The sequence below is a fragment of the Erithacus rubecula genome (assembly GCF_903797595.1).
Source record: "Erithacus rubecula genome assembly, chromosome: 3".
NCBI lineage: Eukaryota > Metazoa > Chordata > Aves > Passeriformes > Muscicapidae > Erithacus > Erithacus rubecula.
The window spans coordinates 35,730,611-35,791,558 of NC_136689.1; the positions used below are offsets into that span (position 1 = coordinate 35,730,611).

General features: G+C 38.7%; 3 protein-coding genes across 6 annotated transcripts; 1 reads left to right on the forward strand and 2 right to left on the reverse strand.

The window, feature by feature from the left end:
• Positions 1 to 3,066: 3,066 nt before the first annotated feature.
• Positions 3,067 to 17,558, reverse strand: EFHB (EF-hand domain family member B). Of its 2 annotated transcripts, none has more exons than XM_079302769.1 (13): positions 17,331 to 17,558; positions 17,128 to 17,190; positions 16,450 to 16,593; positions 14,951 to 15,131; positions 14,260 to 14,370; positions 12,533 to 12,659; positions 12,092 to 12,175; positions 11,091 to 11,158; positions 9,576 to 9,730; positions 8,476 to 8,683; positions 7,983 to 8,186; positions 7,375 to 7,556; positions 3,067 to 3,286 (listed from the first exon to the last, which is right to left on the reverse strand). In XM_079302769.1, the coding sequence occupies exons 1-13, from the start codon at positions 17,553 to 17,555 to the stop codon at positions 3,176 to 3,178; spliced, it is 1,863 nt and encodes a 620-aa protein (XP_079158895.1). In that variant the 5' UTR covers positions 17,556 to 17,558; the 3' UTR covers positions 3,067 to 3,175. The 2 variants fall into 2 exon arrangements, with proteins under 2 accessions (XP_079158895.1, XP_079158894.1); XM_079302768.1 differs by lacking the exon at positions 3,067 to 3,286 and adding an exon at positions 4,317 to 4,549.
• A 15,549-nt stretch (positions 17,559 to 33,107) lies between these two features.
• RAB5A (RAB5A, member RAS oncogene family) lies at positions 33,108 to 49,435 on the forward strand. Of its 3 annotated transcripts, none has more exons than XM_079300361.1 (6): positions 33,108 to 33,701; positions 39,306 to 39,558; positions 42,718 to 42,869; positions 43,829 to 43,951; positions 45,754 to 45,847; positions 48,151 to 49,435. In XM_079300361.1, the coding sequence occupies exons 2-6, from the start codon at positions 39,396 to 39,398 to the stop codon at positions 48,264 to 48,266; spliced, it is 648 nt and encodes a 215-aa protein (XP_079156487.1). In that variant the 5' UTR covers positions 33,108 to 33,701; positions 39,306 to 39,395; the 3' UTR covers positions 48,267 to 49,435. The 3 variants fall into 3 exon arrangements, with proteins under 3 accessions (XP_079156487.1, XP_079156488.1, XP_079156489.1); XM_079300362.1 differs by having other exon boundaries at positions 33,450 to 33,808; XM_079300363.1 differs by lacking the exon at positions 33,108 to 33,701 and adding an exon at positions 33,939 to 34,265.
• PP2D1 (protein phosphatase 2C like domain containing 1) lies at positions 48,442 to 55,062 on the reverse strand (the record flags this gene model as incomplete). Its single annotated transcript, XM_079299349.1, is given in 9 exon segments — positions 48,442 to 49,974; positions 49,977 to 50,062; positions 50,064 to 50,097; positions 50,100 to 50,197; positions 50,651 to 50,792; positions 50,795 to 50,825; positions 54,423 to 54,642; positions 54,734 to 54,828; positions 54,832 to 55,062. Coding segments are annotated over 9 exon segments (1,089 nt in total), but the record flags the coding sequence as incomplete, so codon positions are not given.
• Between the last annotated feature and the right edge of the window lie 5,886 nt (positions 55,063 to 60,948).

Genomic DNA, 60,948 nt, shown 5'->3' on the forward strand with positions numbered 1-60,948 from the left:
GTGCAGATACTCATTACATTCTTATGTTATATTCATTGCTTATAAGCAAAACCCTCTAAATTTTGTCATACACTGGGGAAGACACTTTTAATAAAGCAGTCATATGGGATTGTGTATGTCTGTCTTTAAAATCTTTAAAGTTGTCAACTACTGCAAAAAAAAACAACAAACCAAACCAAAACAAAACAAAACAAAAAAACCGTGATTAACTGGTATCATTTGAAAAACCTTCACTGTTATTTCAGTCCTTTGTTCCAACCCAGATTCAAAGAAATTCTTGACAGTTTCTAGAATCTGAAGAAAATGTCAAGGCTTGTAGGAAAGCAATTTCTATAAGATTTTTTTTTTTTTAGGATACAGAATATATGATCCTAATTACTAGAGGAAGAGGTAGAGAGCCTTCACAAAAGCCATGACTAAAATCTGTCAGAGGCACTCAGGTCCTCTTTTCTTTCAGATTAAGTTTTAGTTTTGTCATTTTCATCTACGTCTAGGCTAAGGAGGGAGCTTTGAAAACATGCAGAATACAGCAGATTTACTCTTCAGCTTTATTACAGAATTTAACACTTCATCTCTTAGGGTATAATCTCAGAACACAGCTGTGCATACCTGTATCACCAGGAATCTAAATTTTCACATTTGGAAGTAAGAATGTGGATCCAGGGTGCACAAGTTCTTTACATCCTCTAGGCATCAGAGAAGCCACACACATCTGGCAGAAATCAGCAAGCATCTGTCCTAGGAAATCAGTGCATAACTGTTTCAACTACTTTTCCATTTGCAGATTAGTCCTCATCAAAGATTCCAAAATCCTTTCTACAGGTTTGCATAATCTGTGCTGGCATCTTCAAAATCAGTAGGGTATTAAAGAATAGTAAATAAATATAGCATTTAGTGTTTCTCTGGCATGCCTAAACCTGTACCTAGCTGCTAGAAAAGCACTCTGGACATCCAGCAAGGTGAAGCCACACAGGCAGATGGTGCTCCATGACAGACTGTCAAATGCAAATAACTACTGGCCAAAGAAATACATTCTAATGGCAAATATCAACTAAGTCATTCCAAAAATATCACACCTGTTCCTATCTGTTGGCAAGACAAAGATTTAATCATCTTTCTAGGCACTTTTCCCCAGTACCTTTTCTGCTTAGACATCCATTGAATATATAAAATATTATTAGTGTTTCATTTAGCACACAAATACAGCTGTTTAGAAACCAAATCAAATAATCAAACAAAACTGGCCATTTGCTTCAAAGAATGAGTTCAAGGACCAGAAAATTTACTTGACCAGATAAATCATTGAAAACTAGTAGTTCTTGATGCACAGAACAAAAATACTAGATCTTTTAAAGACAGATACAATAATGTTATCTAGTAATAATATCAAGGAAAGGCCTATATTTATTTGTACATACATTTCTATGGAAGACAGTGGGTTGGATCTTCCAACATCTCAAACAAAAGTCATTGCACAGATAGTTTTTTTCCATTAGAGAACTGAAATAATAACAGCAATAATAACAATAATCAAGTCCAACATCTGCTTTACTTAGTGCAAGTCACTGCCAAATAAGTCATACTTACCTGTATACATTCATATTCAGATTCTTATATATGCTAATATTCACATTCTAAAGATAAATAGCCAGAAATACAGAATGAATGAAAAGTAATTTTGCACATTCAAATCTTCAGCCTTATCTTTTACAGGTGTCTTTAGGTATTGAAAGTCAGTTTCCCTGTCATGGCTTTTGGGGAGTAGCAAGCACTGGCCTCTATCTCCATATATAGGAAGAGCTCCCTGCTCTGTTCCTGGAAACCAATACATCTGCACTAAAATTAAGTCTTTTAATTTGACAGAACCAATTAAAAATGCATCATTATTCTTTGGAATACTCATCGTAGTGAAACAGATTAATGGAGAAATAATGCACAAGTATCTGTCTTTTATCCAGTGTCTACAACATTTATGAAAATTCCATTAAGAAAATTTGACACAAAATGTCTACAATTCACTGATTTTTAACAAAATATTTACCTTTGCTACAATTTTCTGTTTATTTGTTTTGTCCATGTGATTTTTTAATATAACTAAACAGAACAAACTGCCCCCAGCACTAAATTTATACATTTACTCTTAGAACACATGACTTTTGAGTTGTTTTCACATCTCTTTACCTTGGATACAGCCCCCAGGTTAATGCAAGGTAGTGTGCTATTCTGGTTATACCATCTCCATACTAGAATCATACTGAAATATAGAAGGAAGCAAACATTATATTTTCTGTCATTTGGAATTATTGAGGGACCCACAAAAATTACAGAACTCAATTTGCAGCTTTAAAGCCTAAAAACATGTCATTGAATTCACATATTGGGAAGTCAAAGAGACATGAAATACAGAAATCTGCACCAAAGTTCTGTGTACACAAACCATTTAACAAAAGGAACCAAAAGAATTGGGGAACTCCTGAGAAGTTGTTGTCTGTGTCACAGTGATTAAATCTTTCAGGGGCTTCCTAATGAGTATCAGGATGAAAACCAAGCACCTATGAGCATAATTTACAGCCCTTTTCAGTAATTTATCTTCTAAGGCTTCAGAGGGGTAATTTCAAACCCAAACCTGAAAGAAAATCTTTAGTCTGTGGTTACAAATATACTCACAAAAAACTAAACCATGGTTTATCAGTCTTTATTTAGAATTTATTTAGCAGACTGACCAAGAATGTTAATTCCATTTCATTGACAAAGGAAAAGATTCTATGGAAAGTAGAGGAGTTCAAGTATCTTTCTGTTAAATTAAAAAAAATTTCACAGAATTTCAAGCCACTGAACAAACACAAGAGATCTCATATATATACACATACATACACATATATACACACACATACACAGATCCAGTTTTTTTTTTTTAATTTTCCCCTGAAGTGAGCGTGAATATTTCATCTAAAATCTTCTATTGAAGAGGAAAAGAAATCAGTGCTTTTGAAAGTTTGCTGCAACAATGGTAAAAGATTCTTCCCTCCCACATAATATGAACAGAAAAGAAGCATTAGAGGTTTTCACCGAAGGTGGTAAAATTCTAATATAATAAATTCAATTGTAATCAGCTGTACATTTATCTTTCTGTCATCATTCCACTTGGGACAGTCAGTCTGCCTCCTGCATGCTTCTAAGTGCATGCAGAGAGTTCCAGAAGGATGGGGAGGCAAGGCAGCAACAGTGCAGAACATTCATTCACAGTAGGAAAGAAGTTACCCTCATCAAGCAGAATTTCTACCACCTGCTCCTTGGAGATACCAGAAAGCAAATTCTTTCAAGTTGTTGTAAGAGAGCTACTGTTAATGCTACAAAAATAATGTGTAAAAGGGTCTGGCTTGCAGATGTCATGTAACAAGCTAGTTAAATGCAAATGACCAGCTCCTAAAACATAGACAAAGAGGAGTCTTAACAAACATGAGAGGAGAAGGTTATAGTAAAATTTTAAGCTGGCATTAAATGGGTATTTAACATAACAGAGCCTTTACTTTCATTGTAAAACTCAGTAACGCTTTTGGCTGGCAACATTCTCCAAATCTTGTTCAGGTACTTAAAGCACCGATAGGCAACAAAGTGACATCCTTCTTGAAATTCTGTATGTTAAGATTACATTGGGCAAGGATCTTTCTTTTGAATTTGAAAGTCTAGAAGGAATATTTCTCATTGTTAATAGTGAATTTCCATCTGTTTCCAACCAAAATTCAGTACTGCAGTAGAAGAGTGAGCATTCAAAATCATAGTTGCAGGTTTTAGCATTATTTACTTTCCATTGTTTATGGTTATTGGACTTCATATATATTCATTGAGATGTGCATAATAATCTTTAAGTGTTTTCCATTAATGACTCCCTCTTCCCAAGAAACCACATTGGTCACAAATGAACAGCTGGCTCTCTGAAAGCCCTCACAAATTTTTCTCAGCCTGCACTTTTATGTAATGTTTATTACATAAACACCTCCCAATATCCATTATTTTTTCTTCAGTGTGAAAGCTGAATACTATGAAGTAATAGTTGTAAGCTTGCATAAAGAATAGGAGCCCTCTGCCAAACAACTGGACATTCTCTTCTTAACCCATAGGCTTTTACAGAGTCTAATTCATGACAACAATTTCCATTAATGAGCAAAAAAAATTTAAAAAAAAAAAAGTAAAATGGAATATAAGACAAATATTTATATTACATTTACAAGCATGCATGCCAGTTCCTACCAACCGCAATGATTCATATATATGTGGAGAACCCACTACTCAGAAAGACAATGCACATATAAATATTTATTGTTTATTAAGCATCAGAATTATGACTGACATGAAAGAAGTATCCAGAGACTAGAAACAGAGACTAGAATTTTATGCGTGATTCATGTATCTTATTCAGTATATCCCACATACTTTCTTCACAATCACAAAGCTCTTTTATCTCATGTTTTGTACACACTTGCTTCCATATTTCTTCAAACCTTTCATCAGCAACATTCATGCCCATATTGTGGAGAATGTGTTTAATCTACAAAAATAATACAAAATAATTTGTGTAATTCTATTCAGCATTTTGTTAAACTATACAGTGTCTGGCTTTTACATATTTAGCAATCTCTATTTGCCAAAGAATATTTTCCCATTCTTAAATTAAAACTACAGACCAAATCCTGCATCCTCAACAAAAGAAATTTGTATTTAAGTAAATCTGAATCTTATTGCAATGAAAGCTGCACAAAATTATCTGTAATTAATACATTAATGTTGATGCACTACTTCAACACTGGGAAAATATCAAATACAGAAGACTCAGGGAAAAGTAAATGTAGTTTTAAAAACCCTAAGTAAAGTTCTGTTTATCCACTCTATTTTTGCTATCTGCAGTTACCAACATAAATCAGATTATATTTTTATCTGCATCTCACAGCAAGTGTACTATACACAGTACTATCAGCTGATATAGATAAGTGGGTGAAGTGACTAAAATGAAATGGTTCACATCAACTTTGAGCTTTGCTATCATTTTACACCAAAATAATTCAGCGGAAGGGACTTTTTTCATATTTTTCACTTGGGTGCTTCCTGTTGCATGCCTCATTACACTGACCTGTTGACTCATTAGAGGAAAGTAACTTTAGAAGAATATTGATGCACCCTGTGTTTCTGTTAGTGTCACCAAACATTTGGTTTCTTCAATTTTATAATACATGTGTGTGTACATGGATGTTAATATTTATGCTATGAAGAATTTATGCTTGCTTTGATAAAATAAGGCCTTTAGCACAGTCAAATCAACATTTTTATACTGTCTTTTGTATAAATATAGGCCTGATTCCCAGTACAGCAAATTTTCAGCTTAATCTGAGCCAATAAATCTATGAGAGTTCTCACAAACTGAAACTGCAGAAGGAAAAAAGGGACTGAGTTTTGTTTCTTTAAGCATAGGTGGTATTTCAGTCAAATCAATCATATTACCCATGAGTAAAGCCAGATCTGATCAAGTGTCATCAACAAGCTAGTAAAATATAGAAGTTAAACTAAAAGCAATATTCCTTCACAGGACACCACTGCAGGGAGAATAAAGGAACTACATGCTCTCAAAATTTGGCTTCACCATGTTAAGAGAAAGCTCTGTCCTGACTCATCAACTGCTGTAAAATCATCACTGACCAAACCACAGACAATCATGTGCAGACAGGATAAAACTCACTCTAATCTATGATCAACAAGATCATGCTGCATACAAATTACACACTATTCCTCTGTTCTCTTCAACAGACTGGAGAGAAATTCAGTGAAGAGAACAGCAAGCCCAATATCTACTTTGTTCTTTTGCAACAAGATGAGTCACCTCATGAAACTATTTAATAGCCAGAATTTGCATTCATTTCTACCACACTATACAAAAACAGCATTACTCTGAGCTTTCATCTAATAATAATATCATATAATCATATAATAATTTAATAAACCATGAAATTATTAGAAACATTAAGACACATCAAAACAATAATCATAAAATGCCCAAACAGCCCATTTCATAAACATAAGGTGTTTCAACAGACTCAGAGGTGATTCTGCACTGAATTCCACACAGGTAGTACAGTCTACAATCGAGTATGACATCTCAGGACATGTAATAACTTCAAAGAACAGTTCTATCTAATGCCTGACAAATGTAATTGGCAAATGTAACTGGCTTCTCAATGAAGCATGAATTGCATTTACTCTTAGCTATTTGCTGCATGCATGCATTTCCTGCTTTCAGAGCTAGATTATAAATTGGTAAATGCTCATGTATACAACATTCTGACAAGGTGTTTGATGAGCATGACACCACACCTTTTCCCTCCAGCCACTAACTAGCAACACTATTTTCTGTAAAATATATATTCAAGTTCCAGATCCACTTTCAAACATGACTGCTGACTATTTAATATAATGAGTCATAGAGACTAAGAGGTTGCCATGGCTTCTTTTCTCATTTTAGACTTGAATTTCACATTTCATTACAACTGTCTAATAAATTGTATTTCAGGCAACAAAGTTCTCTCTTAATATTTTTCCCTATAAATTGTATACAAATGTAAAAACAAAGTGGTAAACAATACTGATGAAGAAGCAGCAAAATCGTTTTAGCATTTACGTGAGAGAAACTCTGGTCTGTGAAAAAACAAGAGTGGTAGGAGAATGCAGATGTATCAGAAAAGTTGTGAAGTCCCCAAGTAAGCCCCTAGAGTCCCATGTCCCATCTTCATCTTTATGAGACAGCACAGCATTGCTGTGTGACTCCCAATGTCCTCTATCACTGTACAGATAATTTCTAGATCAGAGCCTACAACCGTGACTCAGCAGAGCACTTGAAACGTACTTTTAAGTGGTTTGCTGGATTTGTCATTAGTGAAACCTGCTAAGTTTGTCTGAGAGATGCTCTTGGTAAAATTTTCCACTAAACACACCTTTGTGATAGAAATTATTTTTATATACCCATAAAAATCTTCTTGTGGGGCTTTTTAAGACATTTAATTGAATCATAGAATAACTTAGATTGGAAGAGATCTCTAGAGATCATTCATTCAATGACAAAATCAAAACTATTAAACCATGTTACTTGAGATCTTGCTCAGAAATTTGAATAGGCTGGATCTCAATAAAATTAATATCTACCACCTTTATGAACAATTTAAAATGTGAAAAGTATATATTTTTCAGATAGCTGAATGGATGTAAAGCAAGATGGTAATGTTGCACTGTGAATTTTGCAACCTGTTTACTTGATTATATGTCTTCTCACTCCCACATGGCAAGCAGAACAATTATCTTGGAAGTATATTCTGAAGACATTCACTATACCTCTGCTTTTGGTCTCTTTTTTAAAAGATCTTTTTCATACACTCCTTTTTGACTGAAGACAGAAGGGAACAATACTGCAAAACCATTGCCCTGGTCACCATAATTAGTTGTGTCAGCGAGGCGGCGAATTCGAGGAGCAGGAATATCTGAACGAATAGTGGGAACACCACACAATGGATAACCTGTGAAAACCAATTAACAGGCAGCATGGATAAATAGTGCCAGGGAAGATAAAATATTTTGCATTAAATAAGAAAAAATGTGATGCTTGACACAGGTCCAATAGCAAGTTACATAATTTTCTTCCCCTCATATTTTTTCACATTTTTAGAAATCCTGGCTTCAGCTACTTCATGAAGTGTGAAAACAAGGAATCTTGCAGTAATATGCTAGTATTACTTAGTATTCCCATCTGAAAGTATTTTAGGGGATTCCAAGGAGATATGGTTCTCCTAGAATTACTAGCATAATTTCTCAAAGATTAATTTCATCTAGATTAATTTCAATGCTTTGAATAGACTTTCCCTTCCAACTTCCAAGCCCCAATTATAAAAAAAACTTATCTTAGATATAATGCTCAGAAGTGAGCAGCAGTCCACTGTACTTACAGGATGTTGGGATACCACCTACTACAGCATTATACTGAGAAGATGATGTTTGATAATTTGTATATACACCGTCTGTTGATCTTTTAAGTGGTTTAGACATCTTTCCTGAGCTTCCTGATCTTTTTAACTCAAGATCTTCCTGTTCCGGCAGCGGTTCATCCTCTTTCTTTATGTCTTTGGGAAGATAGGCATCTAATTTTTTCCCTATGTACAAAAGTTATGGTACAGCCAAGATAAATTATCAACACACCATAGACTAAGAGGCAAAAAACTTTGCTGTAAAGAAGGTAACATAATTTATCTACATTTCTCATAATGCTTCTAGGAGATTTACTTTCTGTTGATCTGTATTATTAAGGAAACTTCCCAGTGACAATCTCAGCATTCAACACAGAACTCCAGGATTCTGAAACACATCTGTACCTGAGACTCTACTGATAGTTAAATCATTCTCTAAATCATCCCCACAATTTCCCAGAATTAAGGCATTTACCTTTTCTAATTATTTTTTCTTCAAACTCTTTAATACCCATTTTATTTTTCCAGTTCAGAAAGTTCGCAAAGTCTCGGTAATTAATCAAACCATCCTTATCCAAATCACAGCAGTCAAACAACAAATCCAGGAGCTCATCATCTAGATTCATGTTCAGCTGAAAAAAGATCCTTCGTAGGTTGTCTTTGTGTATAATTCCACCACCATTCTATGACAAAGAAAATAAAACAATTGTTACATTCTATGATCTTCTAACACCCATTATGAAGTAACTCCACCAAAAGATACACATACATGTGTTTATACAAATACATAGATAGATAGATAGATACACAAGATAGATAGATAAGATAGATAGATAGATAGATAGATAGATAGATAGATAGATAGATAGATAGATAGATAGATAGATACAAATAGCACTGACACACCATTTCAAGAAGAGTGATATTGCTGAGTACAAAAATAAACCCTAATATTTTAGAAATTAGAAATATGAATAAAAAAGTGTAAAAATTAATCTTCAATCTATATAATACAGTGATTTGAGAGTAAAGGTGTGACAAGCTATTATGACAAGATAACAATCTAATCATAAATGTTGAGGAAAAACCAAGATCTCTTTAAAACTAAGACATCAATCACTCTGTATACATTACAATTACTGTTACATATGAAATGTCAATTACAATTTTTTTTTCCCGAGAGAATAAAAGAAAATATCTGAAATTCTGATGCTTGGCAAATCAGTCAAAAAGTAGAGCTCGGAAGAAAATATGAATATAATCCCTTCCACCATTTTCCCCTTATGAAGAAATGCCTGATTTAAACATCCAAAAGCTGTTAAGATTACTCCTGTTTGTGTGTCCCTTGCTCCCTCTAACCTGGATATTCCAAATAATATTATGAAAAGCTCCAAATACTATTATGTCTAATATCACAGTAGATGAATTAAACAGTAACTATGAATTATCTTCACAGCTATAGTCTTCACCCAAAGTTACCTTGCTATGCTTGTGTTTCTTCATGTCTGTATCTCGCAGCACAAGAGTGCCAGTGTCACACATTCCTTTACCTTTATACCTTTTCAGAGGACTAACCTTATCAAAATGTCTTAATGCTCCTAGTAACACATCAAAATTCTCGTAGTTAGCTTTCTTCAGACACTGACAAACTGCAATCAAGATAACTCTTTCTCTGTCCTCCCCACGGAGGAACTCACACGGAACCCGGACATGAAGAAGATCATTAACATCTATAAAAATGAGTAATTCCTCAATGATTCGTTATTATTATTACACAATTATACAATTACTATTATAGTTATGCATATAAAGACATTTATTAAAAAAAAAAAAGCTGATTTTTAGCACTGTTGAACAGCTGATACAGCCATTCTATTACAAGATCAAATGACTCATATCACTATTTATCTACTCACACATAGCTAATATCAAAAATTTTGGAACATCATACTGTAGCTTCACAAATCTATCCACTGCTTCCAAAAATTTTTAAAAGCAGTAGTTGTTACTCAATGTACAGATACTTCAGCAAAAAAGAGCATATATTATGAATCTACCACTTCCAGTCGTTTATGTTCCAGATACTCATGAGAGCAAATTTAGTATTTTGGATAATTATAAATCACTGGTTTCTAGAAAGACAATGCTCTATTTTTATGTTCTGTTCCCATTTTTTATGTATCTTAATTTTATTAGCATATATAAACACTTTAGCACACTGAGCTACAATCTTTATCCAAATTCCCAAGATGCCAAGGTGACTTTCTAGAGTGCAAGAAGTTCATTCAGAGTCCTGTAATAAACATGAGCAGCACACCTAATCACCCTCTAACAGCAGTGTATAAGCATTATTTTCTATCTGATAATTATGAATTCTTTTGTTCAGTTCCTTCACTCTTCCTTATAGCATGAACTTTATTACACAACATAGTAAAATATGCAAAAGCTTATGCATTCTTTGAACAGGCCTTCTCAGGCCCAGATTAACTGGATGACTTTGATCCACTTCATTTTTTTTCTTCCCAATTACTGACTGTACTCCCTAATGATTAAACATAATGTTAAAATGTTAAAATGTCATCAATCCCAACACTGACTATTTGATTTGACTAGCTTTCAAAATTTCGTCATAATGAAAGTTAATAGGTTATTTTTTATTTTTACTCTGCTTTCTATCACCTAGCAATCTTCAAAAGCTTATTATTCCTATTTATTGTATGTTATTTTTACTCTTTTTAGAGACGTGTTTGAGAAATCATTTAGAGGGACGATGCATGACTGATTTAAATAGCCATTTTGTCACTTTGATGTCAATAAGGGTTTCTGCCATTTCCCATTTTGTTACATTCATATACAAAGGCTTAAAAAAAAATATCAGCATGATAATCCCAACCCTAAAGCTTCTTTATTTTTAACATTTACTTTTTTTTCCCACTAGCAACTTCAAAGCCACTCAAATTTTCATCTCAAAAATTTACTGTTGATAAATTTTTGTACCTTGCCTCCTAAAATTTTAGGAAAAAACCAACAGCTATTACTTCAGCAGAGTTTCATCACCAAGATAAGATTTTATTCTGCCCTTGAACTTACCGTATTCATCTGAGTGGGTCACCGATCCAAATGTATGGTCTGGAGGAACATTCATAGTATCTGCTATACTGTCAATAAGGACATTTTTTTGTTAATTGTCAAGCAGTTTATTAAAAGCCAAAATAAAATCTCAGCTACTATTAAAAAAAAAAGTGGTTATATAATAGAGATGATATTCATAGTAAACCTGAAATTTATCAGGACTTTGTTTCAATGCTACCATTCCAGAAAAGCATCCCTTTACAAATCAGATTAGAACTTCCAGATTGAGAACATTTGTAATGTAACATAGCCAAATGTATTAACTTTTTGAACATTTATGCTCATTAAAAGGAAAAACATTCTATGCCATTTTTTCAAAGAAAATTATAGAAATGTATGAGAAAAGTCCTTGTAATCAAATAAAAGGAATATTCAGACAAAATCTCCAACTAAAATGTCTGAAATAAACTACTTTTGGCTATAGTGGAAAAATTTAGTCCCAGATTGATTCATAAATATCAGTCATTCTAATGATTCAACAGAGACTGGTAGATGCTGCAAGGTAATAACACAACTTAGTTCCACATCCTTTTCCAAGGAAGTAATAAAGTGAGATTACAGATGATGTAATGAAGAATACCAAAATAGTGTCAGAGTAAGCAAAATGGTTGAATCCCAAAACATTAGGTGAGATGTTTCAGTCTTTTGAAATCCTCCTAATTGCAAAATACAGGAAGAAAAAATGTCTTAAAGGGTTCTTGTCAGATACAGACCACTTAAGCAGTAAGATCTAACTTCACTACATGGACATGGTACAGCCCTTATTAGTAACCTGTGTACTTACCAACCTAATTAGGGCAGGTAAAAGTCCTTTTCTATTAAATGAGTGCTGCATTGGAAGCATTAAGCACACAGTTATATTTTTTATCCAAGACACAAAAAGATATTGGAGAAATGGCAGAAGTGAGTGGAATTTGTGCTCGATCTATTTGCAACAGAAGGTATCTTAGCTTACTTACGGATCATGAACTTTTCCAACCTGAGGCTGGTATTTTTTCTTGAAATCATCACTTTGTGTTGACACAAGGTGTGGTGCTCTTTTCCTACAAATTGTGAAAATAACACCTGCACATATTTATTTAAAAATATTCAAGAGTTTTTCAGTAATATTTTAAAATATTGTTCTATATTAAAACAGTAACTCCTCTCAACTTACTAATTAAAACATCTTGCTAGTAAAAATCAAAGGGCTTTACATAATGCTTAAGACATGCCAAGTGCTGTTATATGGTAAGAGTTATTTGGATAAACTGTTCTGAAAAATCGCATCTTGCATTTTCTATTCAGTTCAATACAGCTGAGGATAGGATTGTAAGATGCAAAATTTTCTTCAAGCATGAAGACCCACTCTTCCTGACAATTCATCCCATTAATTAACTAGTTAACTCATTGCAACTTACGAATCCAGGTCCAAGAACCAATTTAAGGTCTTGGCTGTATTTCGGCCATCTTCATAGTGAGGGGTTTCCATTCCATAAACAAAAGACTTGTTGAAGTGTGAGTTATACTTCCTATTGACTGGTTCCCCTGCAGAAAAAGCAGACATTTCAACCTGTGTAAAACACCTCAGAAAGAAAAATGTGCCCAGTATCTTCATTCTTAAGACAAAACAATGAAGAAAAAAAGGCAAATAATTAACAAAGCTGTTCAATTAAAGATAAATAACTAGCACTCCTACTGTTTATTGAGTAGTTAGAAACAATCTATTTGTCAAAATGAAGATAAAAAGCAAAATAAAAAGCAAAAACTGCTTCAGTTCGATATTCTTTTATGTCTCATTGAAGACAAGCCCAACAGAATAAATGAAACCATGAAACCTAAGTGGTGAGTGTCATGCAAACAAATTGCTTTACCATATCTGTACTTGAGCAGAAATGTGTACTATTTGATTTATTGTTTTTAAAAAATGAAAAAAAAAATTGACATGCTGCATTTTCAGATATATTCTTGCTATGTCTTTTTTCACAGAAAAAAAAGTCTTTCTTTCCTTCAAGGTCTTTTCAATCACCTTGTAAAAAGAATGATAATTAGAACTTTCAAAAGTATTATTCACTGCATGTTTTCTAATAAGGGCTTCATATGGCTGTATGGCAGCATGGAATTTTTACACTCTTTCTGTGGTACATAGTTGACGTTTTTCTGTAGTCTGTTTCTGACTTGGCCTCTCCATGATCTGGTTGATGGAAGTTACAAAAGAGAAAGAAACAGAAAATTAATAATTTCACGAAAGCACCCAAGAAAGGCAGGGAAAAGAGGGGATAAAGTTACAGATTTGGCCAATTTATTAAAATACTATTTACAGTAGAATTTCCTCAGTGAGACAACAAAGTATTATAATTTCACACCTAAGTAAGTCTCCATACAAAATTTACATTTACATTTACATTAACTGAAAGTCATGGAACTGGGAAAAAAGAAAAGCAAAGAAAAAGAAAAAAAAAAAGTACTGCATTTCAGAGTGCTATTTGCCACTCTGCTCCCATGCAGGCCTGTGAAACAAAGGCTCCTGAGCAGACCACATCACACAGGTACAGCCTCCAGAGGCTGAAACACTGCAAGCACAGCCCACAGACCCATGGGTAAGATTCTGTAGGCTGAGGAACTGCATTCCAGAGAGCCACTCAGCAGACTGGAATTCTTCACAACCAAAGCTTAATGCTAAGCTCCTCATCAGAAAGTCTGTCTGCTCTGAAATTGTTTGGATCCTGATGAAGGAAAAAAAAAGAAAAGTCCTGGAATGGGTTGGGCTCACAGTCTGTGACTTCAAATCTGACATTGCTTTCAGTGGCATAGACAATGCCAAACTCAGTTAAGCAATCAGGCCATCTGTAAGTTTCTAGTTTCCTGGAAATATTTTGCTTTCCAAGCAGCACCCAAAAGAAATCAGGCTTCCAACTCCTTCATGAAGTTCTTACACTGTTATAAATGCCCATCCTGAAGTGACTGACAGCTCTAGAAACTGAGACCAGGTTCTCTCAGTTGCATTTTTCACATAACTTTTAAAAATATATTGTATTAATACAGTGTTTAAAATTAATAGTTTACATCTCAAGAAACAGCATACAGTATGCATTGAACATAGGTAGAGGAACTTTTTATGTGGATTCTTAACAGCTTTTTAACTTACCTGCATAATAATCCTCATGTGAAAGCAGATACAACTCATGTCCTTCTCTCGCTTCTTTATCCACTTCCTCAAAGGTTTTTGGTGGATTTACAACCTCTCCAGCTGTTAAATCTGAAAACAAATAAAGAATGTATGGTTGAAGGAGCTAAGAGGGGTGGATGTCTTGTTTGGTTCGTTCTTAATTGTACACAGTTCCTTGTTACAGAAGTTGCTAATCCTGTGGAAGGATGACACTTTTTAAATTTCTAGTCAATTTTAGTCTAGTAGCATTAGACATGGGACTGGGGAGAGAATCACAGAAACCCCGATGAACAGAACAAGAAAACTACATGGACAACACAGATGTGATTTCCTCCAGTCCATGGAGGAAAGAGACACATGTCAAGGAAGTTTTTACCTTGAGACCTGTTAGAGTTGCTGGGAAAAGGAAGGTGAGTTGACAGCTACCTAAAATGTTCTCCCAGGAAATCTACAAAGACTGATCTGGAAGAGAGCCAAAAGCCCTGATAGTTACCATATGTTCTCAGTTGCTTCATCATGATTGAAAAAATTTTAGGCCTTTCAGTAACTCTTATTTAATAACTCTTCTCTTAAAACTGGAGTTGTTGAAATCATAGAGCATGTGCTAGATACTAAATTGCAGATTATCTTGTATTTACAGGAGGTATGTTTTAATGGCACATTTTCCTACCTTTAAAGACTTTTATTCCAAATGTAGTATTAATTATATCCAAGCCCTCAGGTAACTTAGAAGATTGATCATGTGATCTACCCAAAGGTTCTTCACGATTACTGGAGTAAATTCCTTCTTTCAGGGCTTGCAGCTTTTCTTGAAATTCACTTTTAGGAACTGGACTTATCAATGAAGCTACCTGAAGACATCACAAACAACACCAGAGGCAGGAAAAACAACAAACTTTGATCATTCACACATCACTGTGACTACCCACACAAACAAAAATTTGCTCATAAGTGTTCTAATGAGATTCATGGTTACACTGACATAATTTTATCCACTGAGATGCAAACCAGAACAGTATCTTGAGAGAAGACCACTAATGACCAATTCTATGCTAGATTTCCAGCTAAATAAAATACATATTATGAGATATTTTTATGCTACTTTTTCCACTTGTTAATATATACATTTTCCAACAGTAATCTTTCTTTTCTTAGTATGTATTAGAAACTCCTGTCAAATTATAATATGAGCAAAACTGAAATGATTTGATTTTTCAGGCCATCCATCTAAGTAATGGGGATTCTAGAGAAGATATATTATTAGACTCTCATTGGATATTATATAAAGAAATATTGAAAAAAGTAGTAGCAAATACAATTGATTCAAACCCATGCTTAGTAAACTGACTAGGCTTCCAACCTTTCCTACGGATAATATTTAATTAATAATGCAAAGTCTTCATCAGACAGTTCAGGTTAATCCAGTAAAAATCAAGTACAGGTCAATCCATTCAATAAAAAATTTCTAAGGAAGGACATCAAAACCTGGTTGCCTTTCATTTTGGATATGCCTAAAAAATGTCCTACTCAACATCCTCTAATATTAGGACTTACTTCCTTCATAAAAATACACTTTACTAACACAACTGCTATTTTCAGAGATAGGAACACTAGGCATGTGATAAAACTACTGGTGATCTTTTTGGTTGTTTTATTACAGATTACAAAGATAATTTCTAAAGAACACACACAGAATAGCCTGACACATCCAAAACATCACTTTTTAGCTAAAAAAATCAGTTTCAAGCCAAAAGTAAAAAAGGACACAGAATAATTACACCAAACTATAAACACATTCTCAGATAACAGCTCTTTTGCCAAGAGCTCAACTGGTTTTATCACTGTAACCTGGAAAAAGCAAGCAACAAAATGTGCAGGTAGAAGACTGCTCATTAACTTAAGTCTTGAAATGAAATTAATAGTTCAGTAGTCAATACAAAAGTTACGTCACTGCTAACAGTTGCTAAACTTCAAATATTTTCCAGTTTCAATAATGCCAAATAAGTTCTATGATTTGACCCCAGAACTCTGGTAATTCACAGCAGCTGTGAAATTCTGATGTTTAAATCACTCAGCTATACTCCTGACTATGAGGAAATCAGTTGCTGTTATCAAGAACCCTCTTAAGATGTTCATTCTTAAACAAGAGAAAATGAGTCACATTCTTACAGTGGGTTTGGAGATGGACTTTATTCCATGTGTCAAATGAGTTGCAACGTCGGGATCATCTGCTGTGCCATAGAATATTATTTTAGCACCAGGAGCTGGATCTGTTGTATTTCGAAACTTTCGTACAACAGTCGGAGTAACAGGCTACACGTAAGGCAAAACAAAAACAAGTTTACACCAGAAGCCAATGAAAAGAAAATGTACTGCAGACATTTGTGTCATTCCAGATATAAGAACAAAATATGAGGATGCTTAGGGCTGTAGTACATACATAGGCTCCTTCAGATGCTGGTTGAGCATAAGGTCAAAATAACCCAGACTAAAATTTACCAAACTAGCATTGCTAAGTTTCAATGATTCCCTTTTTTTTTTTTTTTTAATAAAACAGCTACTTCACGTGTTCTTGATGAAAACTAGAGAACTAGAAAATTCGAACCACCTCCACCACAAGTAATAATTCCCAATAGTTACTCTATGGAGAGGGAAAAACTGTCTAAAACAATTACATTTCGTCCCAAATAAGCAAGTACAGTGACTATGGTAAAACATGTGAAATGAAAATTGACTGTCAGAAGTGTTTTCCAATCATGTGACAAAAAACAACATTGAAATAAATGGTAGTTTAAAAAGAGAAGGGATGTAGAAAGGAAACCAGGAGCCTCTACAAAACCAACTTACCCTAGGTAACACCTCTTTGAAACAACTCGCAACCGTGCTGCCCGCGGGACGCAACTTTCCAGCCTAAACAATGCAATCAAAAAATAAATAACGCATAACGAAACTCGCAATGATACAAACAATCAGTAAAATCGGGATCTGACACTATGCAAGGGACGCTTTCCAACTGTCCCCGCCCTGATGGGGGTGGGAAGAAGCCGTACCCATTTCTGGGAGGAGCGGGGCTGGCGGGGAGATGCGCCTTCACGCTGCCCCTCTCCCAGCCCCTTCCCTCGGCGGGACTGCGCCCCAGAGAGGCACGGAGATGGCAGGTGGGGGCAGCTCCGCGGCACCGGCGGGGCCCCTGAGGCGGAGGCGCTGACGGCCGGTGCCTCCGGAGACTTCTCGGTGGCCGCCTCTTCGGGGCATGGCGCTGGCTGCTCCGCCATGGCCACCGCTTGCTCTGCTGGTAACGGCGGCGGCGGCGCCGGGAGCGCTCGTGGGAGGCGGGCGGTGCGGCCGCCGCTCACAGTGCTCCGCCATCCCCTCGCACCCAGGAAACCCTGTCTGCCATTCACAGCGCTCCGCCATCCCCTCGCACCCAGCGCCCTCCATCGTGGCTCCTCACACGGCGCACCCCGTCCTGCCCCTCACAGCGCTCCATCATGTCCCCTCATACCAGCGCTCCCCATTTCTCCCTTCGCAGCCCTCCCTTCATCGCCCTCACCACCCGCCATCCCCCTCGGCGAAAGTCAGGAAATAAATTGCACTGGGCTGTTTCGTAAATGTCATGATCTAGAAAAATAATTAAGGCCCAGCCGTAGAGGTCGCATATTCCTTAGACCTATTGTTAAATCTTTGAAAATCTACCAGCATTCAGACATGCTGGTTGAATCTTGAGGTCAAAATGAAGTCTTACATGGTCAAAAGTTTGATCAAACTTTCAGTCTTTATTACTGTAATAAAAAATACTGCCCCTTTCATTCAATTGCCACATGCTATTAAAATATCCTATGCTGGGGCTGTTCCTCTAGAGAAAGCTGCGGCTCCCACCCACACACAGCATGGAGGTGGCTGAGAGAAGCCTGTCTGCACTACCCCATGTATGAGACACGTGAGTGCCATCACTGTTTGTCTTAAATGAGTCAACACCCCGTATATCTAACCCACTGTATTTGCCTTTTATTAACAGATGTGGATTGTTTCAGAAAAGCAGCGTGGGTAAGACTAAGTAAGTTTCACCACTGTTTATTAGACCCTCAGTTCTTACAAAGACTTTTATGCTCAGATGACATTTAGCAATCTGTACTTTTCAGCAAAACATCTCAGTTTAATCACATCCTGCTCCATTCTCCATAGTCCTTTGATGGCAAAACCAATTTTTGATAAATATAGATGTGGTAAAAAGTCTTAGCTGAAAACCATAAAACAACATTGCTAGAAGAGTTAAAAAGATTGTTGCTTACCTTATCGTTCTATCGACTCATTCGTTTGTTGGTTCTTTGATCAAGTTGTTATGTTCTTTTCCCCAGTAAAATGTGTAGTCCCTATGTAATTCAAACCCCGATTTATTGTATTTCCCCTATCCCAGTTACTTCCTCCTTCCGCCCTTTCCCTTACCTCATTTCCGGCCTTACCATTTCCGCCCTTTCCCTTACCTCATTTCCGGCCTGCTGCTGCCTGCCTATCAAGTTAGCCACACCCTATATGTAAATCTCCAGAAGTTTCCCAGTACCACCATTACCGGAAGTTGTTGTTGAAGAAAAGATTCACAAAAATAGACAACCAACACCGAACCCAAGTTCACAGATCATCTCAACTAACAAGCCAAGTCACCTGCAATATGTCCTTTGTAACTGTTTAATCACCACAACCTTAAGGGCAGTTAAGAAGAATGACACCCCCAGACCAATGAGCCACTATTGAGATCTCGGACGTGTCCGTGAGGCTGAGACTCCCATCCCTACGTTCGTCGGGATCGGCAGGACCTCCTCCCGGCGTTGCCTGGCAGCAGCAGCAGCAGGCGTAGGGCCTATTCCCTGTGACCCCCCCACTAATAAAGAGCTGTTTAATAAAGGCCTTGGCCCTGCTACATTCATTACAACTTGGGGGCTCGTCCGGGATCGGCCACGCCCAGAAGAGGACGTCGGAGGGGGAGGCGCCACCCCGAAGAGGCCCTCTGGGACAGCTGGCCACCCCGGACCCGGAGCTGCGCGGAACCAGGACAACGCCTGGAGCACCGGTAAGTAGACCGGTGGCGGGCACGGGAGGCGAGCGAGTGTGGTGTGGATGAGACGGGGGCTGGCAGCTCAGACCCCCGAAGCGAGTGTGGACCCCTGAGTACCGCGGTTCCGGACTCCCGCGAGGGGGCCGGCCGGGAAAAGGGGGAAGCGAGTGAGGCCTACCAAGGCCTACAGCGTGAAAGAGGCGCCTCCTTGGGGCCTAGGCCCAAGCTTGGGGAAGAAGGAGAACCTTCGCTAGGACCCAGCTTTCTGTCGGTTGGGGAAGGAGGGGAACCTTCGCTAGGACCCAGCTTTCTGTCGGTTGGGGAAGGAGGGGAACCTTCGCTAGGACCCAGCTTTCTCTTGCTTGGGGAAGAAGGAGAACCTTCGCTAGGACCCAGCTTTCTCTTGCTTGGGGAAGAAGGAGAACCTTCGCTAGGACCCAGGTTTCTTTCGGTTGGGAAAGAGGAGAGAACCTCACTAGGACCCACCACTGTGTTTATTTTCAAAGAAGGGGGGGTGCAGGAAGGGGCAGCCGGCGCCCCGCTGGGACCGAGCCCCCCAGGGACGAGGGTTTAGGAAGGGGTATCCGGGCCCCGCTGGGACCTTACCTGACTCCCACCGGTGGAACTGAGAAGAGTAGAGGGAGGGGGCGACCGGGGCCCCGTTAGAGACCGGCTCTATCTCAGTTTAACTGTGGGCCAGGAAGGAGCATAGGGAGGGGGATATAGGTAAACCCCAGTAGTGACCAGCTCTTTCCTTTGCCCTGTTTTAGTTGCCCGTCATTAAATTTGCTTTGAAGTAGGGACACCGTATATTTTTTTTTTAAAGAAAGAAATTATACGTTAAGTTAGAAAGGGCCAAATTTTTTTGTTGAGTGTGTCTTTAGTTGCCTGTCAGTTGTTTCCTTTCGAGTAGAGGCACAGTAAGTTTCTGTTAGGCCCGTTTGAAAAATCACTATGGGGTCTTGTATGAGTCAAAAGAGTAGAGCGAAAGAGAACAAAAATGTAAAGAACATCCCTCCTGATAGCCCTTTGGCGATAATGTTAAATAAGTGGGATACTTGTGAAGCTACTAAAAAGTTAGATAAAATAAAAATGATCCATTATTGTGTTGAAGTATGGCCAAAGTTAGATTTACCAGGAGCATGGCCATGGTTCGGTACCCAAGATCCATGGATGTGTACAATGCTGAATCAATATTTAAAGACTTGGGGAGGATCAAATGTGGAACAACTTGAATACGCAGCTTGTTGGAGAGGGAGTAGAGCAAAAGAAGAACCAATAAAGATATGTAAAGTAGTAGAGAAAAAGGGACAAAGGAACGAGGAAGAGAAAAATAAAAGTAAATGGGACCCCCTTGATTATCTTCCCCCTCTTCCCCCGCCTGTCAATAACCCCGATTACCCACTTCCTCCTCCTCCGACCGTCACTCCCCTTCAACCTCCTCTTCCTCCTCTTCCGTCCATTACTTCCTTCGAACCCCCTGCTGTTTCTCTACCCACCAATGCTTCCAATAACCTTCCTTCTGCTCCATCTGTCAATTCTCCTCCTACCTCCTCTCCACCCACCAACACCCCCACTTACTTTCCTTCTTCTGTTCCACTTGTCAATTCTCCTCCTCCTCCTCCTCCTCCTCAAGCATCTAGCATAACTCCCCTGTCACCACCTTCCCTTAGTACCCCTATTCCAAATCAGCTTTTTTTACCTATGTGCCCACTTCCCAACCTGCCTTCACCCCTAGTATCTCCACAAACCCCAATTCCTCCTGCCTTGGTTCAGGCCCCTCCACCAATAGGTGTCCCTTCACCTCCTTCCAATTGGGAACTGAGTCTATCTCCATCCAACAGTAGCTCTTCCTCCAGTAATCAACAGAACCCTGTACCGGCACAAGCAGAGGGACCATATTATAATACGAGGTCAAGGGCAGCAAAAGCAGAAAGGATGTTTCCACTCAGGGAAGTCCCTATGGGAGGAATAGAGGGCAGACTTGGGTTTGTAGACGCACCGTTGACGGCCTCAGAAGTGAGAGGATTTAAAAAAGAAATTGGGAATTTAGTGGAAGATCCCGTAGGCATTGCAGAACAGGTAGATCAGTTCTTAGGACCTAGCATTTATACTTGGAGAGAAATGAATTCAGTTATAAATATACTATTCAACCCAGAGGAAGTTAGGATGATTAGAGAAGCCGGCCTACGCATATGGGAGAGGGAAAACCGGCAAGGACCACCGGGTGACTATAAACTACCTCTCACAGACCCGGGATGGAACCCAAACCAAGAAGAGGGGAGGCGGAATATGATTGACTATCGAGCTTTAATAGTGAGAGGAATAAGAGAGTCTGTTCCTCGCCAAAGTAACACCAAATTGGCCTTTGGAGCAGTACAAGAAAAAGATGAAACCCCATCCGCGTGGTTAAATCGGTTAAGGAAGAACTTTCAGCTGTACTCTAGTATAGATCCTGATAGTCCGGATGGCCAAGCAGTATTAAGAGTACATTTTGTCACCAAATCTTGGCCTGACATCCGAAGGAAATTAGAAAAGATGGAAGACTGGCAGGAAAAAGGGATAAATGAACTACTTAAAGAGGCTCTAAGGGTGTATCTGAGAAGGGAAGAGGAGAAAGCGAAATCGAACGCCCGAGTGATGGTAGCGATAGCTAGAGAATGTATAAATGCAACTGGAAATAAGCTAGAGAAGCCATGTGGATCTAGAGAAGGAGAACCTAAGATTGCGCCAGGCGCAGGAGGTTCTAATGCCAACCCTTGGCAGAAGGTCGGAAAATTTCAGGGCAGATGTTATTACTGTGGTGAAGTGGGTCATCTCAAAAGGTACTGTAAAAAGATTGCCATCGATGAAGCAATTGAAAAAGAACAGGAAAATTTAGAAAAGATTCTGAGAGGGGAAGATTAGGGGTGTCAGGGGCTCTTCCCTTTAGGGGACCCAATGAAATATCTAGATGAGCCCTTGATAAACCTCAATGTTGGTCCCCAGAATTTAAGTTTTGAGTTCTTAGTTGACACGGGAGCTGATCGGTCCAGTTTGAAAGATCTTCCAGTAGGAGTCCATATTAGTAATCGAACGTGCGAAGTAATAGGAGCTGAAGGGACACCCTTCAAAGCACCAATAATTGAAGGAGTAGAGTTAAAAGGAAACTTTAAACAGTGTGTGGCAGAGATGATTTATTTACCACATTTAGAAAAGAATTTGTTAGGGAGAGATTTACAAGTTAAGTTAGGAATAGCAGTTATTCCAGAAAATGGGAGGATGGTTGTGCGTATTATGAAATTGACCGAAAAAGATATAAGTGAAATCAATCCCCAAGTATGGGCAGAAGAAGGGAAAACTGGCTTTTTAGACATCACGCCAATAAAAGTGCAAATGCAAGAAGGAACTACCCCAGTCAAGGTAAAACAGTACCCAATATCAGAAAAGGGTAGAGAAGGACTAGCCCCAATTATAGACCACCTTCTGGCGGAAGGTGTGTTAGAACCATGCATGTCCCCCCATAACACCCCAATTTTAGCAGTCAAAAAGGCAGAGGGAAAATATAGATTAGTCCAGGATTTGAGAGAAATTAATAAAAAAATCATCGCTAGACATCCTGTGGTGTCTAACCCTTACACTCTGTTGAGTAAAATTCCCAGGGAACATGCATGGTTCACCACCATAGATTTGAAAGATGCCTTTTGGGCGTGTCCGCTAGCAGAAGAATGCCGTGACTGGTTTGCATTCGAGTGGGAGTACCCAGGAGGGAAGAGAAAACAACAATTAAGGTGGACCCGTCTACCTCAAGGATTTACTGAGTCCCCCAATCTTTTCGGACAGGCTCTAGAAGAACTATTAGACCAGTTCACCCCTGAAAATGAGACACGAATCCTCCAATATGTAGATGATTTGTTAATATCTGGAAAAGAACAACAGCTAGTTAGAACAACTAGTATAAAACTCCTTAACTTTCTGGGAGAAAAGGGTCTAAAAGTATCCCGGAACAAATTGCAGTTCGTTGAACCAGAAGTGACATACCTTGGTCATATAATTGGAAATGGATACAAAAAGTTAAGCCCCGAAAGAATTTCGGGCATACTAGCCATTTCGACCCCAAAAACTAAACATGACATTCGAAAACTTTTAGGCTTGTTTGGATACTGTAAATTATGGTTAGACAAATATACTCAAAGTGTAAAATTTCTTTATGAAAAATTAGTAAACCCTGAACCCATAAATTGGACTGCACAAGACGAAAAACAATTAGAAGAATTAAAAGAGAAATTATCTTCGGCCCCAGTCCTAAGTTTACCAGATCTCACAAAGGAGTTTGAACTATTCACGAACACTGAAAGGGGAGTAGCTTACGGTGTACTAACTCAGGAATGGGGGGGTTGTCGAAAGCCAATAGCTTACCTCTCTAAATTATTAGATCCAGTAGCAAAAGGATGGCCACTATGTCTCCAAGCAATTGCGGCTGCAGTAATTTTGATAGAGGACGCACAAAAACTGACATTTCAGGGAAAACTTAAAGTATATACTCCACATGATATTAAGACTATCCTCAGCCAAGGGGCCCAGCAATGGCTAACAGAAGCCAGAATACTAAAATATGAAATTATATTAATGAATTTAGAATTGGCCACCTCTAAAAGTATTAATCCGGCTCAATTTCTCTCAGGGGAACCCTTGCCAGAGCTAGAGCACAATTGCCTGGAGCTTATAAATTTCCAAACCAAAGTAAGGGAAGATCTACAAAGTACACCGTTGCCATATGGAGAAGTATTGTTTACCGATGGTTCATCTAGAGTAGTAGATGGAAAAAGGGTATCTGGGTATGCAGTAGTAAAAAGAGCAGAAGGAAAAGAGCTAGAAGTGATAGAAAAGGGGAAGCTACCATCCAATTGGTCTGCACAATGTTGTGAGATCTATGCGTTAAAAAGAGGTCTAGACTCATTAGAAGGAAAACCAGGAACCATTTACACTGATTCAAAATATGCATTTGGAATAGTCCACACATTTGGAAAAATCTGGGCAGAACGCGGGTATTTAAACTCAAAGGGGAAAGATTTGGTACATAAAACCTTAATAAAATCCGTATTAGAATCCTTGCTCAAACCAACAGAAATTGCAGTTGTGCACATAAGAGGGCACCAAAAGGGAAATACCTTAGAAGAAAGAGGAAATCGGTATGCTGACAAAATAGCCAAAGAAGTCTCATTAAGTTCCGAAGGGCCTATAGAAGTCTTTAAATTAAATGAGACACCAGAGAAATCACAAATTACAAAGCCCATTTTTAGTGAAGAAGAGTTAAAGATAATAAAAAAGTTAAAAATACATCAAGGAAATCAAGGAGAGTGGGTAATGAAAGATGGGCGCAAATTTTTAAACAAAAGTCTAGCCAAAAAGGTATTGGCAGAAATCCATGAACTGACCCACTGGGGTGTTCAAGGATTATGTGACCACTTCCTCAGAGAAAATTTTTGTATTGGGATATATAATCTGGCTAAATCAATAACTAAAGGGTGTTTAATCTGCCAAAAAGCTAATCAAAAAGTTATGCGAAAAATTGAATATGGGGGAAGGGAATTAGCATTAAGACCATTTCAAAGTGTTCAAATTGACTTCACCGAAATGCCCCCAGTTCAAAAATATAAACATTTATTAGTTATTGTGGACCATCTTACCCATTGGGTGGAGGCCTTCCCCACTATTAAAGAAACCTCAGAAGTGGTCATAAAAATAATCCTTGAACAAATTATTCCTAAATATGGATTAATTAATCACATCGATTCTGATAGAGGCCCACATTTTACGTCACATATATTACATCGAGTCATTGAAGCACTGGGAATGAAATGGAGGTTGCATACTCCATGGCATCCCCAAAGTTCCGGCCGAGTAGAAAGAATGAACAAAACCTTGAAAAATGTATTAACAAAATTAATTGAAGAGACCCAAATGAATTGGCTCAAATGCCTACCTCTTGCCCTATTACGCATTAGGACCAGACCGCGTGCAGACATAGGAGTTTCACCCTATGAAATGATGTTTGGGCTTCCCTTTTTAATTACCCCTTTTAGCTCTGCAAACTATCTAGAAGGAGAAGCTGCCACCCAAGAGTATTTAAGAATCATTGGAAGAACAATAGAGCAACTAAAGAAAAAAGGATACCTGCCCCAAACCTCTCCCTTAGATTCAAATGCTCATCAGATCAACCCTGGGGACTGGGTTCTTGTTAAATCCTTAAGTCACACATCTCTATCTCCTAGGTATGAAGGCCCCTTCCTAGTCCTCCTAACTACACACACTGCTGTAAGAACAAAAGAAAAAGGTTGGACTCACATATCACAAATTAAAGGACCAATTCCACCTCCCCCTGGTGAATCGGACTCCACAGTATTTCAGCCAAAGGCACCTGAATGGACCATTACAAAAGGAACTACAGACCTCCAACTTAAGTTTAAGCGAAAAGAAAAAGACAGCTGAAAAGACTTAGACAGTTCCAATTTGAAAGCAAAGTGTTACTGTACGCAGTTTATGTTAACTCTAGTGTTGTTATAACGTTGTTGTTGCATACCTGCAGTAGTCTTTCAAGTTCCCAGTAGTTCACTAAAGTTCTTGTTGTTACAAAATTGTTGTATCATACATCCTTCTCCGATTCTAAGTATCATTCAATCCTCTGTCGAAATCCTCAAATTAGAAGTTTGCCAAACCATAAAGACCAATTCCCCTACAGAACACTTTCTAAAAACACTTAAATTAGTATACAAAGGGGATGAGAGAACTCTGGGAAAGTAAAATCTTACCTAAGGGGACCCCCACATCCAAGAGGCAAGCCCGGGTGAGACTGAAAGCAGTTCATACCGGACTCTTGAGAGGAGTGTTGCTGGCCTTGCTAACAAATAACCTGATAAGCAGCGAAGAGGTTAAATGCAGCAAGTGTTACCATCGGATATATGATGGGGAGACCCAAGAGTCCCTAATAAGAATTCACACCAACGTGAATCCCAGCTGTTTCAATCATTCCCAGATCTCCACTTGTCAAGAAAGTGGAAAAATGTATTGGATTGCTAAGAATACTGCCACTTTTCGGCAGCGGTTGCTCGGAGAATGTCCTATAGGGGAAGCCTGGTTTTGCTTTGAACATGAGAATAATCAAGGAGAATTAATAGATTTGATCAAAGAAAAACAATTAGTAATAAATACCAAAAAGGAAAACGAATTGGAAATACCTTTAGGGAAAAATTTATTCATAGATTTAGTTGAAAGAATTAGTAAAGAATTAAATATAACCAATTGCTGGGTATGCGGTAATACACAAATGTCTGAAATTTGGCCATGGGAAGGGATCAGTTTAAGCCCATTGGAAATTCTAAAATGGAAGCAAACTAACCAAACATCTCAATTACCTAAGCAAAAACGAAAGAAAGAACAATGGAATTTAAAATATAAACCTATTGGAGAAGAATGTATTAAAAGAGTTGGAAACCCATATAGAACATTTGTAGGAACTATGCCCTGCAAAAGGTACCTAACTATAAAAAAGTCAATTATAAGGTGGATACCTAAGGAGCCAAACAAATATTGGACAATACACCAAAAGGAAAAAGGATGTGTTTATCACGAAGGATATGATTTACATGAATGTGCTGGAAAGAAAATAAATCCCTTTTGGGGATTAGAGGAATTATCCAAGTATTGGTCATGTCCCACCGAAACCAACCAAACCTTTTGGACAGCACCCGAGTATCTATTCTGGATATGCGGAGACACTGCATATACCAATCTTCCAGGAGATTGGGCCGGGAGCTGTACAATTGGGATTATAAAACCTTCATTCTTCCTACTTCCCAAAAATTCGGGGTCTAAATTAGGAATTCCCTTGTACGATGATTTGAAAAGGGCTAACCGAAAGAAAAGGAGTATGATTAATTTAGGAAGTACTCAAAAATGGAAGGGACAAGTGTGGACACCTGAACGCATCATGGAAGTATATGGGCCAGCTACGTGGGCACAGGATGGGTCGTGGGGATACCGTACTCCCATTTATATGCTGAACCGAATCATCAGACTCCAAGCAGTATTAGAAATAATATCTAATCAAACAGCCCTCGCATTAGACCACATTACCGAACAGTTAACTCAGACCCGAGCAGTGGTCTATCAAATTCGGCTTGCAGTAGATTATTTATTGGCTGATGAAGGAGGAATTTGTGGAAAATTTAATACATCCGAATGCTGCCTGGAAATTGATGACAAAAGCGAAGTAATACGAAACATATCTAAAGAAATCCGAAAAATAGCATATGTAGAAAACCAACAATGGACCCCTCTAATGGACACTAGCTGGTGGGATGACTTCTGGTCCCTAAAAAATAAATGGTGGAAAAAAGTAGTCTTTTTAGTTGCAAGTGCAGTCATAAGCTTTTTATTTTTACCATGCCTACTCCCATGCCTAATTAGGCTTATAAATACCACTATACAAACCAGTATAAGGAATATGACTGATCAAACGAGAGCTAAAATTTTGATGATCGGAACCCAAAACCCAGAACATGATTCAGCTAAAGAAATCTTAAACCAATTTCTAGAACTACAAAAATTATACCCCCAAGAAACCGAAAATTGTGATTTGATGCGGGTCAAAGACCCGATCAAAGAGAAAGAGGGGGGATTGTGGTAAAAAGTCTTAGCTGAAAACCATAAAACAACATTGCTAGAAGAGTTAAAAAGATTGTTGCTTACCTTATCGTTCTATCGACTCATTCGTTTGTTGGTTCTTTGATCAAGTTGTTATGTTCTTTTCCCCAGTAAAATGTGTAGTCCCTATGTAATTCAAACCCCGATTTATTGTATTTCCCCTATCCCAGTTACTTCCTCCTTCCGCCCTTTCCCTTACCTCATTTCCGGCCTTACCATTTCCGCCCTTTCCCTTACCTCATTTCCGGCCTGCTGCTGCCTGCCTATCAAGTTAGCCACACCCTATATGTAAATCTCCAGAAGTTTCCCAGTACCACCATTACTGGAAGTTGTTGTTGAAGAAAAGATTCACAAAAATAGACAACCAACACCGAACCCAAGTTCACAGATCATCTCAACTAACAAGCCAAGTCACCTGCAATATGTCCTTTGTAACTGTTTAATCACCACAACCTTAAGGGCAGTTAAGAAGAATGACACCCCCAGACCAATGAGCCACTATTGAGATCTCGGACGTGTCCGTGAGGCTGAGACTCCCATCCCTACGTTTGTCGGGATCGGCAGGACCTCCTCCCGGCGTTGCCTGGCAGCAGCAGCAGCAGGCGTAGGGCCTATTCCCTGTGACCCCCCCACTAATAAAGAGCTGTTTAATAAAGGCCTTGGCCCTGCTACATTCATTACAATAGAGACTTTAGTCATAATTAATCAAACATTACCAGGCATTATCATTTTATTCTCTGCTCTAACATTTGTTTGGTAAGGACTTTAAATGAATGATTCTAAATCAAAACTAAATTCCTTTTCTAAAATGGAAGGTGGGAGGCTCAGGCAGCCACTGCTGTCTAATGATCTACTCTGGCTGTCCAAGTCACCAACAGTACTTGTCAGTGCTGTGATCCATGAACTTCCAGCATATGCAAATATATCTTGGTCTTCTCCAGGCAAGAAGCATCATGTATAGCATCAACTATGATCTAGCTGTGGCAGTGCTGATGCCCTTTTTCAAAAGAAGTTACATGTTTTTCTGCTGTAGACGTGTCTAGAACATCCATGTCCCACTTGGGTGCTAAAGAAGCTCTTGTAAAATCTTAATGTGTTCATTTCTTTTCATATTTCAATCATATTTGTTGTTGCTTGAAATTTATAGGGTTCCTGCCAAATAAAACAATATTTTTTGGTACTTTAATAAATAAAATGATTGGTTATGTCCTGCCTTGTGATCCTTTAAGGTGTAATTTCTATCTAGTAAAGCTGTCAGGAGGGAGAACTATTTATAGAGAGGAAGAGCAAAGTACAGTAATGTAAAAATTAGATAGTAATAGTAGGGTACAGGAAACTGGGCCTTTTTTATCCCAGGATAAAATTCAGGAAATTGAATTTTTGTCCTTGTGTTTGTTGTATTTCTAGATGGCTCTCTTACCTGTGCTCATTTTTATACATTCTCTGCATTGCTGATTTATTTTTACCTTGTTTTTTCCCCAGTAGGTGGCCACACTTGCTAATTGAAAGCATCTACTCAGCCCTGATGGTTATGTCAAAGGCATAAAAATAGGACTTGGACATGTAAAAAGAATGCCTATTGCAGAAACAAATAGAGCAGAAGTTTGGTTTTTTTGCCTCTCTGTGCTTCTTTTCTTTTTTGCAGAAATGTGGGTCCCCTATAAATCAATTTGAAACCTACTTCTGACAGTATACATTCTTTTGTATAATTCTTCTCATTCTGGAATCAGTGTCACATCCATTCTTTCTTATACTGAAAGTTATTTTGGCCACTGAAAGAATATTGGACCTGTAATTTGAAAGATAAGATGATGAATTACCAAAAACCAATTTAACTCAATTTTAGGGGGAAAAACATTAAAATTTTCTTTACTTCAGCATGAATTTGTCATCTCCTATGTCAAAAGTAGGATCTGTAGAGAAAGCTGTTCGGGAAAAGTTGAAAAAAAATTTCCATTCTGCAGCAGCACTTTTTTTCCCTCAACAGTACTTGACATTTCACTAGTTTCTGACAACCAATTCCCACAGCCTAATGCCTTTTTCTGTCTTGTTTAGGCTAAAACAGAGGAATGGAAACTGTCTGAAATCCCGCATTTTACTTTCTTTATGAAGCACAAACATCCAATGTTCTGCAACACAGCTCTCACTCTGACTATGGTGCTGGCATAGACTGGAGTCAAAGCACTAAGTTTGTAGATTGCTTAAGATCCTCTGGAGGCCAGAGAACACAGTGTAAAACACTCCAAATGTGGTGAGATATCTGAATGACATCAGCCATGCTGATGCACTTTGCTGTTACTGCCTGGTTGCTTTCATGGTTTTTTATTCAATCCATTTATGGATAGGAAATTACTGTTTCCTACGTGCTGCACACTTTCTGTATGTTATGATATGACCAAGCCAATGTAGGTACAGAAAAAATGAACACAAGTAGAGATAGAAGGCAAAAAAAAAGAATGTTGTAGCAAAAAAGGAAAATTTGGGAAGTTCAAACACAATAAAGAGATTCTGCACATTCTCTAAAATCGATTTCCACTAATTACACATCTAGCATTAAATACAAAAAGGCTGAGAAGAACATAATATTAAAACTCTGCAGGGAAATGCTAAAATAGATGGAAAGCCACCTGGTGAAACCATGACCCACTAACATGAATTTGTTAATATCACCCAGCACAGTTTCATTTTTGGTATATGATATATGAACCACAATGAAATAAATATGAAAACATGACCTGTTTGTCACCCACTGATTGGGGCTATCTATGTGCTTTCATAGTTTTCCTTGCACATCTTTTTGTGCAGACTACAGAAGAAACTTGTCTTCACTACTAGAACTCACAGAGAACTGTCAAGCCTGAAATACAGTAACTGGAACTTGGTAATTTGATTACTGGCACATTCTGTCATGCCTCTATTTCACACATTCACAGTGAACCCTTGGTGTTTGCTGTCCCACTCTGTCAGCATCAACCAGATGTGAACAATTTGGGCATTTCACAAAGCAAAAGAGACGTGTTACAGCTCCGTGTTGCAATCAAGAGTTAAGTTAGCCAGCAGGAACCTCCTGCATGTAAAACAGGCTTCCCAACAGCAGCAACACCATGTGAATAGAATTCCTGCATCAAAAATTCCATTTAGCCTTGAACTTCAGATACATCTAATAATGTGAAAGATTATTTCAATTTTATAAAGTATTTGTTTATATTAGAAGCATAGGCATTGATTTTTACATATGGAATAGTAAGGTCCTTTATTTGATAAGATTAAGCGAAACACGAAATGTCATGTGTGACATGTTTAATCTCTAAATTGAATTTAGTTCAAGTAATTCTAAAGATTCAGTGTAATATTTTTCCACAAAAACTGTTCAAGTATGTACTGTGTCTGGCTGAGACAGAGTTAATTTTCTTCATAGCAGCCTGAATGGTGCTGTGTTGTGGATTTGTGACTAAACTACTGTCGATAACACAGCAATACATCAGTTACTGCTGTACAGTGCTTGCACAGGGTGAGGATTTTCTCTTTTCCCCCATTTTGTCATCAGCCCCACCCAGGGAGAAATGCTGCTGATGGTCCAGAAATGTCAGAGTGGAATACAGGCAGGACAGCCGACCCAAGCTGATCAAAGGGATATTCCACCTCACATGGCATTACACTCAGCAGTAAGAAGTGGAGGTGGACAAAGGGGATGTCTTCCAAGTGAGCTGCTGCTCAGAGAGCGGCTGAACACTGGTCTGGTTACGGGAAGTAGCCAGCGATTTCGTTTGTATTGCCTTTTCGCTTCCACTTTCCTACATCTATTACACTGTCTTTATCTTAACCCACAAGTTTTCCTGCTTTTGTCCTTCCTCTTATGTTCTCTGTCTTGCTGCAGAGAGGTGAGTGAGTGAGCAGCTGCCAGGTTGACTGGATGCTATCTGGTGCTCCAGTGCAGGCCTATCAGGTATATAGTAAAACACATTTGGTTATCTGGAATCTGGTGTTTGCTCAGCAAATCCTGCAATGCAGTTGAACATATTGAGACCAGTCAGAGGATTATGGCAAATAAGCAGTGTATTAGGGCACGATTACATGATTTAAAGGACAACTCTTACACACATTTAGCAAACTCACAGCTCAAGAAAGTTGGTATACTTTCAAACATGTTTCTCTGGAGCTAGTCTGGCATTCTACATCACTGGTGAATGCAAAGAATATTTTCCTTTTTTTGAAGTTACATATTGGCACTTATGTAAGTGATTAACTTCAATTTAATAAAGCAGAAAGGAGATGTTCCTCTGAGACCCAACTGGCACCAATTAAAAAGTATATGAAAAAGAAGAACTGATGAAGATTAAAAGAAAAAGAAGATTCTCTTTTCACTACATTTTCTTCAGTATGTGCAAGTATTGCTATGTCATGTTAGGGAAGGGGAAAGTAGCATAACACTGATGGCAGGCTTTACACAACTTGATTTTTGCCTCATTTAAATATAAGTGGTTGAACTAAAACATATTTTGAGAATACAACATCAATTTGATTATTTCCTGTGATGGAGTACCTAAACAATCTTGGTTAAATTGACCAATTACGAAATACCATTATCGATAAACTTACAAAATGTCTCACCAGTCTGATTGTTTGCTTTATTATTTCTTTCAAATGCCAACTCTTAGACCTTGTTAAAGCTGCTATACTGAAGAAGCACTTATCATGATTGTTCTGTTTCCGCTACAACCGACTTACAGCCTGTGGCCAACTGGCCCTTATCCCGCTCTCTCACTTCGTGCTATGAAGCAATCAAGACTTGTTAGCAACCCATTTTCTCCAGTTTTTAGCACTCTAACGAAAATGAGCCAACCCGTAAGGCTTTATCAGTGCTCTTCAGTGTTTAAAACAGGCAAATTCTCGATGGCAATTCAGGTTTTCCTATGTAGTTTCTCCTTTCAACTCATTTGACTAATAGCTTTGGAAACTGGTTCTTTAAAGGATTATACCCTGGCACCTCAGTGGCCTCCTCAGGCTGCAATGCAGTCCCTAGAGGATTGGCAGAGAACCACGGCATAGTTTGGGGTGGGAGGGACCTTAAAGATCACCCAACTGCCCTGCCTTGAGCAGGGACATCTCCTACTACAGCAGGTTGGCCAGAGCCCCACCCAGCCTGGCCTCGAGCCCTGCCAGGGATGGGGCATCCTGAGCCTCTCTGAGCAGCCCATTCCCGAGCCTCACCACCCCCCGTACATGGAAGATGGAAGACGCGCGGGTCGCTCCCAGGGACTGTTCCCCAGCTGCTGGGGAGCAGCGGGAGGCAGGGAACACCCCACTGCCGAGTGCGGCTGGGCAGCCGTGGGAGCGGGAACAAAAGGAGGAGGGGAAAAGGTGGGAAAGAAAGGGAGCCACGTGACTGGCGCGGGCGAACCGGAAGGGCACGGCGCGTGCGGGAGTGACGTGGCGGCGGCGGAAGTGCGTGTTGTGTGTGTGTGAGTGTGTTTTGGTCGGGGCAGAGGCGGCGGCGGAAGTCGGCGGCGGGGCTGGGTGAGGCACGGCTGCGCCCCCGCCCCTCGTCCCCACCGAGGAGCCGCCTCCCCTCCTACCCCTCCTCCGCCCACCCTGCCCCGGCGCGCCCGCCAGCCCCGACCGACGCACGCACCGACGGACGGACATCGCTGCGCCGCCGCCCCGGCTTCCCCCCCCCGGCCAGGTGAGGAGGCGGTGGCGTCGCGGGGGGGCCCCGGCGGCGGCCAGACGCGCCCTGTCCGGGCTCCTGCCGGCGGCCGCTCCCCCGGCGCTGCGCAGCGTCGTGCCGCGGTACGGGTGGCCGAGATGGGCAGCCCGGCGTGCGGGGAGGGGAGGCTGCTCTTCCCTTCCCGGCTCAAAATGGCGCCCCCGGTTTTCCCACTTCCCCTTATTCCTGTGCCTGGAAGGGAGCCGCGGGGGAGGGGAGGCGGCGGCGGGGGTTGGAGGGGCTGGGCCCGGGAGAGCGGGGATCCTCCCCTGCGTGCGGGCGCTCCTGCGGAGCGGTATCGCCGTCTGGGGCCGGCCGGGAGGGCCGTGCCCCTCGAGTCGCCCTGAATGGGATATGGAAGGGGAGGCTGGGTGCTGGGTCCCTCGCTTTCCCTTTCGCTTGAGTCTGGAAGGAGGACGGTGAACTGGGGGGGAAGTGAAATGCTCCCGACAACGCGTCGCCATCGGGGGGATCGCGACAGGCCTACTGTGCTGGATATCTTCTGCATCGCACTGAATTGGAGCTAGACACAAAGCTAGGGTAGGGTGGAGGAACAAACCTAAGCTTTTTATGTTTTAGAGGAGAGCTGAATTGCATAAGAACTATCCGAATGTTCCAAATAGGGCCACGAAAGGCTGCTCTCTCGGCTACCTTACGCTGCTTTCAGAGCTTGAGGATGGAAATAAGAGGCTAAACCGCCAATAAAGCAGCTGAAATTAATCGGTTTCTTTCATGTAACATTCAGGCAAAGTAAAAACTATGGCATTTTTAATTTTTTCCAGTTTCATAGCGACTCTTCAGAGTTACAGTCAGGCTTACCTACAGATTGCATGTAGGTATTGTTCTTCCATAATGAGAAATGTCAGGAAAAGGTAGATGTTGGCTGAAGTGGGGTGGCTAGAGACAGTGGTATTATAGTCATCACTTACATTTCCTGTATGATAAACCAGTTTATCTGAAACCAATTGGTACCATTCATCATTTGGATGAGCTTATGAGGTGGCTATTACCTTTAATTGTAGGGCTATGATTTTTTTGCACCAACTGTGTTGATTCACTTGTACGACTTGGTCTCATTATGTTTCAATATAAACTGGCTTGCATGTGACAAGCTAGCTGTCACTGTCTTGAACACTGCAGTACAGTGCTGAACCTGGAAGGAATAACAGAAAATTTGGTTAGTAGGACTGGCTAATATATCAGACTTTTTAGTTACTGCTTTTTAAAACATTCAAGAAAGTCCAGTATAAAGAAATTTGAAGTAGATGGATAATAGTTGTAGCCTCAGTATTGTGTGCTTTGTGTCTGTTAATGCAGTGTACAAAAGTTTATTAGTAAGAAACAGTGTTGTTTGCTATGAGATATAAAAGTGGTGGAATGTTCCAGTTTTAAATTTATCGAGAATTTTTTTGTGTGGCTTTTGTATTTGATAATACACTTAATCACATTAATTGTAGGAACAGTGCTCACTGTCTTAATCTCTTCAGTAGGCTGGCTTTTGTCACCAGTGTTACTTTGATACTTCTGTATTAGCTGTGTTGTAGTTGAAAATAGGCCAGTGCTTATGCTTACATGACTGAATTATGCCATTAAATTGAGAGTTTGTAGGTATTGGCTGGGGCTATTGGTATGTTATGCACAGACTCAAGCATAATAAGATTTGTGTTTGATCTGTTAAAATACTTAGGACTCTTTCATAAATAAAACTCAATACTGTCCAACAGCATACAAATGTCTCTTCTGGAGTGAGGAGAATACCCAGAAAATTAGTTGGTGGGATTACCAGGAGTACAATATGCTCTGGGCTTTGTGTTCTGGCATTTCAGCATGCACCTGCTCTGTAATGGGGGGGATATTCAGAAAAGTGAAAATTCCTACTTTGCAGAGTGGCCTCAATATTTGTACTGCCCAAGACTGCAAAATGGAGTTTTTGTGTTAAACTCTATAAAAGTAAGAAAATCTCCCTCATTCCTATGCATGTGAAGCCATACATCTCAAAAGATGTTTATAATAGTTTCTTTAGCAGATTTTTATATTAGCAGATCACTTCCACTACTCTCATATGTATCAGTTTAAGAGCTTGTTTCAAGTCAAGCAGTTGTGTACTTGCTTTTGTGTAGGTGAATGAAAATGTCTTGCCCAGGTTTTCTTTCTTCACATACCAAGCATAATGATTACATTGCATATAAAATTTGAAGGGAAGCTATATTAGTGGATTTTTTTCCAGGAAATTTTCACCAGAGCTGAATTCACAGTGTGTGTGTAAAGTACTGAGTGTACTCAGTACTGGAGTCCTCCCAGGCTCTCCAGGTTTGTATTTTACTGATGAATTAAGAACCAGTAGAATTAATGTGAGACTTGGATTGTGCATGGGGGACTGTAGTATTGAAATATTCTAAATCTTTATGAGGCACTGTTTGCTCAGCTCATAGATGTGAAAAGAATAGGCCAAACCCATTCTGTAGTGGTTGTGTCAAACTGCAGTACTGCTTCTGTTTAGATCTGGCAGGTACTTCCCTTGCTTATTGTGTAAGTATGCTGCCATGTTGTATTTAACTACAGAGTTTTGCCGTCATCTGCTTCAAAAGATGATTTCCATATACCCTTACAGAAGGTATTAGTGACTTTTTTAGTATGCCACAATCATCTGGATGTGCTCTATCGGGTTTTCAGTCTTACATTTTCTTTTATCCTGGGTTGTTGAAAAGTGGATGGTGTGACTAGTAGGTTTCATTATTAATTTATTACATGCATTGATGTGACTGTTGGATGGATGAAGTTTGCAGTATGTTTCTTAGATGGCCTTCCTGTCAGGTACTGTGGCCTACTATCAGCTTTAGAGCTGGTTATTTTTGTACATGGTATCTGACTGTCTAGAATGATTTCAGGGAAGGGATGCTGTAAGAATGTGAACTTTGAAGTTCCCTGATAACTACAGCTTCTGTAGCTTGGGCATCTATAAAAATCAAACTAGATATTTTTCTTGACAACCGGTGTCGATTTTGTGTTCTGAAGTAGTTTTGCAAGGGGTAGTAATTACTGTTTTGTGAGTAGTAAGAATCTGAATAACTACAAGCTGTAAATGCTCAGGTGAAACTGGTAAATATTATGTGAGTTAAATGTTTTTTTCTCATAGCTCCTTTTGCTCTCAGTATGGGAAACAAGCAAAAAAGCAGTCATAGGGAGTAACCTGTACAGTGGCTTGATTTCTTCACTGTGTGTCATCTAGAAGTCACTTGCTCCCAGGAGTACGAAGTCACACAGTCATTGGATGTTGTCCTTATGTTTTTATGAATGCTGCAGAGTCTGGAAAAACATGGGATGTATTAAGATTAAAGGGTTTTAAATTATTTCATGGTTATCTAAAAACACACTGGAATGCTACAGCAAACAGATGGGTTTTTTTTTTTTCATTTTAAAACAGAAGTAACTTAATTGTCTTCATTACTTTCCAAGGGAAAAGATAAACAAATGGCTAACAGTATTTTGAACCACCTATATTTTGGTTATGCCTTGCTGCATCCTCTATTGTAGTACAATTAGGGAGAGATTAACTGCTGTCACTGAGCCATTTTTATCCAAATCATTCCACAATTTCTGAAGCATATTTCCACAGCATGGAGGGGGGAAGAGTCTTGCCTGAGAACCAACACAGTGGTAGTGCAAAAATTTTATTCTATGGTAAGGATGAAAGGTCTGTTATTTTTTAAATAACTGGATCCATTCCTGTATTGTGAAATACTTCACCAAAATTAGTTTAATGAATAGGGATCTTCGTATAGAATTAATGTGGTACTTAATAAGAATGGTGGTAAGACTTGCTGTGGCTTTTTTGCTTCATTCTTTCACTGTGGAACACTTTCACATGTTTCTAAGAATGTGTAGCTAAAATGTGGTACTTAATATATCATGTTGTACAACTGAAATTTTAAAAAATATGTATTTTTTATTTAAGTGTGATGTGATAGTCAAATGGAACACAAACTCAGGACAGAATGCAAAATCTTTATATTCTGCCTCAAAGAACATAAATTGAGAGATGTGAGAAAAGGAGGAACATGAGCAAATAGAAGTGTCACTAAGATGTTGAAAATATTTTTAAGGCATGTATTCTGTTTACAGTGAGAAATGTCTGTTTTTCAGCTGTTCCATTATTCAGTAAATGATGCTGTGATTTTGTCTTATTTATTCTATGAATATTAGTTTGTAAGGGAGTATCTTACTGAAGGATAGGGTTCTGCTGGGCTGCTGAAACAGTTTCCAGGAAAGAAAGTTCTTCAGGATTTGGGTTGAAGGAGAGTTAGGAAGGAGAAGGAATGCTCACCATCTGAGCTAGGCCTGTAGCAAATTGCAATGCTCAAGTGCCTGGTTTGTGTGCTGAGGGGTTTGAAATAGGAAGATGGCTAAAGACTAATGCTTGGTTTAAAATGTAGTTGCTTTATCACAAGGAATAAAGAACAGGAAGTAGTTTGAAACTATTATGTTTGCTTACTTTTTTGCAACATATGAATTACAGCCATTTTTTGCATTAGGAGTATGTACTCTAACCTAACTTGCATCATAGATGTTAGAAAAGCTGTATCCCTGCAAAATGGGCTCAATTCAAATAAATGATCAGCTGGAGTAGGACAAAGTTATGGGCTAGTTTTGATAGGTCTTTTGTTTTGTATCTACTATTATGTGTGTAAAAGCATAAATATTAGGGTCAGAAGTGATACCAGCAGAGTCTAAAAGCTTTCCTTTCCATATGAATAAATACTATGGATGGGGCTTTTTTAGTCAGCTGGAAAGAAGAGTAGGCATATTAAGCAATACACTGTTTGTACTTGTTCTTAACAAAGATCTCTGTTGTTAATATTGATCTAGAACACATGTAAGTATTTGAAATAGAAATTTTTCATTGTATGGTACTTCTCTGTAGCTTCTCTATGGTAGCTTGTGCTACCATAGTGGCCTGGAATTCTTACTGGCCAATTGGTTTTCATATGGAAGGCTTCACTTTTGCTTCTCAGTACAGTTGTTATTTAGACAGGGTATCTGTATTTTTATTTAAGGAAACTGTGTTTAATAGATGGGATAAAAGTGAATTGATGAACTACACTTGGAAAGAAGTTACTGTGGTGTTTGAGTTTTCCCAATTTGCTCAGTTTTTTATCATCCTTGAATAGTGATGACTTTGAAATATTGTTTAGCAATAGCATAATTATGAAAAGTTACTGCTTCTTGTCATTTGTTAGTTTACTGACAATTTGAAATCTGAATCTGTTGTGTTTTACATCAGTCTTGATTTGTTAAGAAATGACAGGAGACTAAGGTGTTGCAAGAAGAAGCATAATTGGATTTTAATGTGATAATTTGAAGCTTTAATGGGAAGACTAGGTGTTGAAGAAGATAAGTTCTTGTTCAGGTATTATAAATTCTGGCTGTAGTTGACAACTTACCAATAATAGTACCTGTAGTCTGAACTGTTGACTTTGGTAAATTTTAAGTCAAGGTATACATAATATATTGCATTAGTGAATGAGACTTTTCTTACTTGGTTTGTAAATCTAATGCACCCACTGTCTTTTCACAAAATAGGTTGTTACTGGCAGAAGAACCAGGATTCAGATCTCAGTGGAACTTGCTTTCAAAAGCTGTTGAAACAAAGGACTGCTTTCGAATTTGGACATGGCTAATCGAGGAGCAACAAGGCCCAACGGGCCAAATGCTGGAAATAAAATTTGCCAATTCAAACTAGTACTTTTAGGAGAGTCTGCAGTTGGCAAATCAAGTTTGGTGCTTCGTTTTGTAAAAGGACAGTTTCATGAATTTCAAGAAAGTACGATTGGAGGTGAGAAAATTACCCTGTTAATCTGTTTTATGTTTTTATATTGCCCTTGCCCTTGAAAACCTTTAATGGCACTTCTAGAGGAGGTCATTGACAGCAAGGATCAAATCTGAGCCCTGTGTCAGTAATTGAGAACTAGAACTTTCTGATTTAAATGTAAACATCCTTTTCGAGTGGAGGTAGTAAATGTGTTCTTGAACAGCATAGTTTTCAAACCTGGGCTTAATGTTACATTTTGTTTGTAAGTGGGTGTGTGGCTCTTTTAATTCTGCTGTATGTATGAAATAAGTGCTTAGTAAGAACTGTGACCTTAGTTTCTATGAAAAAAAAAAAAAAAAGAGCGTTGCATCTTCCAGAAAGCTTGTGTTTGTCACTTATACATGCTGACTTTCATTTTGATTTTGGAGAACTTGCTACATTTCTGGACATATTCTTGTGTTAGTAACCACAGAATTTATTGTGTTATTTTTCCATTTTGTGACTTCAAACAATCTGTTTAAACAGATTTTATTGCACTCTTCCCCTTGGCAGATTTTTAAAGTTATATTGTATTTTGGAGTTATTTGTGCTTTGAGCCGTGTTCCTCTTTGGATAAATTTAAATATATCCTACAACTACCTAACAGCATACAGACTTTACAAAGTATGGATTTTATGAATTGATAAATACTCTCCAGTAGTAGCTGTAGAAGCTTGCATGAGTCAGCCTGTTCCATTGTAATATTTGTGTGAAGGCCTTTCAGTGGTCTGTATGTGTCTTCACACACCAACAGTTGTTGAAATGTATAAACTCTGCAAAGCTTACAAAAATAAGCACAAGCTGAATTTCATTGCATTCTTCTTTTGCCCTATTTTTAGCTGTTACATGTATTTATTTTTTCTATCTGTCAGCATAGAGTACCACATATTTTCTACTTTAGTAGTCCTACTAATGCACATTTTTGGCTTTGTGAGTTTTATCATGGCTTGAGGATAGGTGTTGGTATGAAAGTTTCTGTATACTGTGATAAACAGCTGTGTGGTAATGCAGAGAGCATTCTCAAAGATGTGTTATGAATTACCTTTGCAATGTCAACAAGGTTTTTAGTTTAAAAAAAACTATTCAAATTAACTGACATTTGTTGTCCCATTGCAGTGATCCCAAATTCATTTAACCTCTGTTTAGTTTTTGATTGTTTTAGTGTTTGAGATAACCAAAATGCCCTTATGCTGTTCAAAATCTAAACAAAGGTTAAACAAGAGTCTTAAGTTCATGTTCAGGTATATAAGGTTTAGTGCAATCTGTATTAACTTGTGCCTCTTCTGTATCAAATAGAAACAAGGAAAATGCTATATAATACAGCTGATAACTATTACATAGAGCAATGTTGGGATTCAGACAAGTTTTATATAGAGAAAGCTGTCTAACTGTGTGGCTTCTGGTTGCCTAAGGCATTATTTTCTTTGTATACAGAAGGGCCTTTTACAAAGAGAGGCTTATGTGCATTGTGAATCTGGATAAAAACATCTGAAAGGGAGTGCAGTTACAGGCAGACATGTTGGATGGTGGTGGTGTGGTTTTGCCACTTCAGACTAGTGTAGCAAGGCCTATTAGTTGCTTAAGACAAAAGTATGGCTGTTGAAGATGATAGACTTTCAGATAATTAATAGATGATTTTCAATTTACTATGGCCTTGGCAAGGTTGAAGAAAGTTATCTTTTTTGCAGAAATTAACTGACATTTTAAAGTGGTTGAAATGTTACTTTTGACAAAAACAATTCTCTTCTGTTAAGAGAATAATGTATGTGCTTTCTTAACACCTTCTCTCTGTCTTGGAGAAATATAATATTGAGCTGGTTCTGGGGAAGAATCCCTTAGTTTAGTGCAGGATGTATGGTGTTTTTCCACTCTGCTTTGTTTCTGGGCTGCTTAGGGAGCTGCCAAGTGGAGCCTGTCCTACCAGTGTTCGAATATGTAGCATTTAGACAGATTTATGTTGATTTAACACTGAAGCATCAAAGCTTTTACCTTCTCCAGCCTGCCTGCTCATCTGTGATGGATGCTAATACCTCTGAAGCAGGAGCACCTGACCACTTAAGGAGTCAGCTTCTGGTCAGGGTTTAACCCCAGCCAGCAGCTAAGTCCCATGCATCTGCTGCTCACAGCCGAAACAGGGACACTTCTGTATGCTAGTTACAATGTCCTTTACAGAGCAAGATTGGCTTCATTTTGGTTTCTGTAATGAGTTGAGTTGAAGGTTGCAGCAGTGTTGGAGTGATTCATAGGCTATGATGTCTCAGAGTACATAGGGCAGGATGAAATCCCAGGTATGCAAACGTTATGGGTCAGTGTCTCTTCGGACATTTGATTTAAATTGGCCACCATCCGTCAGTGTGCCCAGTGATCAGAGTTCCCGCTTCAGCTAAGCAGTGGGCTTTCCTTAGCTTTCAATACTGGCTTCTGTGCTGTTTGGGCACTCACCTCCAGACTTCTGATTGTACCTTAATCTGAATGGAAAAGTTTTCCTAGGAGTAACTCTTTGAAGACTTGGAATGAGTTCCTTAGTGTTTTCTGTAACTGAAAATCATTATTTATGGTAATGCGTTCAGCATAATGTCTGCAAGTTTCCCTGAAAATGCAGGGTGTTGAAGTTGTGCTGAAATTAATTATTGAGATCACTTGCAAGGTCAAAAATGTAGCTGCTTTGAGAACAAGAACTTATAAGAAGCGCTTTTTCCTTCCAGACCTGTTAGCTAAGGTGAAGTTGTTAGGAGCTGAAAATCACAGTTTTAAGATGCTATTCAAGTCATATAAATGTATAGAAGTGAAAATATCTGAACTGTTGGATTATAGAATGATGGGATGTTGTTACTGATACTCTAATACACATCCTGCTTTAACAGACTGTTTCTAGAAGGTTTAAGAGAAGGCTTATAGTTACTTAGATTCACTGTTATCTGAGTGAAAAGGGAATTCTTTACAATTTTTGCTTTCTTATGTCTAACTTGTTTAAATAACTCACCTATATTGATCAGAGTTACAGACTATCAGCTAATGCTTGCATCAAATCTATTGTATTTTAATAGTAGGCTTGAATTGTTTTGCATCTCTGTGGACATAACTATATACGAATATAGAGATATAAGCCAAGTTCTGGTTTCAGCACCTCTGTCTCTTTTGTAGCTGCTTTTCTAACCCAGACTGTATGTCTGGATGATACAACGGTAAAATTTGAAATTTGGGATACAGCTGGGCAAGAGCGGTACCACAGTTTAGCACCCATGTACTACAGAGGAGCACAAGCAGCTATCGTGGTATACGACATTACAAACGAGGTAAGTTTGGATTAGGGATGCACAAGGGGGATTTGGAAGTTACTAGTCTTGCACTGATCTTTACTTCTCACTGACTTGTGTAAATCAATTCATCATTTTGTAGAATCACAGAATGGTTTAGATGGGAAGAAGCCTTTAAAGTTGTCTAGTCCAACACTCCTGCCGTGGGCAGGAATGCCTTCTGCTGGATGAGCTTTCATACTGCACTGTGTATGGTCAATTTGTGCCTCTAAACTTTTCTGTCTAAAAGACTGTTTCTAGGGTTGGGGTTTTTGGTTTTGTCTTTTTTTATTTTGTATTAAAAAGAGAAAAATCCTCATGTAAACATGTTTCGAACTGAAATCAGTTCACAGGGTTCGAGCTGTTACTCTCATCACATTGCACTTTTATTTCTGATAGTAAAGACATAATTTTAGTATTGCATTTTTGCAAATTTTGATTAAGGATTGGAAAGGTAGCACAAGTTATTGAGACCAAAACCTAAGGTTATTAGATTTTTTTATTTCAACTTAGATCTGTTAAGCTTCATTTGTTTCTGATAAAATGAGACTTACACCCCAGAGCTCTCAAAACCCCCTAGAAATCATGTACCATAATGAGCAGTGCTCAGTAATTAAGTAATTTTGAGGCCTTTTCAATATAGCTGTTCATACACTTGAATCTTCCAGAGAAACTGAAATTCCTGTTTTCTCACTTAACCACTTCTTCCCTTACTCTCCCTACACAAAGATCATCCTACCTACTTACTTCAGCATTATCCCAGCTAAGCATAGTTGAGAGCTAAGGGTAGGAATGTTTCATTTTAAAAGCTCAGCTGGCAATTTGGAGTGTGCCTTTGGACTAAGGTAGCAGCCTTGCATTGGTTTCCGTGCTTAAAGTGTAAATAACAGAGATGGGGATAAAAGGTGAGCACAAAAGGATGATAAAACTCAGTTGCATCATTTTGCAATCATTAACAGGAGTCCTTTGCCAGAGCGAAAAATTGGGTCAAAGAACTTCAGCGACAAGCAAGTCCTAACATTGTAATAGCTTTAGCAGGAAACAAAGCTGATCTAGCTAACAAAAGAGCTGTGGATTTCCAGGTACGTACATAATTTTTGTTAACAGAAATTGCATTTTGTTTGAATAGATAGTAAATAAACCTAGGGGGAGCTTTTATGCATAGCCTAGCTAGTTATTATGGAGGTCATGCTGTTAAGTATAAATGTCAACTGAGACTAATTAAATTATACGTGTTTCCAAAAAACCTATTTCTGTAATATGGAGGAATAGACTTTTTGGAATAATTAATTTTACGTTGAAGAATAATTAATTTATTTGCATAGCTTCAAGGCTAATTGAGTATCTGTTCTTTGATGTGACCTCTTTCTGTCTTCTACCCAAAATTACTGGTAACTAGAGTTTCAGTGGATGAAGTAGCAGTAACTTAGTGCAAACTGTTATGTCTGATTTGTCAGCCAGAGGATTTTGATTATCGTATGATACAAAGCTGATTGATGTGCATAACTTGCTTAGGCTGTACTGTTGAAGCAGTGTTCAAATTTTAATTGAGCTTTTCATGGCATTTCTTTTGGTTTAGTGATTCTCTGTGCTCTCACTGGTGTATTTTATCTTCTAGAAAGTTTAATCAAGTCATCAGAAAATAGCCTTTAAACTGGATTAAACTAACTGCAGGTGGTTTTGGTCCATTCATGATTGACTGAATCTGAATTAAGATAGTATTTATTAGTCAGTAATTCTGTGTTTTGGGTCACTGTGTGAGATGCAGCTGCATATAGTAATGAATTCTTTTGTAACTGTAGAGAGTTGAATTATAAGTTGAATTATAGCCCTGGTTTAGGCATTTTTCTGCCAGCTTTCTAATTTTGTACTTGAGTGAGAGTTGACAGGAGACTTTCATGTTTTATGAAAAATTGTGGTATTTAACAAAAATTTCACGCATGACTGCAGTCAATAATGTAATCACATTTAACGACCAAAGTAGATCTACCAGTACTATTTTTTAACTATCATAGTCTTAATGTTTTTCAGATGTTAAGGGTTTTGCTACTGTGGATTTATGGCTCCTTGTGGGCTTGACAGGCCTTTCTCATTGCACATCACTTACTCGATTTCTAGGTATTTGTTGATGTGTTGCTTCAGATACAATTACAGTGATCTTAATGGGTGTCAATTAGAGAGCACTGTAGATTATTCTTATCATCATAGTGTTCTGTAGTTCAGCTTTTTTGCAGATTTCTTATTGAACGCAAAGGCAGTTACATAATCATAAGAAGCTGGAGATTCTCAGCTGAATTGACTAATAAGAAGTGGCAAAAATAGGTTCTTATGAGCAGAGTATCAGATTAAAATTCATCCCGAAAAGAGAGGTAACATGGCAGAATACTGAATACTACTTATTTGCTGTCACTGTGAATTTGTATCAGGGTAATAAAACTGTTGTGATCCATCTGCCTCAATGGTTGAAAGATTCAAGATAGTTCACAGGCTGCCTTTTTCCAGGGTAATAATGGACTTGGTGACACTTTCTGAAGCTTATTTATACTTAGTATCAGAGCAAATGTTCTGCACTGGGCTTGTCTCTTTCATAAATATTTTCATTTATTATTTAGTTTTGCATGAGATTTTTCTACCTGGGTATATTTCAGATTAGTATTTAGGGATTTTTAAGTTTAAAGCTTCTAATTATTTAACTGATTGGTAGAATTGTAACTTCTCCTTAGTTGGTGTATAACATTGTCAAATAAGTGTTTCCACAAACTGTCTGTCTTTGAAAATGCTGTAGAAATTGTTCCTTTGTAGCAATTAAAATACAGTGTCTAATGACTGTATGAGATTTTTTTTTTTTTTTAATGAAGTAATATATTCTTATTTTAACTTTCAGGAAGCACAGGCTTATGCAGATGACAACAGCCTATTGTTCATGGAGACATCTGCCAAAACATCTATGAACGTAAATGAAATATTCATGGCAATTGGTGAGTTTATGAACAAACTGAGAACTCTGAAAATAATGATTTTCATGAGATTCAGACCATGACAGTCTTCCTATCCTTTCTGGTTTTTGTGTAAATTGTTTCTGGTATTGAAGTGTCCTTAAGCTCTTTCATTTGTTTAGTTTTGTTTAAGCAGCTAACTGAAATCCAAAAGCTGTGCCCAAGATGGCAATGTGTGCTTAAATTCAGTGTCCAAGTTGTGGGTGAAAGACCCTGCATGTGAAAAGTAAATCTGCTTATATATTTTTAACTTAACATCATCTTAGGAGTTTCTGTAAAGATGCTTAAATGTACTAGTAAATATAAACCAAGAATTTTTGTGTGTTCTGCTGATACCAAAATTGTATTTCATTATTAATAAACTTCTGAAAGTGGAGGAAAAATAATTCATTTTTAGGCTGGCCGCTGATCTATTTAGTAGTAACCTTAATTATAGCAGATGCTTTACTAGTGGTAATAGTAATGTATAGCATCAAATAACCTCATTCAATCTGTTTTGCCTCTTGCACCTCTCTAACCCACTTTTTGTGAAAAATCATCATTGATGTTAAAATTAAATGTTTGTAAAGAAGTCTTAATCTTCTGCTTTCTGAGTCAGGGGAGCAAGAGGTAATTTGTGGTGCCCTTCAAACTTCCAGCAGATGCAAATTAAATTACCAGTATAGCAACACTATTTAACAAGTACTTGCTTCATATTAACTATAAGTACTTGAAGAAGGGGGATAGACACAAGCACTTAACTGTATGACAGAAAAGTATATTTTCCTCATAAATGTTCAATATAGGCCTGCATTTAATGATACAGAAATACTCAACTGTACTGTTCTGGTGAAATTTCAAAATTATTGTGTTTAATGGTGCAGTTTGCTTCCTGTTTATAAAGAAATCCCCAAAATCTGATTTTTTTACATTTGATGTATCAACAGTTATTCTTGCCTCCATATTTTAATGAAGCCTACAAAGTAAATTTGAGGGGAAAAAAAGCCCAATTAGTAACTGTGTGTTTTGTCTGCAATGTTTTTTGGCCATGCAATATTTTACATCAGTGGAGTGAAATTCAGCTTTGTCAGTGCATCAGAACAAGATCTGTGCAGCAGTAGACTCTGAATGGAAATTTTTATGAGATTGTAAATACTGCATGTAATCTGGAATGTCCTGCAAAATGTGGATGCAATCCTCGGGACCATGTGCAAATATGATCTTAAAGCTGAGAGAAAATGAAAAATGAGAATGTTGAAACAGTTGCTGGGTGCAAGCTGCACCTGCTTGTATCTTGACTGCTTCTGCACTCATTCAGAACTTCCATTAAAGAAACCCAATGTTAATGCAATTCTAGATACAGTTCTAGAATCCAAAAGACAGCTCTAAAGGCATTTTTCTATTGGTGGTTGTCCCTTTGTACTGGCTCAGCAGCTTAGTGCCATGTGGATTGTTGGGTTTTATCACAGATCTGTAGAACAGCGCAAGTTGGAGGGGCCCTCAGAGAGGATCCCTGTGGCCCACCCTTTTGCCATGCACCCTGAGGTTATCTGGCACCACAACATGTTGATGTCTGCTCTGCAGTTTATTTGGCTGGGTTTCATTTTAGAAAAAGTTCTTCTAAAAACTGACAGAAGTAATTACTTTGGAGTGAAACCATTCAGCCAAACTATAGAACAAAGGTGTTGTTGGGCCCTGGTAAGATAGGCCCATGGAAGTCCTTTTGTGCAGAATTTAGCAACTTTCTAATGGAGAGAAATCTAGGAGAATACTGCTCAGAAGGGTGACAGCTTTCACCCTTATTTTTTGTGTTAAGATGGAGGAGGAATCTTGGAGCTACAAGGGCAACAAAGAAATTACTGGTCAATTGACTCATAAGAACTGGAGAGGAGACAGCTTGAAAAAAATAGGAGTGGGTTGATCTGGTGCTGAGGGCCATTTTATATGTTGTCTGCAAACACTTATTCTGGCTGGATAACTGGGAACTGTTCAACCCATTTCTATCTGTGTTTTGTGCCTTTTCAATGTTTCTGTATCTTTTGCACTAACGTCATTTACTGGCACAGCACACCTGTGCAGATACATTTCACTGCTCAAGTTACCAACGTATTTCACTCCTGGAAATCATAGATAAAGTAGCTGATCATTAAGAAGTGTCTTCACTTCTGTCATTACCAGTGCACTGAATCAAATCAGATTATGCAATGAGTATACTGATATGCCTATAATGTGTTGTTCTGTTTGCTCAGGTAATTTAATCTTGGTAAAATCTCGGGTTTAACTCTTACTTCCTGTTCACCTTCCAGCAAAAAAATTGCCCAAGAATGAACCACAGAATGCAGGAGCCAGCTCTGCCAGAGGAAGAGGAGTAGACCTTACTGAACCCACACAACCACCCAAGAGTCAATGTTGTAGTAACTAAAAGATCAATTGCTTTAAACTGTTCTGAATATTCTTCTGCTTCCTAACTGTTAATAACCATGGAATTGGAGTGCTTAACCTGGTCCAGTACAGCTTCCAAACAGCGAAGAGACTTACGATAATACTCAAGTTCATGATAAAGAGTTTTATTTTGACCTAAAATTTTAACATGCATGTATCTACCACTGGCTGTAATGTTTCAGCAGTAGAGGAGAGATGGAAGCGGAATAAACTTCCTTCAGTTGAAAGGTTTTAAAAATCAGTTGTTATTATTAGGGGTGTAGAAGAACTACTTTCTGTGGACCTAATTGGCCAGTTCCTGTAGCCTCAATACTGATCACTGTTATAATAAATAGATTTGGGTCTTTTCATAATTCTCAATTGTGCTTTAAAACTTCAGTAGAAACAGGGTCTAAAAATTGCTTAAACTTATTTGCAGTATTGATGCAACCAGTTGTTTCTGCAGGTATCCACTGTTTAGTTATACATTCCATAGGTTAATAATTTTATTACAAATAATACGTGCATTAACAATTTTAAGAATCCTATGCTTGCCAGAAAGTGGAGTTTTAGTTGGTACACTGTATGTAAATTATATCAACCCAGTTAGTTATCTTAATGAATTAGTGATGAATCAAGTCTAACTTCATTTCTAATCTGTGCAGAGGGTACAGACCAGTAAATTCAACTCTACAACTTAGGATATGGGGTTTTTTGTCCTCTACAAACTGTAAGAGCTCTTCAAGTAAAACCACAACAAACTCGGTGTCTGTGACTTCTTTCTTGTTTCTGATCATTGCTGGCCATTACAGTTTGTTTTTCCCCTAAGGAAAAAAATAGTGCACTAATGATTATGTACATCCAACTTAATTTTAAATTTGGATATTAATGTACTGTAAATAGGTACTCTGCATTGTAGTCTACATTTGTTTAATACTTTCTGTAATATTTAAGAGTTGCTTAAAGGTATACAGAATGTACAGTTACTTAAAGCTAACTTTTTTCCTCTCTAATCAAAGGGGGTTCTGAGTTCTTCCTTTATGGCTAGAACAGTAATAAATGATGCTCCTGTATCTGTAACATAAGTACTGCTGTCTGTCAGTAATGAACTTCGCAACTTTGTTTTCCAAAGTACATTTTATTTTGATCAGTCCAGTATATTGCACTAATTCTTTTAGTTATTTTCATTATATGAAATCTACAAAGTGTGTCAGAAGAGATGAATTAGTCTATTTAAATGTTGAACTGATAGAAACTTACTTGTGCAGATTTTAAATTTGCAGTAATCTGGGTTTAGCAAGAAAAATGACAGTTCACCAGTGTTTAGTTTTATATTGAGGTGCTCAGGTTTGAATAAAGTGGTTTAAAAAAAATTTGATTACTGCTTCTTATTGAGAGTTTCAGAAGGTTTTATCGCATTTGTACAGTTCCAGATAAGATGTCTGATTCACTGTATGGGTCAGCGTTAAAGATGCTTACAATAAATTCATGGCACGGCTAAATATAAGCTTGTCCTATATATACACTTAGGCACTCCAGTCATCCTATGATAAATCTTTAAATGTTGAGGTAATTTGGTATCTTATCACATCCATTTAGAAGTATGATCAAAATTGTAATATTGGCTCTTGAACCTGCAGCTAATGCAGTCTTTGCCAGCTGTTCACAAGGGGACTTGTTGCATTGCAGTGTCTCTGAGCTGATTGTGTCCTTTCTTCAGCTTGTGATTTGAAATTGATCAGGTACACTTTTGTGTATTTTTCAAACTGTGATGGTGGTTTAGAACCCAATGGTGATAGTCTCTAGCAGTTCTTGACCAACATCACCTGCAGTTTGCCACAAAATGATTTGGAGTCCATTTTTTCTGCCAGCTGTGTATTGGAGTTAGAATTAGATGGTGTGGTTTTGTTTATTGTGGGGGCAATTTCATGGCTTTAGACCCTGATGCCAGCACATTCTCTTGAAACTGTCATAGCTGTGACTTGGACCTGTTGCACAGTGTTTGTTTCTTCCTCCTCTGAAGTCTCACTGTGGTTAAAAACTCAGATAAAATTTTCTGTCCTCAAACTGAGTTCTTCAGAGTTGCCTTGTGTGCTAGAATTGGAGTAGTGTATCTCTATTCTTTGAATTTACTTCCTTTTTACTGAAAAGAGGCAGTTCTGGACTAGGTTGACTCTTGTGGTATGTACTTCATTGGAATAATATAGCTGTATTCTATCTTGCAGATGTTTAATAGTGTTTGAGTCAGTTAAGTTGTCTCCAGTGAGGGATACTAGATACAGGACATGAAGTCCTGTTTTGTTGAAGTGTTCATGCACTCTCAAATAATGAGTGAATGTTGAGTTTTGGTGCAAGTACTTCAGGTAATCCAAAACCCCTTAAAGCCCATAAGAAGCCAAAATAAGAAGCTGGCGAGTAACAATGACAGGGACAGATGCAATATGAGGTGCAGGCATAATAGATGTTCTTTTCACTGGAGCTCTGTGATGTCCAAGAGCACTTGTAGTTCTCAGGTATCCCTCTACTAATCTGGTTTATTAGTGCTGATGTTTCCATCATTCTGAGGTGTTTTCCTCCCACATTAGAAGTGCTCTTGAGAGACATTAACTCCATTTTTATGTAAGACTGCCCATACAGCATCTGAAGTTACAATAATATTTATGGGATCCTGGATTTTTTAAAGATACTGCTAATACAGTATCGAGCTTTTGTTAAGGACTGGAAAAAAAACTGAGATTATTGTTAATAATCTACTTCACAGGCAACAATATGTCCATCATTGAATCCATTTCTGGTTTTGCGGCAAGATTTTCTGTGGTTTTTCCCCTTCCATTCTTAGGAGATTGTTCTGGAATCTTAATCTCCTGACTGCAAATAAAGTCTTGCGAGGATCTCAGGTGACATTTCATTCAGCTTGAAGTGCAGTCTAATACGAAAATATGTACTCTTGTTTAAAAAACAGTCAAGATGCAACCTCTCTATTTTTCTCAAATACTTTTGCTTTTTCCTCCTATGAGTGTGTGCTTTCAAGGGTCTGAATGAACTCAGCAAGAAGTTTCAGCTCAATTGTAGCAACCTACAATTTCTAGTGCTTGAAAGTAATTTGGACATGATGTAGGATTTACTGTTTACTTATGTGTTGCCTTAAATATCTTACGTGGTTAAGGCACCCAAGGGAGCAAGAATTCTTAGTCATTGTGTGAAGCTGAGGACTAATTTCTTTGCTTTAGTAAGAAGAGGTATTTCCCCTGTCCCTCAGCATTTCTGAAATCTGAGAATTGAAAGTGTTAGAAATTGCAGCACTGCAGGGGATTGATCATGTCAGACTTGAACACAGAGCATAAAGGCAAGAGCTCTGAACTGAAGTGCTGTATTGTTTGGCATCCTCTGTGGCTGCCTGGGAGACCATTTCTTGTGTAAGGGGAGCTGTTTTGTCTGCTCCATGTGTTGGCATAAGGGTAAAAGTGATGCCAGGCAAAAGGAACTTACCTGGGGTGTGGTGCCTTTCTGGAGTTGGCTGCACTTTGTTCATTTATATTGTGTTTTTAAGATTGTCTGAGTGGACTGGGGCACAGAGCTCTGAAAAGGGGTGTATGGGTAGACATTGCTTACACAGTAGTTGTGTTTCTTGGGCAGTACGGGCATCACTGACTGTAGGAGACAGCTAAGTGTAGTCTGTGAAGGCAGATTTCTTCTGCTTTAAATCAAAAAATGATTCAAAATACCAAACTGAAAGGATAAACCTTTTTAATTAATTATAAATTGTAAATGCCTTAAGTTGTGCTCTGTATGTGTCCTTGTGCTTGCTTCCCCCTCCTTCCTCTGATTTCCATGGAGAGCTGGAAGAATGTGTAAAATATCCTTTGAACCCTTGGAGCAGGACCACCAACTGTAAGCCTAACAAAGGGCATAATGTAACCCGTGTGGAACAATTTGACTGCAAGAGAGAGTAAAATCTAGTCCCTTTTGGAGGCAAGTCTCTCTTGTCTGCAAACCAGAGACAGAGCAAAAGAATCAAGAAAACTCAGCTGACCTATCAATATGGTACTAAATGAAGAAGGTGGCCTGTGTCACCATCTCCTGCTCCTTGTGTTTGACCATCCTCTTTAGTTGCTTGTCTGGAGCTGAAGGAGCATGTCTACTTCTGTAAGAACTCATTCCTTGGGGGAAAATGAAGGTTCATGTTGCATGAATTTTTTCCTTTGATGTGGTACATTTGGTGGAAAATTAATTGTCTTAGATTAAATGGATGTGTATTTAGCAGCGGTTCAAAAATGTGGATTTTAATCATAAAAGGTTTAAAGTCCGTCTGATGGACTTGAACCTTAACTTGTTAGCAGAGCTTGAATTTATGGTATCCTTAATTGCAGCCAGCATGAAACCCTCCCTGTAAGGAATGGATGGAGGCAGGTAACAAGACCCAGAAGCAATTAGGTGGAGAATTCACCTAGCCTCAGTTCTTGCCTTCATCAATCTCTTTGGTATCAAGTGTGTTTCTGTCCCAGTAAGGTGGAAACGCTTCTGAAAACATTGCAGCCTTTTTTGAGTTTTCACACCAGAAAATGTGTGACTGCATTTCCTGAAAGAATAGCCAGGCTAATGCTAAAGTACCTGTTTTGATACCTGTACAAGTCACATAGGTGCAGGAAGCTTCTTTGAGGTGAAGTATAGCTGTAGCAGCAAACACTGAAGAATGGAGGTGGTGAGATACACCACAGTTACCTAGTCCCAGTTCAGTGTCAGTGCATGATAAAGTTGGTTTACAGTGTTTCTCAGGCTGGCAGATAAGTGCAAGTTATTGTTAAGGAAAAATATTTTTTTATATCTGGAATTTTTTTTTTCAAATGTGGAACATGATTTTTTTGTTTTGTTTTGTTTTTTTTGTTTTTCTTTTTTTTTTTTGTTTTGTCCTGACAACAATGAAGCCTCTCAAATGGTTCTTTTTTTCTGCTGATCATTAGTTTTGGAGTTTTGGTCAAATTTCATATGGAGAAATATGATGTCTTAAAAGTTGTGTGAATGCACACATCACAGGAAGAAAGCCTCTGATGTCAGCTGCAGTGTCAGCCCAGCTTACTGATGCCAGGGAGAGGGATGGTGTGAAAGTGGTGTAGTGCTGGCCATGTGCTTCATGCAGAGGCAGGAAGAGAATGTAACAGTAGACACAAATCCATTTGGAACTCTTCACCCACCAGCTTTTTTTTTTTTTGGTTTTTTTTTGTTTTTTTTTTTTTTTTTTTTTTTTTTTTTTTTTTTTTTTTTTTTTTTTGTTTAATAGAACTGCTTGTGCACTCCTGTGTGGGAAAGCAAGTATCTTGCTTGTCATCTCACAGCTGTTTCATGTACAGGAGAGGGCTTGACTGGTAACAGAAATCACCAGGTGGGAAGTTACAGTGACTAGAGTTGCTAGTTTGCAAGAGCTTTCTCTAGTGCCTCTTGTAGCAAGAGTGGGTGCAGAAACATGAGGAATGTATCATTGTTTCTGATGGTAATAAATGACTGATTCTGTACTATAGAAAAGCAAGGTTCTACTTCAAAAGGAAACAGGTCTGAATAGTTCTTTTATGACAGTAAAATACAGCTGATTCCTGTTTCAGAAAATAATAATTCAGATTATTCCCTTAAATAATGTTTTCATTTTGCTGGTAGCAAAATGTGGAGGCAGTTAGTCCAATGAAACAAATTAATTACAAGAATATCTTAAGCATGTTTCATTGACACAAGGACTTTATCAGATCAAAAATCAGAACCCTGTCCTAAAGTGATAACACCTTAAACCTCTTGATTTAAAAAATAAGAAAAAGATTTTAAAATTCATATTATTCTTACAGAGGTCCTTTGTGTATTATGGAATGCTTCCTAAGTCTTATATTAGTAAATTGAATTAAATGCTTTAATTTGAATATTGTGCTCAGGCTACTTATCTAATAAGCTGAATCCTATGGTCTGATAGCAGTATCAGTTGTGAGGAAATTTATCATGTCTCCTTCATGTTGTCAAGCTAAAGAAATTGCTGCTTTTTATCTCCAGATACCAAATGCCAGCAAATCTCTAGATTAATTTATGTTTGCAGGGCTTTTTTAGGGGGGTTGGTTTCTTTGGGCTTTTTTTTTTCTTCCTTTATTGGATGAAGGGAAAAAAAATCCTAGCATGGAACATACTTACCTATAATAGCAACATGCAGTAGCCCAGTAACACCTTTAGCTGTCCTGGCTAATGGACTATGTGTGTTGTTTTCAGGATGTTTTCTTTCTTCTCCAGTGCCATCCGTCTCTTCACTAGGAATTATTTTTACCACTGAACTGCAGTGAACTTTGGAAATCTCAATCCTTCCCAGCTGTAAAAATCTGCATTCTTCAAAAGGACTTGGCATACATTTTCATGGTACACTTTTCTTGACAAGACTGGTCTTGTTGGTCTCCTCATTGCCTGTTTTTTCTCTTTTTCCCTGTAATCTGCCTTGATTACTTGAAGTGGCAAAAAAAAAAAAAAAAAAAATCTAGAATTTGCTCTTTGTTTTTGTTTTTGTAGGAGGAATCTATGTGAGAAAGCTGTTCAAGAAATCAAAGTGGAAGCTTTGCTACAATTGTTTCTGTAGCTGTCACACCGTGACAGCCATCAAGAATCTCCAGAAAGCATGTATCTGACCTAGTTTCATGGTTGTCCAGCACAATAAACCTGTCTTCCATGTCTCTCTGCCATGTGGAATTTTTATCTTGGCAAATCAGTAATGCTTTTATTAAAGAATTATTTCCTTTCTTAGAAGTACCAGGATTGTTGATATTGGCAAGATCACAGTGTGGGAGTGTGGATTATCCAGAAGGAATTCAAGTGAATAATTAATCTGCCTGTGTGTCTCAGAGAATTTAGCAGTGTAGAATTTAGGTACTGCAAGGACCTGACTCTACTCAGCACCAGCCTCTCTGCCCATCTTCCAGCCAGAGCTCATATCTTCCCCCTCTATCTACCTCCAGTCTTTCCACTCCAGCTCCTTGCTCCAGTCTCCCCCATCAGCTCAGTCTCTCTCACCTCACTCTGCATCCCCCATGTATTCCCATGTCTGGCACCTGGTGCTGCAAAGCCAGGAATCAGAGCTGTAGCACCTCCAGGCTAGGTGCTTCCTGACAGCCCTGGTGGCACAGAGGGACTTGTCTGAATTCAGTACCTGCACTTTGGCATGTCTCTACCTGGCATGGGCAAACTGATGCTGCTTTCTAAATATTGTAACTAACTCTGATTTGGGAAAATTGACAAGAATGACAAAAGATGCACTGCTGATGCATTTCAGCCAAACTGTAATTTTAAATCTGACCATCTTGGAGCTTCTCTAGAAAAAAATTATACTTTTGGCTTAATACATTCAAAACAACATGTCTTCCAAATCCTATTCTCAGAAACAGCTAAGCCTTTTTACCTAGAGTTTTTTTTCCAAGTGATTCTGCTTCAGGCTTGGAAAATTTCAGTTTGAGCTGCATCTTGCGTAACATTCAGCACGTGACGTACGTGCACAGACACCATAACACAAAATCCTGACACCATGTGAACAGCTAAGCTTGCCAGCCTGTACTTCAAGTATGAAAATATAGTGTTTATAATCAAGTTGGTTATAGTTTTTTCAGTATTTAGCATTTATGTCTGGATGCATGAGAAAAATCAGGAAAAAAATGCATATGCTATTGTATTCTCTGTTATGAGATTTCTGTTCCAGTTAGTCTTTGTTAACTGCTGATAATTCATCAGCAGGGCAAAGGGAGGTGGTTTAGCAGTAATACCCCACAGCCACATTACCAGAGCAGCCTTTGGGAATTTCATCCTACTTCAACATCATTCCTTTACTGGGGCTCTCTCTTTGCATTCCATACAGCCACACCTGAATAGACTAATTTCCACTTGTTTTCCAGGATTTCAGCTAGGAAGTACATTTTTTTGGGTCTCACTACTTCCCTCCATCACCTCTGTATTATAAGGATTTCTGCAGTTTGTGTTTCAATGTGTGCCCCTTTTCTGTCATGGCAGTTGTTAGATAAAATTTCATTTAAAGTCAAAGGCCTAACCTCCTCCATCTCAAATTAATCCTAATACATCTTAATGAATCAAGTGCCTCTGATCAGCTGAGGTAGATCAATTACAACAGATCTTCTGTAAAGGGTGATGGTATTAAGCAGAGCCACTTTAAAATCCCTTATGACAGTGTAGTATAGCTTATCCTTGCAGAGGTGGCTTGCAGTGGCTACAATTCTTAATCTGCTGTAGGACAAGTTTATAGGAAAGTCTGCCACTCTACAAGAGGTGAACATCATACTCCTCTGAAAATGCTGCACCACTTCAGCAGGGCAAGGTAAGGAGGTACATGGATGAAACTGCTTCTGCAGATCCCTTTTCCTTTATCCTGCATAAATTGAATTTGAGACTGAGAGATGGTAAAAGATTTTTCACTGCTGTCATTACAATGATGCATTCAGGCCTGACAAAAATTAGGACTAATGCATACAGAACACCTGGTAAGCTATTTTTTGTCAGTCTTTTAAATATGAACCCATTTTATATTTAGTGTATATAAAAGCCTCTTGGATTAGAGACAGGAAATCAAAAATTTCAGAAAAATGTTAGTTTGATCTCAGCAAACTGAATTCTTAACACTTACATACATTTTACATGGCTTTGTATCTCCATAAATAGCTGTAAGTGCTAACAAATCACATTTTCAAAACACCAAAACAGTCCCAGCTAATTAGTGTGTAAATAACCAGGATAATATACATAACAATTCATGCAGCAAGATGAGCTGCAATTCTTTAGTTGCAATAAATTTGCTTATAATTATTAAAAGGGCAGCCCTGACAGTAACATTTTTATGGTATGTGTAAATTGCTTATGTTAATAGCTAAAAACCTTGTAAGAATAAAAAAAAAATTAAACATTTGCTTTGCTGGTATCTTATGAAGTAAAAAGATAAGTCTGTGTTTCCTTCTCTCCCTGCATTTCTCTCATCAGTAACAAATACAGAGTGGGAGTTTTTTTGCTGTCAGGTTAAAGGATAACAGTGAGATACTGACAACACAATACACCAAGCTAAAACACTCCCAGCCTCACAGTGAAAGATAAAATTCAGCTTTCTAGCTCACACCCTGTGCCTATTTAGGGAGCCAAAACCCAACACAGTTTAATGTTCTGAGATGAAAATAGAAGCAGATAAAAAGAAATTAGATGTAGAAGAATGGGGAGTGAACCACAGTTTGAGAATGTACATGTTTTCAAGGGAAAAAAATAATTGTATTTACTGTATGTGTCCTAACAAAGAGCCTCCTGGTCAGTGCTTAGTCTGCCATACACTGGCCTGCCTAAAAGGGACAGAAATGAGACAGAGCATGAGGCTCATATGGCAGACAATACCATTGTCTCAGTAAATCTCATATTTCTGGAAAACCTTTCTAGCTATGACACTTGGAGCAGTTTGCTGTTAATAAGGTAAGGCAAAATTATTTTCTGTTTCTTCAGTTTGGCACAACAATCATGATTTTTTAATTATCAAATATGGAAGATGTTCCTGAGCTTTGAGGATCGAGGATCTGATTTATATCCAAACAGATGAGTCCCATATGCAGTTATCTCCCTTTGACAGATGTTGTTCCTATCTCCACCCAGAGAGTGCCTCTTCCTCACTTCCCTTTGACACAGTCAGAACTTAACTTGCACAATCTCCAGGGCTGAACTCCTTCCTCTGTGAGATTTGGGGGTTTTATTGTTTGCTACATACTTAGAAAATGGTGATTGTTATTGATGCTGAAACCAGCACTGAAAAGATGCTTGCCTGCCTGTGGGTGATGGGAAGAGGCAGAGAAGGGCTGTGTGATGTAAAATGGAGGTCATGGTCTTCCTGAGTTTCTCATCAAAATATTGTCAACTAATACATATAAACAGGCCTCACTGCTGCAAATTCTTGCTGAATGAGCACCAGCTTCCTTGCCTGTCTTTTCCTGCTTCCCTGATTTACTTGTTGCTCATGCCTCAGTTGGCGCTTCCCTCTCCCCCACTCTTTTCCCATGTGCCTGTGACACCAGGACATGGCTTCATTGCCTCCACACCTTCAGCCCAGTTCCTGTCCTGGCTGATCTCCCTCCTCCCTGCCCATCACACAGTTTGGCAGCAGCACCTCCCCTGGAAAACTGTGAATGCATCACACCCACAGACAGCAACAATGACAGAGACTTTCAGCAGGGCCGGGACTGTGTCCCTGAGCTGCAGGGTGCTTGATGCCACCAGCATCTGCCAAGGAGCCACCCTGGGTGGCCAGTGAGCATTTGCCTGGTGCAGTGTGCCTGTGCAGTGCAGCTCATGTCCTGCAGCACAGCTGGACCCAGCCTCTGCTAGGTGGGTGCTGCCTTAGCAGCATCTTTGGCCAAAACAGCAAAGAGCAAATATATTAAATCATTTATAAATCCTTCCTTAAAGTCATATTAGACCCCTGCAAAAGTCTTCACCTGAAAAAACAAACTCATTTGCTAACCCAGAAGCCATGCCCTATACCTTCCATATTTTTTTTTTTTTTATCAGAGCTGGCCCTCTCATTCTCTAAAACCAGCCACAGTGGGAACAGTGCGGAAGGAGCAAGACATCTTCTCCCAAGTGAGTCAACTTAAGTGTGCAGATATAGCCTACTTACTGCATCCCCAGAAGCAATGATACAACTTCAAGAAAGTCTAGTTATGAAAGGTGTGGAAAGAGATAAAGACAAACTTGGTGAGTCACAGGAGCATGCCAGGGGCAGAGCCTGCATTCAGGACTCGGGAACACTCCCACCTGTAAACCTGATAATAGGTAAGAAAGAAGGAAGTGATTAATAATTAAAATAATTATGGAATAAATTAAGACAATTAGTCTCCTTATTTATCTTCCAAAGTGTAGTCCAAAACTGGAATCCCAGGATTCCAGGCTCTCTGGTTTTGTGCCACCCTATAAAATAAGAGTCCCTGTCATTAGGTCTTCTTGGGCAAGAGTTATAATTTGTGACACTGTCCAATCGTGCAGAGGTGCAGCTCCTCAACTGGGAGGAAGCATCGAACTGGGAAATGAGAGTAATGAAGCAATGACAAAATCAGCTCTTTCTACACTCCAGATATTTTGCAGCTCTTCCTCATAGATGGGTCAGTGTCAGTGAGGCAGAAGTAGCACTTTGCTACCCCCCAAGGGCCTGTGTGGGGCAGAGAGGCCATGAAACATGGAGTGGGGATGTGAGCCTGCTGGCCTTGGTGCAGGAGGTGAGGAATGTGAGTGAGGGTTTGGGGATCCACAAAGAAAGCTGTGGCAGAAGGGAGAAGATGGGTGGTGATAATGTAACTGCGCCTTCTGCACTCCCGGTGACATCCTGCCTCCCTCACCCACAGATCCCCATCTGGGGCTGGTGCTGTATTCCTGGGGTTCCTCTGCTTTTTTCAGCTGTACACAGCACCATTGCAGTTGGTCCACATTGAAGTTTTTAGCCTGTTTGGTTTCTGCTGCTTGCCCAAGTGGTTAGCAGTGGTGCCTGCAGTTGTGTCTCTAGTGCCTGAAAAATCTAGGATTTCCAGGTGATGTGGGAGGCCCATGACTGGGTTTTCACAATCAGATGTGCTTAGGCCACTGTAACTTCATCTTATAGAAATAATAGGGATTTTCTATGAAGAGTTTTATTATCCAAATTAGTGTTGTATCAAGGGTGCTGGCTGGCACCTGCAGCTTGTGTGCAGGTAAGAGAAAAGAGGCTCTTTCTCTCCCATTCCTGCCAACAGTGCCTGTGCCAGTCTCCCAGGGGTATTTCAGGCTTCCAGCACCAAATGATCTGCCCTACATGGCACAAGCAATCCAAATGTGCCAAATGGAATCCCAGAGGGTTGCAGGGATCTCTGCCATAAATTAAGGAATAGAAAGAACACAAAAATACATTAGAGAAAGGAATAAACAAAAGGGTTGTAGGGAGTCAAAGATAAGGTAGGGGAGAAAATAGACAGCACATCCCAGGTGTGCATGAAGAAATCCAATGCTCCCACTACCACAAAATAACACAGTGTAAGCCTACACAGTGGCTGCTGATGGCTAAATAACTTTCACAAACATCCTCTGGTCTTCACACACATAGCTCAAATTGTACAAAGGCAGGTGTGACTCCAGCCTTTCATTTTCTTAGTTGGTTTGGATTAAATCAAAAGTCTGACTGCAGTCAAGAAGAGCATCTTCTGGGTAAGAGGCTTATACAAACTGCTAAATGGTCCACCACTAACAAGATATTTGTGTGACTGGAGCAGCCATGAGTGTTGCAATGACATTTTCTCAATTTACTTTTCTGCATTTTTTCCCTTAGAAACTGGGTAATTGAAGTGTGAGGTTCCCTACCAAAAATACCTGATGGGAAGGTGCCATCTGTGTGGTTAGTCACATGTAAGCACCATGGGAACCTGACAAGATGCTACAGACAGCTGAATGAGCAAAACTTCCCTATTGTTAATACTTCCAGTGATTCATATAATATTGATAGCACTCCTGAATGCATGGTGGCCAAGAGGGAGGCCACTTCACCCACAAGGAATGCCCTAATGAAAGGATGCAATAGCATTTTAGTCTCAGAGAAGTTCCCTGGAAGAGCAAGAGCTACACTTTTCCTATTCAAATTGAATGGCAAGAATAAACACAGGTGGGAGCACTGGAAG

Coding starts and splice junctions, on each gene's coding strand:
- EFHB (XM_079302768.1), bottom strand. CDS start 17,555: ATGGCGGAGCAGCCAGCGCCATGCCCCGAAGAGGCGGCCACCGAGAAG. Junction 14,371..14,950: donor TGGAATAAAAGTCTTTAAAG/GTAGGAAAATGT, acceptor ATTTGTTTTCAG/ATTTAACAGCTGGAGAGGTT. Junction 8,684..9,575: donor CATTAAGACATTTTGATAAG/GTTAGTCCTCTG, acceptor TCTTTGTCATAG/AATGGTGGTGGAATTATACA.
- RAB5A (XM_079300361.1), top strand. CDS start 39,396: ATGGCTAATCGAGGAGCAACAAGGCCCAACGGGCCAAATGCTGGAAAT. Junction 42,870..43,828: donor TATACGACATTACAAACGAG/GTAAGTTTGGAT, acceptor AATCATTAACAG/GAGTCCTTTGCCAGAGCGAA. Junction 43,952..45,753: donor AAAGAGCTGTGGATTTCCAG/GTACGTACATAA, acceptor TTTAACTTTCAG/GAAGCACAGGCTTATGCAGA.